The sequence below is a fragment of the Mesoplodon bidens genome, assembly GCF_964165515.1.
Source record: "Mesoplodon bidens genome assembly, chromosome: 2".
In the NCBI taxonomy this organism is placed as follows: domain Eukaryota; kingdom Metazoa; phylum Chordata; class Mammalia; order Artiodactyla; family Ziphiidae; genus Mesoplodon; species Mesoplodon bidens.
Window position 1 is genome coordinate 87,940,867 of NC_138177.1, and position 71,611 is coordinate 88,012,477.

Genomic DNA, 71,611 nt, shown 5'->3' on the forward strand with positions numbered 1-71,611 from the left:
GAGAGAGGCTGAGTAAGATGAGGACTGGAAAGAGTTGATTGAATTTGGAAATGAAGAGATCCTGATCTCTTTTGCTAAAGCAGCTTGGGGTGTAGTAGTGGTGGGGAGTCAGACTTCAGTGGGTTAAAGAGTGAATGGAAATCCCTAGACCTACAGCAGATTAGATCTTTTAAAGAGATCCTCTCGATAAAGAACACCAACAAATGCTGGATAAAACATTTGAAACACCATAATTTAAAAATGCATGGCTGGGGACTTCCCTGGTGGCGCAGTGGTTAAGAATCCGCCTGCCAACGCAAGGGACACGGGTTCGATCCCTGGTCCAGGAAGATCCCACATGCCATGGAGCAACTAAGCCTGTGTGCCACAACTACTGAGCCTGAGTGCCACAACTACTGAAGCCCATGCGCCTAGAGGCTGCGGTCCGCAACGAGAAGCCACCACAATGAAAAGACCGCACACTGCAACGAAGAGTATCCCCTGCTCACTGCAACTATAGAAAGCCCGTGCACAGCAACGAAGACCCAACACAGCCAAAAATAAAAATGAATAAAATAAAATAAATTTATAAAAAAAAATGCATGGCTGAACTAGATTTTGGAAATCCTCAAAGATCAGAAAGAGAGAGTTGAGTGAGACCTGAAGCTAAGGTTTGCTCTGGGAATAGCCACCAATTTTTGGTGACCTGAAGATTGGGTCTGAAGGCCTTGTATGAGGTCAGGAAACCAAGTCTAAAGCCTGCACCAAAGCGGGAAATTGGATCGGACCCCATGAAAGGAAACCCACAGTGGGTGAATCAGGAAAAATCATGCTGCATGGAAAGGTAGGGATCCTTGCTGTATCAGTTTTCTATTGCAGTATAATAAATTATCACAAGCGTAGATGGTTAAAACAGTACTCATTTCTTTTCTCACAGTTTCTGTGGGTTAGAGGCTGGGACACAGCTTAATAGGGTTCTCTGTTTCAGGGTCTCACCGGGCTGCAGTTCAGGTATTAGCTGGGGCCTTGGTTTCATCAGAGGCTTGACTGGGGGAAAATCCACTTCCCCTATTTGCTGGACAAATAAATTTTCTTTCAGCTGTGTAACTGAGGGCCCTGGCTGTCAGCTAGAGTCTGTCTTCAGGTCCTAGAAGCTGCCTGCAGTTCCCTGCCATGTGGTCCTGTCCACAGGCAGTTCACAACCTGGCAGTTTGATTCTTCAAGGCCAGCAGGAGAGCCTCTCTCCAGCCTGCTAAGATGGAGTCTTAACACAACGTAATGTAGTGATCCGAGTGCAAGTCTAGAATCATGTTATCTTCCTCCGAACAAGCTTTCTTTTATTGCTTTTGCCAGCCACCTGGGGGCACCAGCAATCTGGGATCACCTTAATCCAAGTTCGGGGCTTGAGTTTTTACTGGGTCATCTGTTCACAGCAGGACACTGTTCATTAAGGACTGGTTATTTATTTATTTATTTACTTATTTATTTATTTATGGCCGTGCCCCGCAGCTTGCAGGATCTCAGTTCCCGGACCAGGGGTTGAACCCAGGCCACAGCAGTGAAAGCCCGGAGTCCTAACCTCTAGGCCACCAGGGAACTCCCAAGGGCTGGTTGTTTCTGTCTTCATCTTTATTCCTAGAGTGCAGCTGTGTGTATGGTAGTGGTGGTGGTAGGCAGTGGTGGTTTACTAGGGTCTCTATTCTTGATGGGTCCTGGACTCCATCTTTTGTTCCTCTAGCCCTGTGAAGCGACCAAAAACATGACTAAGTGTCTTAGCCATCTCTTTCAGATGGGCAAATGCTCCCAGGACAAAAACGGTCCTGAGGGCTAACCTCACCTGTCTGAATTTCCACTCTCTCAGCTCTTGATCTGATGATTTCTCATGATCTCTTGGTGCTTTACCATTTTTAAATTTTTATTGGAGTATAGATGATTCACAATGTTGTTTCTGCTGTACAGCAAAGTGAATCAGTTATACATATACATATATCCACGTTTTTAGATTCTATTCCCATACAGGTCATTATGGAGAAGTGAGTAGAGTTCCCTGTACTATACAGTATGTTCTTATTAGTTATCTATTTTATTTTATTCTATTTTTTTGGGGGGGGAGATAATCTTTTTAGTAGACTGTGCTGAAACAATTGGGAATTCATATGAAAAACAAAAAAGGCTTAAACTCTTTATTTCACACCATCTACAAATTATGTAATATATCCTTACCTGTAGGAGCTAAAATTACAAAACTTCTGGGTTAGGCAGATATATTTTTTTTAATTTTTATTGGAGTATAGTTGATTTACAGTGTTTTTAGCTTCAGGTGTACAGCAGTGAATCAGTTATACATATACATATAGTGACTCTTTTTAGGTTCTTTTCTCATACAGGCCATTACAAAGTATCGAGTAGAGTTCCCCATGCTATATAGTAGGTTCTTATTAGTTATCTATTTTATATATAGTAGTGTGTGTATGTCAATCCCAACCTCCCAATTTATCCCCCCCCCTTCCCCCTGGGTAACCATGTTTGTTTTCTGCATCTGTGACTCTATTTGTTTTGTAAATAGGTTCATTTGTACCATTTTTTTAGATTCCACATATAAGCAATATCATATGATACTTGTCTTTGTCTGACTTACTTCACTCAGTATGACAATCTCTAGGGCCATCCGGTGCTTTAATATTTTTAAGATATGTTTTATATTTCACCCAGATGCGAAAAATTTCTTCAGTAGGAGAGTTGGTCTGAATTACCTAGTCTACCATTACTGGAAGCAAATGTTATAGCATTTTGCATCTTAATTGCATTTAACCTCAGCAACAAAGTTGCAGGAATCTGAATCTTAATTTTCTTACTCCAACAAACAGAATATTTACTTTTAAGCCAGGTACGTTCTATAATCTTAATAAAGAATAGAAAGTCTTTAGAATAGATCTTACAAAAAAAGGTACAGGACCTTAACAGAGAATATTAAAAATTTTAATGAAAAACACTATGACCCAATAAATGGAAGCATAGCCCTAATTTAATTACTTCTGCTGGTGTCATTTATAATGTCCCTCTATCTCCTGCATTTCCTGGAACCTGGAATTTACATCTTAAGTCCTGAGAGATTCAGGTTAAATACATCTGGCTAGATTACATCACAGGTGATACTGTCTACTTCGTATTTCAGCAGATCAGGAAAGATATCTGGTTATTCCACCACGAATGATGCTAATAATAACCAGTGAATTAGGTAATTGACCACTTGGTGGAATGATCTTCAGATTCCTATTAGTTATCATGGATTAGAAATTATTTTTACGGTCATTACAAAATTTATGACAAAAGTAAAGAATCCAACATTTCCCTTTTATCATTGCCAAATGTAATCCATTTCTTTTGCTAATACAAAAAGACTTCCCATCAATTGAACTTTTTCATACCATACATTTAAAAAATAACTGTGATACTCTGAGACTGCACAACCAATTACCATGCAGCCAATTTGTACATACCAAACCACATCCACCACATAGAAATGAATTTCTGGTATTCTGAAGGTAGAGGTTTGGGGCTGTAGTCTGGAGTTTCGCCTCTAGGAAACCTGCTCAGCTTATTACCGCCTTCTCATTCCTGACTGGCTTCACTTTGGGTTGTGATGCCATGCTCCTTGGGCACAGGTAAACAAACTCCTCCAGCACATCCTTGTCCAAAAGGAGCAGCACATGCTCTACAGCTGGCTGCAGCAGTAACGTCCAGGTGGCAGAGCACTGTTGGCTATCCATAACATGTTGTAAGTGTTGCTGTGAGTACAGGATGTCATTCATCCGGCTCCCTGGTTCTGGGGACTGTGGGGCACACTGTCAGTCTCTGCTTGGATCTGATAGCCTTATGAGGAGACCCAGATGAAACTGTTCTCATTCTGAAATGACTGGCCAGAGGACTTTGACAGCCTCATGCCTAGCCTAGCTGCCTTTGCGAATGCAAAGAAGCAACTTTGTGGCTTATACATACTGGTGCTAATCTGTTGACTCACCAATTGTAGCTGGGCCTATAACTTCCCAACCCTTCCCTGGGTCACCCTTCAGCTTTAACCTTTGGACCAGGTGTGTGAGGAAAGGCCTAGCGTTTTGCAGGACAATCATACCATGAAGACCTGAGGTAATAAAAACTGACAAGGGTTTCAGTCCATGCTTGTGATTTCCGCTTGTTCCTACCCGCTCCCATTTCACATCCACCTTCCCTTCTTAAATGCCTGCTCCATGCACGTCAAACTCCTTCATCAGAAACAAAGATTAAGAGCTTACAGAGATTGCTTAACCAGCTCCCACGACAGCATAAAGTCAAATCCCTTACCTATAAACATATATCCTAGTAGCTCTGCTTCTCTAACTGAATGCTGACTGATACAGTTATGTACAAGGAAACTGATGAGGTTATTGACACTACCTAAAATGGTGCTGTCATTACACTCTCAAAACACCTAAAATCTGTACTGTATCACATATTCTTACTGCCTTTCCAGTAGATATTTAACTCCCTGAGGTAGGAACTTTTTATCTCTGTATGACCAGTGCAGGATTGTGCTTAGCACAGCAGTTCTTTGTTTAATGAATAATTTGGAACACCTCTGGTGACCCTATCAAAATCTCCTTTAAGTAACATCTTAATAATGATAGTCTGATTTCTACATAAGATGAATACATTAGCCATCAATCAATCAATCAATCCTGACTTAAATGATTGTTATATAATTAAAACCTTAGGAAGTCAATGAAAATGGCAATTATCCATATGGTACGTATTTTCAAATATTTCCTATTACGTAAGTTATCCATTTGTTTACAAGTAAATCCTTATACAAGTATGGGAGAATTAAATATAGACAGACCAAGGAAGGGCAGAATTTTCTAATTATCTGCTGGATTCTTCAGAGTGATTTTATGACACATTGAGTCCATAATATTTTCTGTTGACATACTACTAAAATGAAAATAAAGTCAATGATATAATTTGATATACAAGATTTCCTTTAGTTATTTTAAGAATACTGAAAAGTTTTAAATTTCCCATAACCTGTCAGCAAGAAATAGCTTATCACTAATAGTTTTATAAACAATATTATCAGCTCAATGACATCTTTAATTTTTACCCATATAATAAATGTTGAAATAACATTTCAGAAAATTATGCATCTTGAAAACTTTGTTTCAACCATCACTTTATTGTAAGATGGTTGAATTAATTCAAATTTAAACTCTAACTTGACAATTTTTAGTCAGGTACCAAACTTTATTCAAAGCAAACTGCTTATTCAAAAGTGATCATGAAACAACTCAAAATGCACACCAAGAAGGATGAGAGAAACATCTTACTGGCCAATAGATTGTTTTAATTCTCTCATTATATGAAATTCAAAGTTTTCATTTTTAGGAAAGGGAAACTAACTTCAGTAGAGAGCAATACAGAAAGATTCTGTCACATAGACTAGTTTCCATTTAGTCGGTCAACTGTTTCTAGCTGTCTCAATTGGGACAGATGCATTTACAGAGCTGGCTGTGCTTGAGCCTTCTTTGCGAGCAGCTTTAGATCTGCAATGCACTTGGCAATTGTCTCCTTCTCCTGTGATAAGGAAAGAGAAAGCTGGTTAGAACTTTTCAAATCATGGAAGGGTATAAACACTGTAATTCTAAAGGATACCTCCTATAAGAAGTTCCTCGGAATCTCAAGATGGATGGCTTAATATGATAGACTACAAAAAATTATTTAATTATTTAACATGGGGGAGATGTAAAATTTATTTTCAGCAAATGCAGGCAATTTAAAGTCCCCTGGCTCATAGCTTTCATGAGTGAAACCTGTTTAGAGGTTGAAGCTAGACACTCCTGTAACCATGTGCCACTGATGTTAGGTTTTACAGCTAACAGCTGCTTGAAAAAGACCAACCTAACAAACATTAGTAATAGAGAAATGTTAAGAAAGAATAAAAATAACTTTTAGTCTCTTTTGTATACTTTTGTCTTTTCAAGTTTCTTAAATAAATATATCACTTTTATGTAAGACAGTTTATTTTAAAAAACCCAAGGCATTAGATGTTGACAGACCCTGTTTTTCTAGTCCTGCGTGGTTATGCAGAAAATGATCAGAAATGCCTAAGTATACTATAAATCTAGGAAAGAAGAAATAAAGTCAAAAGTAAATAAAGAACATAAAATTTAAAAAGGAAATCACATTTAGGTAAAAAATAGAAAACATTTCTGTTCAAGACCAATGAATTAAGTGGCTGGGAAGAGGAAATGGCATGGAATGGATATCATGGAATTATTCAGAAAATGGAAGAGGCTCAGAAGCAGACTTGTCCAGCCTGTTTTACAGAGAAATGAAATATGTTGCTTAATATTTCCCAAATGTCAGAACTTGAACATATGTCTGTTCATCGAGTGTTCTCAACCATCTTTCCACTCTCTTTGATCCATGAGGTGAGAGACCCTTTGGAAGCCAAAGTTTGAGGAGGGAGGCAACCTACCAAGGTAGTTGTACAGCATCTTCTAGGTTACCACTAACCAGAAAAGTGAACCAGGACCACCCCAATGTCTCTAGGCTAAAGACTCCTTTCCAGCTATTTTTATCCTGTCAGAGATACCAATACAACTCCAGAAGCTTCAAAACATCATGTACCTGCTGCAGAGAGATGCTCTGTACCACGTTCTTCTCCACCCAGTTTATCATGTGCTCTTGTTCCTTTTGACGCATCATATTCTGCACAGAGATGTGATAGTCCAGGCGATTCTTCACCTCCTTGTATACTCTATGCAGCCGTTCCCGGTAAGCAACTTCCAAGGCCATGGCAATGTTATTCTGAAGCAAAGTTAAGAAGCGACGAAAACTGTTTGCACAGTTAAAGGATCACTTCCCTTCTGAGGATTCTGCCCATTAGAATACCCATCATTACCTGTATTTTACGCAAAATCCATTTGTTTAATATGAATAGGTAACACATGCATGTGGTAGAAAAATTCTAACAGCATAGAGTAAAAATATATTTAAAAGTACATGCAGTAAAAAATAAGTCACCTGCAGCCCCTCCATAGGCTACCATCTTCCTCTAGTTCTTGTATTCTCTCCCAGAAATATTCAGTAAACAAAACATAGGTATATGTACACACACGGACATCACTTTTACTGATTATGACACAAAGACCCACCTTAATTTTAAAAGTTACATTGGATTCTACTATTTGGGTGTCTCATAATCCATAATTTATTTAAGCTCTATTAATAGATAAGGTTGCTTCCAATTCTTTAACAAATAATGCTGCTGTGTATATTGTATGTGTCTTTGCACTTATGTGTGAATACTTGCTGGGTCAAATAATAGCTAATAACTGTTGAGTACCTACTATGTTCTAAACACTGTGTGTCAATTCAGTTAAATCTTAAAATCACACCATGGGATAGTTACTATTATTATATTCATTTTACAGTGAGGAAGAAACTGAGTCAGAGCTAAGGAAGTTGTCCAAGGTTATAGAGTAAAGGAACTGTGAAGCCAAGACTTGACTACAAGGAGTCAGGCTACAAAGCCGAGGCTCTTAAAGATCCATTTTAACTCGTGATTAACACTGTCCAATTCCACAGAAAAGTTGTACTGCTTCATACTCTCACCAGCAACACAAATGCTTGTTACTCTAAACCCTGACCAATGGTGTTTATAAAACATTTTACTCTTGACTATTCTGATAAGCAGAAAAAAATAACAATTTTAATTATCATTATCTAAGGAGAAAATTTACATATTTAGAAGCCATTTACATTTACTTACATCTTTATAAATTGTTCATGTCCTACATCTAGTTTTCTACTGGGATGTTGGTCTATCCTAAGGTAACTACCCTTTTGTGTCACATGGAATGCATGTATTCTTCCTAGTTTGTCTCTTAACTTTATGGTAACTTCTACATGTAAAACTTAAATTTTTAATGAGATCAACTTAATTTTTCCTCTTATAGTTCCTGGATTTTTAAAAATTGAAGTATAACTGACATACAATATTACATTAATTTCAGGTATACAAACACAATGATTCGGTATTTGTATATATTGTGAAATGATCACCACAATGGGTCTAGTTAACATACGTCACCACACAAGTTTCTGCATTTTGTTGTCTTTATTAGAAAGGCTTTGCCATTCCAAGGGTATTGTTTTTCATGTTCTCTTTTTCTACTTTTATGGTTTCATTTCTTAAAGATCTTTAATTCATCTTAAATTTGTTTTGGTATAAGGCAAAAAGTAGGAAAACAACTCTGCATCTACAAAGATACCTGTCTGTCTTTCCCCTCTAGGATGAAAATACCACCGATCTAAACTACCCTATGCATTTAGGTCTATCTCTAGACCCTCTCTCTCAAGTGCTGTGCCAATCTGACTTTCTATTCATGCAGTGTGCCAAGCTATTTATTTAAATTTCCTTTACAATTTTGAGCTTTAATATTTAGTAGGACTGTTCATTACTTCTCTTTTTCAGAATACTCCTGAACATTTTTTACTTTTTCTAGTAATAATCAATTTGTTCAAGTCCCAACACCCCCTACCCGCAGTCTATTAGTAGTTTCCTTCTAGGAATGTATAAAATTTAGAGATTAAAGTAGGGAGAATTTGATATCCTTGTATTATTGAGTCTAGGTTCTTAGAACCTTATACCTCACAAGCATTTCACGTTTTTCAAAGTAAAAAGACTGTACATTTCTAGTTAAGTTTACTCCTAGGTATCTCTTCCTAAATGGCTTACCTTTTTCTCGCATATTTTCTAACTGACTGATATTTGTATACAGAAGGCTACTGATTTTATTAGATATTAATTTTGTACCCAGATACCTTACTGAATTTGCTTATATATAATTTGCTTATATATTATATATATATATAATCAGGTAATCTATAAGTAAGGATAACTTTATGTTTTCTAATTTTTATACCCCTTATTTCTTTCTCTTCTCTAATATCAGCTACTACTGCCAGAATAACATTGAATTAGTAATGGTGACAGGTATATTGTTGTCTTCTAGTCTGTAATGAGAATCCTTATAGGTCTGCCTGTTTTATATAAAGGCTTGAGATATTAATCTCAAGTAGGCCCTTAATACTTCTAGGTACATTTTTTTTTTTTTAGTCCATTCACTCTCCTGTTCTTCTTTCTCCTGAAATCTCTAGTATACCTCCTTGACTACTTTCCTTTTCAACAAATGACCTACCTTCCTATTTCACTGAGAAAAAGGAAACAAAGAACTTCACAAACTTCTACCACCATATAAACCAATCTACCTGGACCCATACTCACATACTTTGCCTTCCTTTCTTTAACGATGGCTGAACTGTCTCTGCTCTTGAAGCCAACCCTTCCACCCGTGTATTCTAAACTCTCTGGCCTACTGAAGGACATTGCTACAGCAAATTCCTCCCTACTCCCACCCCTTTCTTGCATCAATTTTTCTCTCTCTACTAACTTCTATCAGATGCTAACATGTAGTTACACTTTCCATCTTTTAAAAAATCTCTCTTGATTACTACATCCTACCTTCTGAGCTACTAATTTCTTTGCCCACCAATATAGTAAAACTCCTTCACAATTTTGACAGTGATCTATACTCAGACTCCAATTTCTTTTCTTCCATTTTTTTGTCCTTCAACTTACTCAAATAGCCCTTACCAAGGTCACCAACCTCCATGTTGCTAAATCCTATGCCAAACTCTTAGACCCTTACTACTTGACCATAAGTAGGGCAACTACAAATTAAAATAATCCTTGTTTCCTCCAGTTATTTTCCTTCATGTTCCAGTCTTACAGCTGTGCCTCTTGTAAGCTCACGATTCCCTCATCTCCAGTCTGGAATTCTCCCCAGTGATTCCAGACTCACATATCTCATGGTCTACCTAACAACTCTATTTGGCTAACTCACTGGCATTTCGAACCAATGCATACAAGATTGAAGGCTACTTTCAACAAGGCAATCAGAGTCGCCCTTCAAAACACGAGGGAGATCGTATCACTCCTCTGCCTAAAAGATTCAATGACTTTCTCTCTCATTCTGAGTACAAGTCAAAGTTCTCACAGAAGCCTATAAGACTTTACATGATCTAGCGCTTGGCCACTCTCTGCCTTGCTTCCTTTTACCTTCCTCCTCACCCATTTCACTTCAGCTACAGTGGCTTCCTTACTTTTCTTTGTCTATACCAAGCAAGCTTCCAGGATTAGGGCCCTTGCAATTGTTCTTCCCTCTGCCTGGAATACTATTTCCTCAGAAATCCACACAGCCTGAACCATCACTTCGACAGGTCTCTGTTCAAATATCACATTAGAAGCCTTTCTAGCCTGCCCAATAAAAACAGTAACTCCCTCCTTCTAGAATCTCTTTTCCTTTAACATAAGTTCATTGTTCTACATGTACTTCATACCAGTTGACATTCACATCTGCTTAATTATTTTTCTCCTGTCCTTCTCTCAACCCCTGGCTAGGAGAGAGACCCCAGGAAGGCAGACTTTGTTTTGCTCTCTGCTGTATTCCCAGCACCTTGTCTTGACCAGTGTTCACACATAAAATATACCTATTAAATATTTCATGAATAAATAAAAATGTTAATGACTATCATTTGAATCTTATAAAAAAGCTACATCTTCAAAAGCCACATTTTGTTTGTGCATACATAGTTTCTATGAGGCAGGAAGCATTTAGATTGTAACCTAAATCTGCACGGAAAGATATGTTAAAAATTTCTGAGGATTTCAAACATTTACGTGCTTAAGAATCTCTCAGGATCCTATTTAAAAAAATACAGACTTTTGGATAGCTCCTAACAGAGGTTCTAATCTCACAGGTCTTGGAATGGGTCCAAAAATTTGCATCAAAGATGGGGCTTCCCTGGTGGCGCAGTGGTTGAGAGTCTGCCTGCCGATGCAGGGGACACGGGTTCGTGCCCCAATCCGGGAGGATCCCACATGCCGCGGAGCGGCTGGGCCCGTGAGCCATGGCCGCTGAGCCTGCGCGTCCGGAGCCTGTGCTCCGAAACGGGAGAGGCCACAACAGTGAGAGGCCCGTGTACCACAAAAAAAGATGACTGATGCACGTGGTACCGAGACTACACTAGGAAATACTGGCCCAGACCCTTAATATTTCAGATACTTATTTTACCTTAGCACCTCATTTTTCATTTCATAGGTGTTTCTATACATAAAATTTCAATATAAGCTCATCTCACTTTAAATACCAGGCATAAAGTACTGGGCTCAAAGTAAATAACAACAAAATGCTTGAACACGTTCCTAAAGTTGTTTTAGAAACTAAATATTTTAGAATCTAATTATGCTTTGATCATGGTAAAAAGCTCTCCTGCCATCTGAATCTGCTTTGTGAATTTGGAATGTAAGGTATCAGATTTTCTTAGAGCAAGTATGTTAAGTAAGACTTTCTTATAGCGAGCACGTATGAAATGCACAGCATGTATTTCACCTACTGTATTTTACAGTGAATGCCATTTTTTAATCTGCTATAACTTAATGAATTATTTTCCCTCTGTGTGGATTCAAAATGTGTCCTTTTATACTTTTTACTCTTTCTAGTTTTAGAGTAATAATTCTAGTTATTTTTCTACTTGATAGGTCCACTGAATAGTTAATAGCTGTAACTGCTATTTAGACCCCCAAATATTCTCTTTTCTAAACAAAATATGCTCAACCTATCCAACTATTCCTCATAAGATTCTAATTTTTTGTGTTAAATGCACACAAATGAGTAACTTCACTTGCCTTAGAAAGTTCTGAAACCTACCCTCTGGACATCAAAAAGGTAATGGCGCTTTTGAACCAGTGCCTGCTGTGACTTCTCCAGATCAATTGCATCTTGGATTTGTTTGATGGAAGCCTGTTTCACTTCTTCCAGTTGGGCAATTTTTTCCTGCAATTATGATATTTACAACAAAGATCAGTGAAAGTACCAAGGGTAATAAAAGTTTCATTTTATGCTTCATCGAAGTCATACCCCTCATTTGTGAAAACACCCACACATAGGGAGAACTATACAAATCCTTAAAAAGAGTTGCCCCAAATAGCTATGCAGTATCTTGTTGAATGAACAAAACTATGGAAAAGCTGGAGAAAGTTTGGTAGATTTTTAAAACTTGATCTCAAGTTAGTAATAACATTAACACTTATAATTGAAATCATTATAATTAGATTCATTTCTATATGCTCTGCCCCTATCATTCGTACCAAAAACATCACTTGATGGCTTTGACACGACTACTACGGTCTAAAATGGGAAATAAGGTTTATGGTTCTTACCTCATTGAGTTTATCAGCAAATTCCCCAATAGAGGCACCATATTTTTTAATTACATAGATAAGCACCCCTATTGTTGAAATGGCAGAGAAGGTCTCTGCAGTTATCACATATATTTCTTTGGAGAGTAAATATAAGATAAGCCCAGTTCCGAGCACGTAGGGTCCTAAAAGAAGAAAAAGTTATTTTATGATGGATATGCTATGTCTAAAAGGGGAAGACAGAGATACTTCCGCATTTAAGTAGTTGAAGGCAAAGTTAATAATGATTTTAAATAATCAGATTCAAAGACGGAACACTAGATGAGAACCAGTATGGTAGGGTTGCAAGAACAAGGATCTGGACCCATGGAAATCTGACTCTGCAACTTATAAAACACTGAGCAATATAGATGATCTCTGAGCTTAGTTTCCTTAACTGTAATATGGGAATAGTCCCTTCTTCATAGGGTTGATGAAATTGAGAAATAATGTATATTAAGTATCTGGTACAATTGCTCAACAAACAGGAAGTATTTTATAAAGATGTCAGGTTACTTCCAGAAGTAATTTGTGCAGCAAAACATACTATTTATTGAGTGCGGACATCAGTCAGAATAAAATTTATCCACTCTTGCCTATTTACTGAATAGGAACCTGACACTGGAAATAAGCAAACAAAACAGATACAACTATGAAGCAGCATGTATGTAAAAGAACTAAATAACAGGATTCTCAATTCCTGTAGCATCTTATTATAATGCTTTAAATATAGCCATCTTTTTCTTTAACCAGGCCATTAATTCTGAAAGGACACAAACCATAAGGTACATTTCTTTAGGACTTTCCTCTATGCCTCATTAGATGCTAGGTAAGGTCAAAGCAGGTCTTTGGGGAAGCAGTTTACAATGTTTTTGAGCAATACAGGTACCAAAGGATGTTAGGATGTACTAGTAGAATAAAAGGGTTACATTCTCAAATATATTTTACCCGGTTTCCCATACAGAGTTTCACCAGTTCATTTTTTTAAAAATTTGCCTTCAATGTATAAATTTTAAATGTGAATTTATAAGAAAGGTCTATCAGGGCTTCCCTGATGGCGCAGTGGTTGAGAGTCTGCCTGCCAATGCTAGGGGACACGGGTTCGTGCCCCGGTCCGGGAAGATACCACACGCCGCGGAGCGGCTGGGCCCGTGAGCCATGGCCGCTGAGCCTGCGCTCTGCAACAGGACAGGCCACAACAGTGAGAGGCCCGCGTACAGCAAAAAAAAAAGAAAGGCCTATCATATGTAGCATTTTTATCAGCTATAGAGGTCTGAGGAAATTAATGTTTCTTGCAATTTTAGTTACAGAAATGCTACCTTAGGCCACTCCCTGGATAGATTAAAAAAAAGAAACAACTTTGGTTTTCAATGTTTCATGGTCATAGCAATATTTGGGTACAGCAAGAGAGGCAGTGCACACAGTACAAAGAACACTAAACTTAACTGTAGAACCTGTGTTTAAGTCCAACTCAGTCACTAAAGACAGAATAAATCTCAGCAAATTCTTTGTTTTCTAGTTCTGGGTAATAAAAATGTCTTCATAGGGTTTCCCTGGTGGCACAGTGGTTGAGAATCCACCTGCCAATGCAGGGGACACTGGTTCGAGCCGTGGTCTAGGAAGATCCCACATGCCACAGAACAACTAAGCCCGTGTGCCACAACTACTGGGCTTGCGCTGTAGAGCCCGCAAGCCACAACCACTGAGCCCGTGCTCCGCAACGAGAAGCCGCCGCAGTGAGAAGCGGGCGCACCGCAACATTGAGTAGCCCCCGCTCGCCACAACTAGAGAAAGCCTGCACGCAGTAACGAAGACCCAACGCAGCCAAAAATAAATAAATAAATTTATTTTTTAAAAAAGTCTTCATAGAACTGTTGTACGGATTAAATAAAGTGAAAGCATATCCTATTATAAAAATGTAAGGCTAATGGGGCTTCCCTGGTGGCGCAGTGGTTGAGAGTCCGCCTGCTGATGCAGGGGACACGGGTTCGTGCCCCGATCCGGGAAGATCCCACATGCCGTGGAGCGGCTGGGCCCGTGAGCCATGGCGGCTGAGCCTGCGCATCCAGAGCCTGTGCTCCGCAACGGGAGAGGCCACAACAGTGAGAGGCCCGCGTACCACAAAAAAAAAAAAAAAAGTAAGGCTTCAGTACAGTTTATGCCTTTTTATTTATTTTAAATAAATAAATTTATTTATTTATTTATTTGGCTGTGTTGGGTCTTCGTTGCTGTGCGCGGGCTTTCTCTAGTTGCGGCACGCAGGCTTCTCACTGCGGTGGCTTCTCTTGTTGCGGAGCAGGGACTCTAGGTGCAGGGGCTTCAGTAGTTGTGGCTCGCAGGCTCAGTAGTAGTGGCGCATGGGCTTAGTTGCTCTGTGGCGTGTGGGATCTTCCCGGACCAGGGCTCGAACCTGTGTCCCCTGCATTGGCAGGCCGATTCTTAACCACTGCGCCACCAGGGAAGTCCCTATGCCTTTTAAAAGGAAAAAAAACCCTGATAAATATGGTCCAGCTCTTTTTTTCATAATTATACATACAACACAGTCTCTAGTGCCTTACCTGGCTTTATTTTAATCCATAGCTCTTTCTATCATTACCTGAAAGTGTATTATACACTCAATTTTGTTTTTTTTTGGCCGCTCTGTGCGGCTTGCAGGATCTTAGTTCCTTGACCAGGGATGGAAGCCGGGCCCCTGCAGTGAAAGCACCGAGTCCTACCCACTGGACCGCCAGGGAATTCCCCAGTTACTCCTTTCCTTACTGTCTATCCTACAAAAGAATGTATGTTTCATGATGGCAGGCACTTTAGTTCACCACTGTATGCCTAGAACAGTACCTAGCATAGAGCAGGCAGTCAATAAATTTGGTGTAACAAGAAATGGAGACAATGTTATAAAATCAAGTTAAAATCCCAAATTTATTTCAAAGACAAGTTAAAGCAACCAAATCAATTCTTATATTGAATCACTTCCACACTTTACTTTAAAAACAGCTGACTTGATTTTTCTGGTACATGTGAAAGAGGTTAAGAGGCCACTAAAACGCTAGATTAACATAAACCATACCATCTAAACATACTATCAAACATTGGGCAAATGCTCACCTGTTACACCAGTTTTAGGATAAAGGAACTGGAAAAATTCCTCAGGGATCAGCCCAAAACGAACTTTTCCTCCATATTCAGGAAGAGGTGGTACAGGGGCAAGACCTGGCTGCCCTTTGTGAAAGATCCTTGTTGCCTGCAATACCCTACAGGTAGGAATTACACAAATTTAAAGCCTATTCTTTAAAGAGAACACAATGTATGAACAACTGTAGAAAAGAACAAATAGGGATGAGGACTGAGGCTGTTTCCCACTGTCTTAATGGGAACAGAACAGACCAAGAACAGGAAGGTTAGGGTCCCATAATTCGCTGTGTGATAAGGGGAAACAACTTACTTAAAGCTGTATGTAACCTTCTACCCAATACTAGAATCCCTTCTGTTAAGTCTCATGGGTCATCTGTCTAGCACTTTATACGTCTATTACTAGCAATGAATTTTGTAAGAACATAGACTCTGCAGCCAGACTATCTGGGTTCAAATTTTAATTTATGCTTTTGTAGTCTCTGATTTCTCTAAAGTAAAGTAGCAACAAAGAATATGACCTTAGAGGGTTGCTGTGAGGATTAACTGAGTTAATAAATGTAAAGTATATAAAATGGTGTTTGGCATATGGTAAAGTTTTATGTAAGTGGTTAGCTATTACATGTCCACTGTGTTGTGAGCTCCCTGATGGCGAGAACTTTGACCTTTTTGAATATTCTCTGTATTGGGGTGCTAAATAACCACTAAGTGAAACATGCTTTTTCAGTGTTGGATAGCTCTAACTATGTTCATCCTTTGAATTGAACTGCTACATACATCCTTGAAACCTCTATCCATTGGTTCTAATATTATTTTTCTATGTAAGATAACACTCATGTATCTGGGTTAAACATCTCAGTTCCTTCACAATCCTGACTGTCCACAAGAGCAAACTGGTTTACAAAAATGAAGTATACAGAACTGAACATAATACTGAACTGAAATATAGCTTGACTAATTCATTCATCCTACAAATATCAATACATATTGAGAACTTGCTATTGCCATTATTGGGCTTGAACCACTGTACTATTATCATGGATTTGCGAACTATTCTTGTCTTTAAAGCAGCCTAAGATTGCATCTGTAGCAGTTACAGCATACTGGTACGTAGGATTCTGATGAAATAAAATCCTCTAGCCTTTTCATATCTGCTGTCGAGCTAAATCCCCTTCAAATTCTAAGTATGTTTTTGTCCCTCACCTCCCCTCTCTCTTATCTCCTTGCAATGTAAGAGTTTACATTATTTCATTGACTATTGTTCACTGCTTGTCTTTTGAATATTATTTCTGCTTCCCAATGTATTGAGTTACCTCACCAACTTTTGAAATCTGAGAATCATGCTCCAGATTCTTTCATTTTAATCAGGGTTTCTAAACCTCAGCACTATTGACATGTTCAACTATTGACAACTCTTTGTTGTGGAAGGCTGTTCTGTGCACTTAATTAGGAGTATCCCTGTGGCCTTTGTACACCAGATGCCAGTAGCATCCCCCCTCCTACCCAGTGGTGACAACCGAAAATGTCTCCAGATGTTGCCACAAGTCCCTTGGAGGGCAAAACTGCCCCTCAGAACCACTGACTTAAATCATAGCACTAAAGAACTCGCTTTAGGGGAACACAAATCCTCTCCCTAACTGGCTGTTTCAGTTCAAGCCCTCATCTACTCCTGCCTAAACAAGTAAGTAACCCAAAATCTGTTCTCTTGGCTTCTCCTCAAATACCCCTTGAAACTAGCGCGCTCCCTGCTGCTTTGAAAGTTTTTAAAATGCAAATTTGACTTTAAAACTCTTCAACAGGCTCTCTCCTGCCCACAGAAAACAAACTACTTAATACAGCATACGTGATTCAGCACCTGTCAAATTTTATATCCTCATCTTCCTTCATCCTCCTACTCTCCAGCCATATGAAACTACTTACAGCTTTCAAATACCACAAAACAAAACAAAACAAAACAAAACACCTCATGCTGCTCCTTCTGCCTGGTATACCTTTCACTTAATGACTGCCAAGACGAACCAGCCTTCAGAACATCTTGAGTATATCCTTTATAAAGGCCTTCCGATCTTGGGTTGACAATTACTCACTCAACAAAACATTTACTAACTTTCTACTTATATTAGGCACCGAGAGTATAACAATAAGCAGACAAGTCCCAGCCTCTGACATTCTAGTGGGGGTTTGGGAAGTGTGAGTGTACAGGTCCATACACAATTTCAGACAGTTTAAGTTCCATGAAGAAAAATAGGTGAAGGAAGGGGCTAAGGAGCAATGGAGTGGGGGAAAGGCTTTTTTGGTAGATCAGATGACATTTGAGCCAATGACCTGGGGAAAAGAGAGAAGAGCAAGTACAAAGGTCCTGAGGCAACAATAAGCTTGGCAGTTTTCAGAGGAATAGCAAGAAGGCCAGTAAGGCTAGAGAATGAGCTTAAAAGAGAATGTAAGAAGGTAAAATCAAGAGGTAGGATGGGGTCAACTCATGTTGAACTTTCTGTGTTATCGTAAGTTTGGATTTTATTTCAAGTGGGATGGGCAGCTCTAGAGGGTTTTGCAGGGGAAGGGTGGGGGGACTGACATAATCCCTGTGGCTAGTGTGAGGATGGCCTGTAATGGGACAAGAATATAGATTCAAGGAGACTAGTTAGGAGACAACTGCAATAGCCTAGGTGAAACGTGATGGTGGTTCACACTCCAGTAGTAGTGGTAGTGAAAGAAGTGGTCAGAGTCTGGATATCATCTGGAGAAAGAGCCTTACTGAGGTATTAGACATGAAATGTGAAAGAGAAATCAAAGATGTTCCTTGCATTTTGTATATGTATTTATTACATATATTACAATCATTTACTTGTCTATATGGAATCTTTCTTCTCTGAGAAGTTGGAAGCAGACAATTATAGCCTCACTTTATTGCTTATACAAAAATTACAGATAAACCAAAGCCACTTTTTCAAGCTACAGGGTCGTTATCAAATTTTGCAAGATTTAGGACTAAGTCTGGAAGTAAAAAGAGAAATCCCAAAGAAAACTGACATGTTTTATGAAATATGAGTAACACCTTCTAATATTTACTAAGCACATACTATGTACCAAGCACTGTTTTTAGGGTTCCCAGGAATTAATTCCCTTAATCTTCACAATCCATAATGTACTATTCTATTTTGCAGAAGGGGGAATTAAGGTCCCACAGTAAGGTCCCACTTGTAAGTGGAGGAGCCCGGTGTACCCTCTTTCAGCTTTGGAATCTTCACTGTAAACTACTACTTTATAGCTGCCTCCTCTGGTAGACTGTGCGTGAGGTCCACGAAGGCAGGTACTTAACCTTACTCATTTTTTTATGTTCGGTTATGTGGGTGGCAAGATCAATATTTACTGAAACGACGAATAATTTCTCTGACCTGACAGTAAAAGTTGGAATCTGGGAGACAGATTAAAAACAATATGCTTCATTGTTTTATTTAACAAAACTTGTCCTAGGGTATGCAATCTAGTAACCCCGACTAGGGATGCCACAGCTGTGCCTAGCTGAAGGTCACAAGGGAGAGGGGCGGGGCTTAGGGGACACCAAAACCAGTTTTTAGTTTAGTTAGAACACATTAGGTGACACAACGGTGTTCCAGGCAGTAACAGGAGCACACATGTTTGAATGAGACTTGAAGCGTTCCAAAATAACCTAAAGAAAGGTAATTAGCGGCCTAAAGCTAAGAGCAGATTATCCAGAAGTGAAATAGGTGATAAAGCAAGGACAAAAGGGAGTATTACACCCCTTACACTTACCCTGGGCCGAGGAGGGCTGCGTTCTTCAGAGAGGGAGCTAGAAATACACAAGGCACAGGTTAGCAAGGTCACGGTGAAATCTGGTTTGCCCCTTCCTCGGTCCCCGCGGAGCCCAGTCACTAAGGCCATGCGTCCCCCATTCCTATCCCCCGAGACCCCACACTCTCCTTCTGAGCGGCACTAATCAACTCTCCACTCAGGCCCAAATCTCGCCGCGCCTTTCACCCCCTTTCCTCCCACCCGCTCCAAGTAACCCTAGACGCGCTGGTTTGCAATCACTCTGCTAGCCCGGACCAGGGTCTGTACCTCTCACCTGCTGCGGTGGCGGCAGAAAGTACCACCCGGGACAGCATTGTCAGGTAGCGTCCACACAACAGTCTTCGTGCCCCAGTGACCGCTACAGGAGACTCCGTCAGGGGCAAAAACAAGATGGTCGCTCACAAGTCTCGCGAGAAGAGACCATCGTGCCCTTTTCATCAACTTCCGGTCGAATTTTTTTTTTTTTTTTTTTTTTTTTTTTAGGCGATAAGAAGCACAGAGCACTGAGAGCCCGCGGCAAGAGGTTGCTCATTGGAAAGCGGAATGGAATCGTAGAAGCAGTTCTCGCGAGATGTAGAGAGGCTGAAGCCCGGCCAGAGGGGCGGAGGCCTATAGAGGGGCCACGTGGTGGCTCGCGGAGCTGAGTCTTCGGCGGGCGTCCAGTTTGGGTCTAGGTTGGAGTTGGAATCGTGGAGATGCGGAAGGAAACCCCGCCCCCGCTAGTGCCCCCGGAGGCCCGGGAGTGGAACCTTCCCCCTAATGCGCCCGCCTGTATGGAGCGGCAATTGGAGGCTGCGCGGTACCGGTCGGGTGAGCCTAGGTCCTGGGTCTGGGAGTTCCCTCACCCCACCCCGAATGCCCTTTCCCGGGACTAAACCTTCCAGCCTGCCCCCAGCCCCCCGCTTACCCCGCATGCCATCCTCACCCCTACCTCGCGTCGCTGAGCTCAGTCCCCAGCCGTGATCGGCGTTCCTGGGCTCCGATCCAGACCCGGCCAGCTGGCTGCTGGGCGGTCACCAGGGAGATTAGCCCTTCCACTCCTCACGCGCTGACAACTTGTATCTCCCTTAGATGGGGCGCTTCTGCTCGGGGCTTCTAGCCTGAGTGGCCGCTGCTGGGCTGGCTCCCTCTGGCTTTTCAAGGACCCTTGTGCCGCCCCCAACGAAGGTTTCTGCTCCGCTGGAGTCCAGACGGAGGCCGGAGTGGCTGACCTCACTTGGGTAGGGGACAGAGGTATCCTAGTAGCTTCCGATTCAGGTGAGTCACTTTCTCCTCAACCTTACAGGTGGAATGGAGGCCAGGGGTATAGGTCGGGCTGGGCTCAATTTTTAAAATCCTATACTCAGTGCTTGGAGGAGCTTGAGGGTGTTGGTCCCGAAGGAGAGTAACTGTGTAGGTAAGAAATACCTTTCCCAAGATTCTAAATTGTTTGGTGAAAATTCCTAGCAAAATCCATAACAAAATTAAGAAGTTAATTGGAACTATTTTTCTTCTCTGTATCCACCCAACCCCAAACCAAGGATAATCTTGATCTTAAAGATGATACCGAGGCCAATCTGTGCTCTTTCCATTTCTTCCCATTTTATTCTTAAATGTCTTTATTCTGCTTTCTTTGCCTTGAATGTCAGACTCAGCAATGGAGGCTTTGACATTAAAAAAAAAAAATCAGAATATGGACGTTGGCAGGCATTGCATGGAAGGATAAAGGTGGGACATTAAAGACTGAGCCTCTCTGGCGATTGAGCTTGAACACTCTATATTCAGGGCAGCTATTTGGTGATTTTCTATACTTAGTCACTGTACAACATATTTTTATGTTATTCAACATATTTTTGTGACTAAGACATTTATTCAAATTGTTCAACAGACACTTTAGTGTCCAAATAACTGGGAATATTTAACCGTACGGACTGTGTGCTACTCAGATCATTGAGGAGATTTCCTCCTTGTCTCCTGAGAGCTTAGAATCCTAGAAGCGAATAGCTGTCTTGGCATAATCCAAGCTTGTTTCCCTCACCCTCCTCCCCACCCCCAACAGGTGCTGTTGAATTGTGGGAGCTGGATGAGAATGAGACACTAATTGTCAGCAAGTTCTGCAAGTATGAGCACGATGACATCGTGTCTACAGTCAGTGTCCTAAGCTCTGGCACGCAAGCTGTCAGTGGTAGCAAAGACTTCTGGTGGGTCCCTTCTCTCATCGCTCCTGTTTCTGGGCCTCCTTTGGGGGGTGTCTTTAGCATCATATTAGCCTCATTAAATAGTGTTTTGGGCTCATTATAAGAACCCAGTGACTGGTTATGACATGCCTATAAGGTTTTCTTAGAGATTTTTGCAATCCATTGTAAAAGTAGGCTGTACCAGAAGTCCAGTAGGCAAAGACATAGGACGTTCTTATTTGAACACACTTTTTATGTAGGTAGTGTAGGTCAAATTAAGTCTCTGTTTCCTTTTGCTTCTTAGCATCAAAGTTTGGGACCTTGCTCAGCAGATGATTCTCAACTCATACCGAGGTGAGTGCATGTTCTTTCCTTTTCAGTCTTTGCCTTGGCTGTTTTATTTTTATTCTCCCCTTTGTGCTCTTTGAACTTTGCTTGCATGTTAGTGATATCAATTCTTTGCTCTCCTGCCTGGTAGTATATTTCTTCCAAAACTACGGTCAGGCTCCAGTGTCGATTCTAGCCCTTTTCATAATTTCCCTATTTTTTTTTTTTTTTTATTGACAGCCTCACCACCTTCTTGGTCACCTGAGGCTGAAAATCCCAGTCCTCTTCCACTCCTCCTGTTTCCCACTTGGTCCCCAAGTTCTTTAGAGTCTTTTTCCATTTCATCAGTGACCTTCCGTTCCATTTCTTATGCTCCTATTTACTTTCAGGCTTTATCTTATACAGATGGTGGCACTCATCTCATTGTTTCTACCTGTAATCTTTAGTCTTTCATTGGTTTCTTGTGGCTTGCAGGTTAAAATCTCATATTTATGTCCTGGCATTCAGGCCTTTTTACTGTCACTCCTTCAAGCATACCATGCTATCTAAACCCGATCACTGTAGATCTTTGGCATTCTCCAAGTATAAACCCTGATACTTGTGAATCTTGAACTTTTGAATATTCACCTCCATAAAATCTCATTTTTTTTGGTGAGAACCATCACTTTCTATTAATGTTCCTTTTTCTGCTCACTTTCATTAGCAGCACTAGCAGTTGACTTTATTTTTGGAGCCATTCCTCATGAAGATACCAAATCTTAATGAAGATAATGTATAGAGCGTTAATGTGTGTGTGGCTAAGAGATGTAGATATGGGTGATCACTGGTTCCCCCAGTGACTAAGTGCCTTTCTCTGCCAGTTCTAACTTCAAAGTGTGTGATTTAAGTATGGGTGAAGCAAAATCATAAACTTATATATCTCCTGGAGCTTCATGGTCACTTGCAGGTAGTTAGACAATAATGTTAAAATGTCAGTGCTCAAAGTCTACTGTACTTGCTTTTTGTTTCCTAGACTTACGATGTGTTTTTCTGGTCAATGCTAAATAACTCTCTTTCAGCCTTTTTAATTAGTTCTTTGTGTTTATTCTTATTCCCCCCACTGATTCCAAATTCCTTGAGGGCAGAGGAACCACATATTTTTTTCATCTTTTGTACTCCCCCATGGTGTTTGTCCCAAAGCTTTGCTTTTGTCAAGTTAGCAATACATTCCTTCTCGTGTTGGCTTTCCATGGGTTCTGTGGAAGGTAGTTTGAGCCCACACTTCTGTCTCAGGGCAGAGCCACATTCAGACTATCTCAGAAAGTCTGGTTAAATCACTTTGGAGAAGGTGGTTTCCACAGCCTGCAGTTAACATTTATTGGAGACCTTTAACATTTTTAGCATGTAGCCCTAAAAGAATTTTGAAAAACTGTAATCTCTCACACATTTTAAAATTAATATCTTGGGCTTCCCTGGTGGCGCAGTGGTTGAGAGTCCGCCTGCCGATGCAGGGGACACGGGTTCGTGCCCCTATCCCGGAAGATCCCACATGCCGCGGAGCGGCTGGGCCCGCGAGCCATGGCCGCGGAGCCTGTGTGTCCGGAGCCTGTGCTCCGCAACGGGAGAGGCCACAGCAGTGAGAGGCCCGCGTACAGCAAAAAAAAAAAAAAAAATTAATATCTAATTTAAATTAAACTAGTTGCAAATAAAGTTATATCTGGCCATGTCATTTGTTGTACACTTTTATAACATATGTTTGTCAAAATTTTGGATTTGCAGATTAAGCTTATTTAATTTATGTAAAACATCTACCAAATAACCTAACTGCCAAAAACCATATGCACTGTTAAGCCAGTTGGCCAAGTGAGACTTAACTTTCAGTCAGAAAAAGTCTGACTTCATTTTTAAATTCAGATAAGCTTATGAGATGTCCTTATGACAACCACCTGTCATATGTTTCAAAATTCTCATTATTAAAGAGAAGAGATCAGTCACAGAACCACACTTGTGTTTGTGGTGTGGCTGAGAAAGGCCAGCCTCCTTCACAGAATTTTACGCAGATGCTCTTTCTTTGTCTCAGAAAAAGCCCCTTTTGTTTTATACCTTAGGTTTTTATACTCCTGAACATCATGGTAAGGTTTGGGGTGGGTGAGAGGTGTGTATTTCTTGTACACATGGGAGAAGGGTGACTGTGAGAGTAGAGGTCAGCACTGCTGGCAGATTATAGGCAGCTTCTCAGTTCAATATGGAAGAAGAACATTAGAGAAATTCCCTTAAAACTCTCAGTGTCCAGAACTCCCTCAGAAGTCTTTGTATGCTACCTGGAGGCATGTGTGCTACTGCTCTTCTAGGATGTCTTTACTGTAAATTCCTCTCTTGTTCCTTTTCAGCATTTAATTTATCTTTCATGTCTTTAGTGATTCATTTTTCTCCAAGCCTTTTGAGTTTTTATAATGATATCAACATTTCCTCTTAGGTTTCATCTAATCCAAAAATCTCACAGAATTTGTTAATTTGCATCATGAGACTAGGCCTATTTCTCACCCTCCCTCCTACCCCTTCATAGTGTCTGGGCTGCTTGATAGTAATGCCTGCATCTTCTCTGTCTTATTTCTTGTTCTGTCTCCTTTACAGCTCACTCTGGGCAGGTCACCTGCGTTGCTGCCTCTCCCCACAAGGATTCTGTGTTTCTTTCATGTGGTGAGGTGAGATATAATCTCTTTTTCCCTTCCCACATCCTATCCGCACTTAGACCCTTTAGACCTGAGTCTAGTGTGGAGGGCTTCTGGCCAGCAGCTGCTTCTTTGGATTGTGAAGCCCTTTTTCTGTTCCTTCTTTTAGGACAATAGAATTTTACTGTGGGATACCCGCTGTCCCAAGCCAGCATCACAGATGGGTGAGTCTGAGAGCCAGTGGTGGGAGAATGATACTAGGAAACCACCTGGAAGAGGCTTTCCTTGGCCAGAGTCAGAGGCAAAGCTGCCAGATGCCCAGTCACTGACACAAATGACACAATGGCTTTCTTTCCCACTGAGGCACATTGTGTGCAGTGGGTCCCAAGAGGAAGGGCTAGTTACTGGGTGGATCATTTACATTTCCTGGATGGGCGAACAAAGGGGTCAGAGTTGTTCTCTTCATGCTTTGTTCTGGAACTTGCCCGTGACTCACGTCTGGAAAGGGCAGGAGGCTGATGGGTAGATGTAGGTTGTGAGGGTCAAGGATGAGGATAGGACTGCCTCAGCAGGGCTTGGGAAACTGAACAAAGGTGCTCCTGGGATTTCCAGTGACTTCACCTGAGAAGCTTTGGCTCAGAGCTGGGCTCGGAGTCTTGTTCCAGACCCCTCTTCTCCCCTTTGCAGGCTGCAGTGCCTCTGGCTACCTTCCTGCCTCCCTGGCTTGGCATCCTCAGCAGAGTGAAGTCTTTGTCTTTGGTAAGGCAGCATGTCGAACTGTGTGTTGACTCTGGGAAGGGGAGGATGAGCGTGAGAGCTGATTCCATAATTCGAGACCCTGGCTGCTCAGTCTCATCAGCGCACTTGGGCGCAAGGTGAATTATAATAATGGGGGTGTAGGGAGGTGGGATGATCCAAAAGTAGTTTTAATTTAGCTTTGGAGAACGTGATGATTTTTGTCCTCGTAGATTTGATTCCTGACTGTTTGCTGTGGCTCTTGTATTCATGGCTAGAAGTCAGTGGGCCGCAAAGCTAGTGGATTGCTACATGGGGAATATGGTTGTATAGTAGGGACAGTTGCATTAACATGGTGATATGGCTGTGTGTTATGGTGACATAGTTTATGATAACAATTACATCATCCATTAATTTAATTTCCAGAACCCCCAAATGACTAGTTATTCCTACTTTACCAAAGAGGAAGCTGATGCTCAGTTTCTCCCCTTGCTCTGTAATGTTTCTCTGTAATGCTCAGAGTGGTTAACTTATTTAAGATGGAGGACATTCAAGTCCAGATCTGGCTGAGTCCACAGCCGATGCTTGTAACCTCTGTGATGTACTCCCTCTTTCCTTCAGGTGATGAGAATGGGACTGTCTCCCTTGTGGACACCAAGAGTGCAAGCTGTGCCCTCCGCTCAGCTGTGCACTCCCAGTGTGTCACTGGGCTGGTGTTCTCCCCTCACAGGTACTGTTCTTTGTCGTCAAGGGCCTGGTGGGTATGAATAGGAAGAATGAGGGGGGATGCTTGTGTTGGCGTAGCATTAGCTGATTAGGTAGCTCCTTAAAGCAGGCACTGTTGTAGCTGAGGTTTTGGAATGTGAAAGATCTCTTAAGACTGTAGTCCATTTTTGGGGTTGTCTGGTCTCTGACTGCAAATGGCTAAAATATGGTCTTGTTCCTGCTCAGCACCCAAAATGATTAATACTGTGGGCTTGTAGGGCTGTGTGGTTGGGAAGCCTGTGTTTCTGGATCATCACTGAAGCTACAGGGTGGGACTAGATGGGATGGTTAGTTGCCAGGATGGCTGTCAACCCTGACTTTGCTCCATTTTCCTCATCTTTCCTTGGAACTTGTACCTAGACTTGAGTGGTAGCCAGGCCTTAACCCAAAGTGGGGATCAAGCCACCTTCTCTGATCATTTTAGGTGGGCTTTGGGGATTGCCCAGTCAGGTTTTGTCTTGAGACCCATGGGCTTTATGTTTCCCAACCCCCTCCTTCTCTCCTAGTGCTCCCTTCCTGGCCTCTGTCAGTGAAGACTGCTCCCTTGCTGTGCTGGACTCAGGCCTTTCTGAGGTGTAAGTGTGACGTGGAACCCTGTGATGAGGAATCAGGGAGGGGAGCAACAGGTGGCTGGGTCCTTTTTCTCTCTGGAAAACTGGGTTGTCTCTTTCAAGGAGACTTGGTGATGGAAGCAGGCCGACTGCTGACTGTCTCCCTGTTCTAGGGGCTGACTCACAACCAGCTTTGTCCCTGGTAGAGGAGGAATGTGGTGGTGGGTGTGATTTCTGAGCCTGGCATTCCGACTGACTCCCAGAAAGAGACAGTCTACCCTTTTCACACAAAGAACCTCATGTAGGAAATGCAACCTGCTATAGGGTGAAAGGCACCAGACAGAAGATCTGATTGTACTTCCTTCTTTGCCATGAGATGCTGTCTGATTCTGGCTCATATCACCACCCTTGGTCTAGCTATCATTTCTTCTATGAAAATAGGGCCCTAGATTGGATGATGAAGTCTTCTGTGGGTAGCTACACCACTATGCTGGTGACTAGGCCATATATGTGGTGAAGTGTGCCCTGGGTGTGTTGGGTCTCTTCTTTCCGTTTCTGCTTTTTCCTCTGTCTCTTACTGTGCCCACACTTTTCTTTGTTCTCTTGTAGGTTTAGAAGCCGAGCCCACAGAGACTTTGTGAGAGATGCTACTTGGTCCCCGCTCAATCACTCCCTTCTTACCACAGTGGGCTGGGACCATCAGGTCATCCACCATATCGTGCCCACAGAACCTCTCCCAGAGCCTGGACCTAAGAGCGTTGCTGAGTAGATTGGATTTCAGACAAAAAGCAAATCCCCAATGAGTATCCACTCCCTTTGCCCCTTCCCTCTCAGTTTGTGAGACAACACAGGAGCCTTTTACAGTATGTTGGTACACCAGATCTATGCAGTTAATAGGCATTGCCTCTCAGCCTGGGGTAGGCTGGATTCTGGGGTCCTGTAGCCAGGGAAGAAAAACTTCCTTGACCATGGATATGTATGTATCTGAGTGTGTATGTAGGTAAATAGTTTTTATTGATGGGAATAAAAAATCCATCCCGCATCTTTCCCAAGGCCCGATCCCCATTCCCCCCCACCCCGCACCCACCCCAAAGTTAACAAAAGATTTTATGCTTCCCACGTAACTTTGCATGAGGAATTGGCTATGTCTGTATGAGGTATGGGATGTGGGCATCCCTGGATTCTTGGAAGCAGCTCATAGAGATAGGAGCAATTTTATTTTTTTATCGAGCTTAATTCACCTTTGTCATGGGCAGTGCTTCCATTCACATCCAGCCCAGCTCACCTTGAGGAAGAGCCAGGACAGTCACCACAGTTTTGCGCATCCCTTGTTATTAAACTGAGCCAGAAGTCCAGTTTCTGGCTTAATAAGAAGTTTGGCTGGGACCTGTGTAATGCCCCCACCTCACCCCCGACCCCCATGGAGTTGTGTATATGGGAGATGAGTGTATTTCTGTCATAGATGCCATAGAAGAGTTTCAGGATGGAGAGGTTAAAGGCATTTCAGTTAAAAACTGACACAGACTTGCATAGGAATGTCTGCCACTTTCCCACCTGAAAACAGTCTGGGGCCTGACCTTTTTTGCCTCTGGGCCCCTGTCTCTAGATATAGGAAGCCTGAATGCTGTTTTGGGGGACTCTGAAAATTTTGAATACGGCATCAGAGAAAGAATCGGAAGTACCTTTCAGTGAAATAAAAAGTCGATTCACTGTTGGCTTGTCTTTTGAAGCGTGTATGTCATGTGCCATTAGACATGGTATTTATGTGAGTCATCAGGGTATCTCTTATAGCCTGTTACTTTTTTGTGTGCTTCCCCGGCCCCCCAGAGCAGCTAGTTGGAACTTAAGGTAAATATTTGGTTACTTGGGTGGTGGCTACTGCCACTTAGAAGTTATGGATCAATTACTGATTGTTTTTTTTTTTTTTTTTTTTTTTTGCGGTATGTGGGCCTCGCGCTGTTGTGGCCTCTCCCGTTGCGGAGCACAGGCTCTGGACGCGCAGGCTCAGCGGCCATGGCTCACGGGCCCAGCCACTCCGCGGCATGTGGGATCTTCCCGGACCGGGGCACGAACCCGCGTCCCCTGCATCGGCAGGCAGGCTCTCAACCACTGCGCCACCAGGGAAGCCCTCAATTACTGATTGTATTGAAACTAAATTAAATCAATTATGTCCTTTGTGCTTTGCAAGTTTCGTTTAGCTAAAATATCATGAAATTGGGGCAGTTTCACGGGCAAAGTATTTGTAAGTAAAGCTTCTGTGTTTCACCCTTGCTGAGCGTGAGCTCTGTTCTCACAATTACCCTGGAGTAAAAACGTGGGAATTAGTTGTCATATGATCTAACTGTCGGGTTTGGGGGGAGGTGGAATTGAAGCCCTCACTGTTCGTAAGTGTAACTTCTTGGGAGGTAATAGGATGTGTTGGTAGAAACACTTAAGTTCTTCCCAGTGGTAAAAGCTTAAAATTTGTGATCACTTAGAGAAAGTGAGGTAGAGGGTGAGGTGGGTAGGAATTAAATTTTCATGGGCATGTTCTTCATGGACTGAAGAATGGTAGAGAGAAAAGTCAGTGAAAGAGAGAAGAGTCCAAGGAAATGAATATAATGTGTCAAGGTGGTTAAAATGACATCAGAGAAGGAAAACCTAGAGTTTGAAGAACAATGTTACTTAATATAAAAAACATTAGTTTAGATTCAGATAGATCTGTGCTGATGCAAGTAATTCACATCTATTTATGATCATCACCAAGACATTTGCAAATGTAATCGAAGTCACAGTAAGAATGACCCTCACAATTGTGATTGAATGTGTCTATAACAGTGAGGAAAAAAAAGATGGTTCAAAATAGAAGGTGACCTCAAAATAATCAGAAATGTAGTATCACATGCAGTGTTGTTTACTAGGCCATTGACTTGGGTGTAGTTTCAGTAGAGTCAGCACAGATTTGCTGACCACAGGTGGAAATGGGCTCATTTTGTTTTCTTTGTTTAAAACCATACAAGCATATATTTTGCATTTAATTTCACTGGTTCAAATATCCAAATGGTGGAGTGAGTCCATTTCCCTATCCTCATTGTTCTTACTGTGAAGTCCACTAACCTGACCGACTATATTCCACTGCTGATTTCTGGTGCTCAGAACAACAAACACTGAGGTTGGCTCAAGTACTGTTTCAGGTAGCTCCAGACATCAGGCTGGTTCTCCAGGATCTGTCCTGCCCCACAGGACGGTAGGAGGCTGGTCTTTAATTACCAGTGCTATAGGCATTAACTGCTGATCCACAGTGGCATTAAGGCAGCAAAATCACCAAAGCTCTGACTGCTCTGGACTCCCAGCCATGTTTCCTCTGGGCAGCATTATAGAAAGGGCAGGAGATTGGGAGGGTGGGTGTGGGAGGGTCCCTGTAGTTTATTTTTTTTGCGGTACACGGGCGTCTCACTGTTGTGGCCTCTCCCGTTGTGGAGCACAGGCTCCGGACGTGCAGGCTCAGCAGCCATGGCTCACGGGCCTAGCTGCTCTGCGGCATGTGGGCTCTTCCCGGACCGGGGCACGAACCCGTGTCCCCTGCATCGACAAGCGGACTCTCAACCACTGCACCACCAGGGAAGCCCTCTGTAGTTTATTTTTTAATCACTCAGTTACAGAGGGCTGCAAAACTCTTGCCACATGTAGACCCAAAAGTAAAGGGCTCTGATTCGTAAAATGCAGATTTCTTGTTGCATTTGGACAGCATGAGCAATGTGCTTTCACATTCTTTGTATTTCCGTAGTTGTTGGACTTAACTGTATCTACAAACTAAAAGAATAGAAAAAAAAAAAGGTTTGTTCCAAACTATACTTACATAAGCATTTCTTTCAGTAAGACACACATCAAATATTTGTATGCATCCTAGGGAAGTTTTAGGGCACCCAAAGAGAGCCAACATATGTGAAAGAAGCTGACAGAATTCATATCAAATCACCATTTGTAGCAACTTTCTTACTGCCAATCTCTGGGTCACACTGAAATTTAGAATCACCTTGCAGGGAACTGTTTGGATAAAGGGTAAGGAAGCTCTAGTCTCTATTTTGATGTAATTAAAATCTCTCAAGAGCATCAGCAGTCTATATAGCTTGATTTTGGAAAAGTAAAGTAAGCAGACCAGTTTTGAGCCCCAAACACATTTTCTTATTGAGTTCTCCATCAAAAATGGCAGTTGTGGAGTTTTTCATCTTAACATGGTCGTAGGACTAGTGCAATCCAGAGAGTGAAGGAGGTGCAAAGATCAGGGCAGGAAGTGTTAACTCATTTTAGGTTATAGAGGCATGTTAAGATACAGTCACTGATCCTAAAATCTTTTATCATCTAGAGTAAGGTTTAATGTAGTCCTTAACGTATTCTGGAAACTCTCCTTGTCTTGTAAATGATGTTCTGCTTCTTCAGTATATAATAGATCGTCAGAATTCAAAAGGTCAGTAAGTAAAGGGTTTCACCCCCAAACACCATCCTTTCAACTTTCTGGTCGGAAAGCCAGTGCTACTGGGTGCAAGTTCCTTCAGTGAATGTAGACACTTCATTGTCACTGTGATGTTGGTTGTCAGATTCTGGTATATTTCACTTTGGGAGGCACCATGTTATAAGCATTAGGAACTTCAAACTAAAATTTTCCACTCCAATGGTAACCCTTATTCTAGGATCTCAGCTGAAAGCAATGAAGCTTGTTTGAATCAGAAAATGTACTTTACATGTATAAGTATATCAGCTTTAAATTCTGCCAGATCTTTAACAAGCAACTTGTCTCTCACAGAAACCCTCTGATTAGGAAAGAAACTGGCTGATGTACAGGCCCCTGACCATTATCCAATGTCAATTTGCCTGGCAGAGTTAGCATTAATGCTACCTTTGACCTCGGCACCTGGAGACACAGGCTGGGTGCCCAACACCATTCCTGGGCCCCTGTTGCAGTCTGTACTTGGCAGGGCCAACGTGGGCCTTGTTTGTTTCTCTTAAGTTGTTTTTTAAAAAAACATTATGGTAAAATATAAAATTTACCATTTTAACCATTTTAAGTGTACAGTTCACTGGCATTAAGTACATTCACATTGTGCAACCACCATCCATCATCCCAAGTTGAAACTTTGTACTCATTAAACAATAACTCTCCTTCTCCAAGACCTTGGCAACCACCATTCTACTTTCAGGTCTATGAATTTGACTATTCTAGGTACCTCTATGAGTGGACTATGTGTCTGGCTTATCATTTGATTTCATAAGGTGTTGACTTGCTCCTCAAAGTGTGATCTGTGCACCAGCAGCATTGGCATCACCTAGAACTTGTTAGAGGGGCAGAATGTTCAGACCTCCTAAGTCAGAGTTTATATTTTCACAACTTCCCCAGTGACTCCTGCATGTTAAAGTTTGAGAAGCATTGGCTTTATCTACTGAGAATTCTAGATGGGTCAGGAACCAGGCAGGGAAGTCACCAGCCATTCAAGAGTGAGCAGCTGTGGTGTATCAGAAGCTTTTGGGCATTGTGGTGTGTGGTAGTGAGCAAGACAGACATGGTCAGTCCATACTTCGGCAGCTTAGTCTAGAGAGAGAGACAGGAAGGAAATAATGTTTTAGTGCTAGCCAAAAGAAATAAAGATTGCTAAAGAGAAGGATGATAGCCAGTCATGAAGAAGTGGTAAATCTTCCCTGATGAAGTGACATTTGGATTGAGTCCTAAAGGTTGGATGTGAGTTAGCTGATGCTTGGGGCTGGGGAAGAATTCCAGATGGAAGTGACAGTGTGAGAGTCCTGCTGTGGAAGGAGCTTAGAGCTTCCTAGAGGAGGTCACTGCAGCAGGGCTAAATATGGGGGTGGGGGTGCAGGAAAAAAGGAGATGAGATTGGTTGCTGCTGGATGGTGGGTGCTGTGAGCCATGCTGAAGATCTCAAACAGCAAAGTAAGTGTTGGATGTGCTTTTGAAATGGATTCCATTGATGTGCTTTGGAGGGGAGACTATGGGAGCTTAAAGGGGCCTAGGTTTTGTTTTGTTTTTTTCTTTGACCTAAGCTACCAGGGTGTAGGCAGCTGAACTAGGCTTGGCCATTTGGCTACTCCCATCTAGGACTTAAATCTGGAGGCAGTGCAGCAAAGATTCAAAGAATGGGTATCTGGCAATGACGAGTGACAGCCCAGTGGCGGCAGCACCAGTCCCACCAGTGGAACTTTCTAACCAGACTTTCCATGGCAGGACCCTGGCAGTCTTTTTTTTTTTTTTTTTTTTTTTTAATATAAGTAGTCTTTCTTGGATCCTGACTGTGTTTTAAGACTGATTCTTGATACCGAGTTGTATGAGCTGTTTATAAATTTTGGAAATTAACTCCTTATAGGTCATATCATTTGCGAGTATTTTCTCCCATTCAGTAAGATGTCCTTTCATTTTGTTGATGGTTTCCTTTGCTGTGCAAAAGCTTTTAAGTTTGATTAGGTCCCCTTTGTTTAATTTTGCTTTTATTTATTTTGCCTTAAGAGACAGATCTAAAAATATATTGTTATTTATGTCAAAGAGTGTTCTGCCTGAGTTCTCTTCTAGGAGTTTTATGGTTTCAAGTCTCACATTTAGGTCTTTAATCCATTTTGAGTTTATTTTTGTATATGGTGTTAGAGAATGTTGTAATTTCATTCTTTTACATGTAGCTGTCCAGTTTTCCCAGCACCACTTATTGAAGAGACTGTCTTTTTTCCATTGTATATTCTTGCCTCCTTTGTTATAGATTAATTGACAATAAGTGTGTGGGTTTATTTCTGGGATCTCTATCCTGTTCCATTGATTTTTGTGTCTGTTTTTTGTGCCAATACCATACTGTTATGATTAACATAGCTTCGTAGTCAAGCTTTGTAGTATGATTGTGCTGAACACTTGAATTAAGGGAGTGTGATACCTCCAGTGCAGTTCTTTTTCCTCAAGGTTGCTTCGGCAATTTGCGGTCATTTGTGGTTCCATATAGATTTTAGGATTATTTGTTTTAGGTCCGTGAAAAATGTCATTGGTATTTCGATAGGTATTGCATTAAATTTGTAGATTGCTTTGGGTAGTATGGACATTTTAACAATGTTAATTCTTCCAATCCAAGAACATGCGATATCTTTCCATTTCTTTGTATCATTTTCAAATTCCTTCATCAGTGTTTTATAGCTTTCAGAGTATATGTCTTTCACATACTTGGTTAAGTTTATTCCTAGGTATTTTTTTATTTTTGATGTGATTCTAAATGAGATTGTTTCCTTAATTTCTCTTTCTCATAGTTCATTATTACAAAGAACCCAATTAAAAAATGGCAGAAGGCCTGAATAGACATTTGTACAAAGAAGATATATAGATGGCCAACAGACACGTGAAAAACTGCTCAACATCACTAATCATCAGAGAAATGCGAATCAAAACCACGAGATACCACCTCACACCTGTTAGAATGGCTATCACCAAAAAGTCTACAAATAACAAATGTTGGTGAGGGTGTGGAGGAAAGGGAACCCTAGTACACTGTCGGTGAGATTGTGAATTGATGCAGCCACTATGGAAAACAGTATGCAGGTTTCTCAAAAAACTAAAAATAGAACTACCGTATGATCCAGCAATTCCACTCCTGGGTATGTATCTGAAGAAAACAAAAACACTAATTTGAGAAGAATCTTGCACTCTATGATCATAGCAGCATTATTTACAATAGCCAAGGTATGGAAGCAACTTAAGTGTCCATCAACAGATGAATGGGTAAAGAAGATGTGATGTACATACATACAATGGAATATTATTGAGCCATAAAATGAAATTCTGCCATTTACAACAATGTGGATGGACCTAGAGAGTATTATGCTTAGTGACATAAATCAGACATAAAAATAAATACTCTATTATCACTTATATGTGGAATCTAAAAAATAAAACAAGTGAATGTATATAACAAAACAGAAACAGACTTGCAGGTACAAAGAACAAACTAGTGGTTACCAGTGCAGAGGAGGAAGGGAGGGAGAGGTGAGATAGGGGTATGGGATTAACAGACACAAAATACTATGTATAAAATAAGTAACCAACGGGTATACTGTACAGCACAGGGACATATAGCCATTCTTTTGTAATAACTTTAAATGGAGTTTATAAAAATAATGAATCACTGTGTTGTACACCTGAAACTAATATAATATTATAAATCAACTGTACCTCAATTAAAAACAACAGACTGATTCTACAACATGCCCATTGATTCTCAGTTGCCTTACAGGCTTTCCTTTGAATTCCTGTTTTGATTGATTTAACCAGAGCTGGTGTCTGTTGTTTGCAACCTCACCACCCTGACAATTACTGTCTTGGTCAGTGGGGAAAATGCTGCATGTTCTGTGAGGTTGGAAGTGAATAGAAGCTGTTGTCAGAGTTACGGGAATCTTCCTGCAAGGTCATCACTGTCATCAGGAATAACAGCCCCTCTTCGTTGATTTCTATGACGGGTATTTTCTGTCTTGTTCTGACCCTGCTCTGCTGACTCCACCCCCGCCCCCTTCCCCAAGAGTCTTTCTGGGCCCCATCCACTCTCATGTGCCACCAAAGGTTGGGCAGCTGCTCATTACTGTATACTTTAATAACAGTGTAGCAGGTGCAGTTGGCTGTCTAATAACTATTCTGCCTCCTTCCTCCATATTTACCAACAGGACTTTGATTTTGTTCAGGTATGGGTGGCCATGTCCTTTAGAGAAGAAACACATCAAGACCTTGGGTCCTGGATGATTGTGCTGAACACCTGAATTAAGCAGTGCTGATTAAGCCACCTCTTTTGGATTTCTTTTAATGTGAGTTAATAAGTTTTAATTTTGATTAAATTGCTTCTAGTTGAGTTTTCTGTTGCACCTAACAAATGCAAATAGTTAATAGTGCATTATATTTTTGAGTATTTACCTTTTAAACACTCTACTTACAGTAATACTTTTAATCATCTGGATACTCTGAAAGGTAATTATTACTATTTTTGTTATATTCATTCATTTTTTGTTTGTTTTTTAGATTCCACATGTAAGTGAAAACATACAGTATTAATCTTTCCTTATCTCACTTCACTAAGCATAATACCCTCCAGGTCCATCCATGTTGTTGCAGATGGCAACATTCCATTTTTTTTGATGGGAGAGTAACATTCCATTGTACGTATATACCGCATCTTCTTTATCCATTCATCAGTTGATGGACACTTAGGTTGCTTCCAAATCATGGCTATTGTAAATAATGCTGCTATGAACATTGGGGTGCATGTATTTTTGTCAAATTAGTGTTTTCATTTTCTTTAGATACATACCCAGGAGTGGAATTGTTGGATCATATGGTAGTTCTATTTTTTTATTTATTTATTTTTTTTGTGGTACGCAGGCCTCTCACTGTTATGGCCTCTCCTGTTGTGGAGCACAGGCTCCAGACTCGCAGGCTCAGTGGCCATGGCTCATGGGCCCAGCTGCTCCGCGGCATGTGGGATCTTCCCAGACTGGGCACGAACCCGCATCCCCTGCATCGGCAGGCGGACTCTCAACCACTGCACCACCAGGGAAGCCTGGTAGTTCTATTTTTAATTTTGTGAACAGCCTCCATACCGTTTTTCCTGGTGGCTGTACTAATTTACATTCCCACCAAAAGTGTACTAGGGTTCCCTTTTCTCCATATCCTTGCCAACATTTATTATTGTTGTCTTTTTGGTGATAGCCATTCTGACTGAGGTGATATCTCATTGTGGTTTTGATTTGCGTTTCCCTGATGATTAGCAGTGTTGAGCATCTTTTCATGTGCCTGTTGGCCATCTGTATGTCTTCTTTGGAAAAATGTCTATTGAGGTCTTCACCCATTTTTTTAATTGAGTTGTTTGTTTTTTGATATTGAATTGGCTGAATTTTTTGTATATTTTTGAATTTACTCCCTGGTCAGACATATCACTTGCAAATCTCTCTCCCATTCAGTAGGTTGTCTTTTCTGAAACATAATTATTAATATTTTAATGTTATAGGTGGGAAAACAGGCTCATAAAGATTAAGCAACATGATCCAAGATTATATAGTCTGTCAGTCAGGGTCCTAAGGAAAACAGGTGGTACACTCAAGATAATTTGAGGAGGGTTTATTGACAAAGAGACTAACTACAGAGTTTTGGGAGTGGTGTAGGGGAATCATAGAGCTAGTATAGGAAGCCAGGGCTAGAAAAGTGGAGCTGTTACAGGGAGAGGTTACCTGAAACTGGAAGAAGAGATAGACAGGTCGAGCAGTCTTCCTTGAGAGGAACAGTGAACCTCGAAGGAGGGTTATGGTCATCTTGATGTGACTTCACAGGGAGTGATCCCTAGGGGAATAAACACCCTGACCTTACTCTCCTTCCTCCCTCTACTCTTCTGCCAGGCAGAGCCCACTGAGCTATTGGATGTAGTCCAAACAGACTAACTTGCAAGGGCAGAGAGCAAGGTGGGGAAGGATGGGGAGGTAGAGGGACAATTGGAAAATATCTGTTGTGGTCCAGGCTGTTTGCCCCTTACTGTCCTCTCTTGTCTGAAATGCAGGTCAAATGTCGTGACCTCAACACAAGAGATACCCAAAGTTCCATCAGCTATTTATCATCATGGGATGATGTTCATTTGTTCATACTTTCACTTTAAACCTAAACAATTAGCCATCAACAGTGCCCTCATATAAAGTAACAGGAGGGAAATGGGAAGATAAAAACAAGTAATATAATATATAGCTGTTACAATCCCTGCTCCTATAACTGGACCCAATGCCAGTTACCTCTTTCTAAGCCAGAGTGTGCTCCTTGGCTGTGCTTTTCCTTAGCTCATTCATTCCAAAGACAGACTATTTAATTATGGGTTCTGGGGCTACAAAGATAAATCAATCACTTATCCTCACTAAAAGAGCTCACTTTGCAATAGTTGAAACAGTTGTTTAATTTTAAATCTAGGGTAATAAGGGGTGAGTATATATGTGATCTCAGGTTTGTGATGGCATTAAAAGAACAAGAACAATAATGAAAGCAGCTCTGCTTTAACTGGGGTTTTTTTCACCCTTGGGATCATTAATTATCAATAATGGATAATTCTTTGCTGTTGGAGGCTGTCTTGTGCCTTGTAGGGTGTTTAGCACCATCCCTATCTTCTACCCACTAGGTACTAGTAGCACCCCTGTCCCCATCATGACAAGCAAAAATGTCTCCAGACATTGCCAAGTGTCCCATGGGGGTGATTTATTGCCCAGTAGAAAACCACTGGCTTAAAAGGTAAAGAAAGAGGTCATTGCATGGATGTGCAATAACATATTTATCTGTCTCCAAGTAATGGTCATTTAGTTAGTTGGGAATTCTCTTTTTTGTTGTTGTTACAAATAAACCTGCAGTGAACATACTTTCTTTGTGTACTTGGGCAGATATGTCTGCATGGCAGGTTTCTAAAAGTGAAGTTGCTGGGTTATAGGATGTGTTTAGGATTGTGATGTTCTCAAAATGACTTCTAAGGAGATTGAATAAACAGTGTTACCTTTACTGGTTTATTAAAATATTCTTTTTTGAATTGCCTCAAGTTTTACACTTAAGTAATATCTAAGAAATCATGGGGTTTTTGGATAATTACATTTTATAACACACATTAAAATAAACACATAAATATTATAATTTAAAAATCCTAATGTACAACCCCAAATCATCTTTTATATTAAATATTGGGAAACAATGCTCTAGTCTATCTCCTTCATTTTAGAGATGTGGTAAAGCTATTTCAAGTTTACACTGATCTGGAGTCAACACTCTTTGTGTTCTTATGTTATTCAACCAATTGCTTTTGTTCGAGTCATACTTCTCCAATTCTTCCACATGAGAATCATGAAAAATTTGGTCAAATGCTTTGTTAAACCCACAGCCCTTCACGTCTGTGATCTTGCCTTCATCTAGTTGAGTGTTGTAGAATGTGGAAGAGGTTGTGCTGCAGTGGGGATTTCTTCAGCAAGCCAACTAAAGGTATTGTATGTGCCTTTTCTCATTTCGTGAGAACAGGCTGAGCATTAGGAAGGAGTGTTTTCCAAGTATCTGGGTGGGTGTGTGAAAATACAAAGCAACGGTTGTACTTTTGACAGCAGGAACCCAAGGAGGAGGATTGGGAGTGAACAGTGCGACATGGCGCAGTGATTTTCAACCTGACCCTCACTCAGCATTTCACTATTCATCATCTCCTACACACAGAGGCTTAGTTGCCAATTCTTTGGCACAGTCATCCCTGAATGAAGCAGAGGTCACTCCTGGGCATCCGTTGTTATATCTTGCCGTTCTTCTCAGCATCATTAGTCACTTTTGAATGTATGGAAGAGGGAGGTCTGGGATCCAGCCTTGCCCACTACAGCAGATTAGGAGCCCAGAACACTGAGCCAGGTACAGATGAAGGAGGTTCGGTTGGCAGGCAGATTTGACCCTGTGATGGGTACAGCATGAACAGCTAGTGCCCTTGGCAGGAGTCTGGGTGGAAGGGCACAAACCTTGTGGGAAATCTCAGTGATGTGGTATCTGGGGAGCAGGAGGTAGGGTGAAGGGGGGCTTAGAAGCAGAGAGAAGCAGGCGTTCACATCAGGGTGGTCTTAAAAGACAGGCAGTAAGGCCCCAGGAGCCTGGCAAGAATGAGTCAGGACCCAGGCCCTAGGAACCAACTGTGGTGCCTACAGTTATAAACCAGGAAGAGAAATCAAAGCAGAGACCCAGAAACAAGATTTAAGGCACATGGGCTGGGAATTGGGAAACAAGTAAGAGCTTGGTCACTAGAGTTAAAAACCGCACCAGGGGTAATCTACCAATGGTGCAAGATGTTGCCAAATCTAATCCAGCACTGCATTTATGAGGCTTAAGTATATCCTGATTCTGATTAATATTAGCTGAAGGTATGGAGGGTGGCATTGAACATGCAGGTGAGACCTAATGATAGTACAGAGCAGGAATTGGATCTCAAGATTGTTTGGAAACAAAACTCATGTACTTCACTCTGCACTGGCTCTGAGGAGTGTGATCCATGTGTTCACTAAACTAGAAGCTCCTTGAGCAGAAACTGTGTCTTCATCACCACATACCTAGGGTGCCTATCAGGGCCTGGCCTGTGCTGAGTGAATATTCATTGAATACATAAAGGAAGGCAAAGAGGGCTGAACGAATGGAGACACAGCCTCTGTTGGGTGGGGTATTCTCTGGCTTTCCCAAGTTTCAGGGAAATATCCTTGCCCTAAACATTCTATACCAACTTATTCTTATTCCATGATATCCAAGCAACCTGCTGGTACAAAGTAAACTTTCCTAGTTTCTTCATATTGGAAATGAAGTGACTTCAACCACTAGTCCTTGTTACTTCCCAGTGTCATTTATTATATTGATATCTGGTTAGCACCTCAGTGGCATGTGGATTAAGTGAGCTATGTAAGTCTCCAAGAGGATGGGCATAGTGGATACACTGAGAACATCCAGTTTCTGGTCCCCCCTGATTGAGGTTCACACCCTGATATATGGGACCTACTCATGATCTGAGAGCCTCTATAGCAGAAAAGAAAACTGGTAGATCATGAAAACACTGGAGTATAGATCTATGTTATTTATCCTTCATATTATTGTTGTATTTTTTAAAAATTGGCTCCCAGGTGTCCAAAATTGGGTTCATTATATTCCTTAGGTTCATGACACGTCTCATGACAGTGTCACCATTGGCTCATATACTGGCTCAAACATTGTTGACTCATACAAAAATTCAGATTTTTATTTATTTATTTATTTTGTGCGGTACGCGGGCCTCTCACTGCTGTGGCCTCTCCCACTGTGGAGCACAGGCTCTGGACGCGCAGGCCCAGCGGCCATGGCTCACGGGCCCAGCCACTCCACGGCACGTGGGATCCTCCCGGACTGGGGCACGAACCCTCGTCCCCTGCATCGGCAGGCGGACTCTCAACCACTGCCCCACCAGGGAAGCCTTCAAAATTCAGATTTTTGTCTTCTCTTGAGAAATTGAAGAATCCTCCAAAAGATTGGTTCTATTTCACTGCAAGGCAAAAATTAGTGGCTACTCAGAGTTCTGTCCCTGTTCATACCAATCTCTCTTGTCTCTGATAAGAGAAGTTGAAGTGTATTACTGGGCTTGAACTGTTATTCTAATCAAGTGGAAAGTAAACTATTCTCTTGCGTCCACTTCACCGATTTACATTACCTGCCTGTCAGCATTTGAGTTTGAGAACCCTGCTCCGGGAGGAAACTCCTGTGCCATCCCTAATCACTACTACCATTCACCGAGCCCTTACTATAGGCAAAGCACTGAACTAACAGTTTTTCACACATTATCTCTTTATTCATGTAAAACCCTATGAGGTAAGTTCAAGTGTTATCTCCGTTTTACAGGTGTGGAAACTGAAGCTCAAAGAGCTAAATAACTGCCCAAGATGATAAAACTTCTAATTTTTGACACTGGGATTCAAACTTTGGCCTGCCTGAGTCCATAGCTGGGCCTTTTTAAAAAATATATTTATTGGAGTATAATTGCTTTACAATGGTGTGTTAGTTTCTGCTTTATAACAAATCAGTTCTACATATACATATGTTCCCGGGCCTTTTTAACTTTACATTACACAGCTTTTCTAACCACTAATCTTATAACAATAGAATTACTGCTGCCCTTCAGTGTTTCTTCCTCATACTCAGTCCACGTGGGGCTGAATTCCAGAAAGAGGGGCTGAGTACCACCCTGCCCTCGCCAGGGCCCATGGTGGACACCCACTCTGTGCCAGTGTGAGAGGGAGTTGTTGCTTTGTTGGATCTGAGAGCTATAGCTCTGCTGGGCGGGAGGACAGGAGATGCTGGGGTCACTGTGACTCTGGGGCAGCTGCCCATTAATCACTGTTCCTGGTTTTGTGTGTGTTTAGCTGGGCTATCCCAGTGCTGTCCCAGGGTCATACCTGGGGAAGTGCATATAAAGGGGCTCGAGGTCTAGACCTGCAGCTCTCAGACCACGGAGATGGGGAAGCTGTTGCTTTGCGTTGGTGAGTGTGGTGGGTCCCAGCCCCACAATGTCTCTTAGTTCAGGAGGTGCCAGGCTTCATAAGCTCATTGTCTCTGGTTCCTGGGAAGCATCCTGCGACTCGGGGCCCTGGATTAGGTAGAGGTGGGACAGGACACAGTGAAGGGCCAGAGGGGCCCAGGGAGGAGTGATCAGAGCAGTGGTTGTGTTCTGGCTGCACATTAAACATTTTTATGCCTGGCTTCCACCTCAGACCAGTTCATTCAGAATCTCTGGGGGAGGAGCCAGGATATCACTACTTTTAAATTAGCATCCAGGGTTGAGAACCATTGACCTAGAGCTTTTGCTGGGACTTCTAAATGTCATGGTTGTCCCTGTGCAAAGCATGTGTGTATACGTATGGTGTTTATTGAAGTGGAAAGGAGATTAGATAGATCTGGCTTCACCTGCTCAGTGTAGAGAAGAGGAAAGAGGGAAGGGTGTGTGTGTCTCCATTTGCTTGAGTTGGTGGGTGCACTCAGAACTGGAGGGTGTGCTGGGGTGTGTCACTTCGGGTGTGCCTGTGAATCTGCGTGTGATTCCTCCTTTGTGTCCTGCAGGGCTGGTTCTTGTGCTGAAACACCACAGTGGTAAGGACCCTGTGTGGTCCTCTCCAGAGCCAGGGAGAGTGTCCACCTGAGAAGTGCTCCATGTCGAGTGCGCCTGCAACCCCGCCCTACCCTGGCTCTGTGTCAGGGATCACTGACCCAATGCAGTTCAGCAGAGGATTTTCAGTCACCTGCTGTTTGGCTCACTCCTTGTGCCAGGATCCAGACTCGAGGATCCATTCTGACCAGGGTTTCACAAGGCATTCTTCCCCCTGCCCCGGGGGACCCCAGCAGTGGGGGAGGGACCTGCCTTCAGTGTAGCTTTGGGGTGTGAGTTGGGGGGTGTTACAGTGGCCTTGCCTCTGAAACTGTGTCCACGCTGCTCTGTGGAAGCTGAGCTCCATCCCCACCTTGCTTTCTGCCAACAAATGCCTGCTCTCCCCTGCCAGGTTCTGCCCACAAACTGGTGTGTTATTTCACCAACTGGGCATTTACGAGGGCCAACCCTGCTTCGATCCTGCCCCGGGACCTGGACCCCTTTCTCTGCACCCACCTGGTATTTGCCTTTGCCTCAATGAACAATAATCAGATTGTTCCTAAGGATCCCCAGGACGAGAAAATCCTCTACCCAGAGTTCAACAAGCTCAAGGAGAGGTGTGTTCACTTTGGATGTGGGGTTGTATTTTACAAATAGAAGAGAGTTAATCCTTTTCTCCTGTGAGTCATAAACTTTCCTCTGATTCTTGTGTCCTAGCCTCCTGTCCAGGGCGCTCCGGAGCTTCCCTGCCTTGGGAGCTCCCCACTGACCAGCACTCTGAGCTCGTCCTTGCCTCCTTGCCTTCGTGGCTGCTGTGGCCCCTGCTTGGAATGGCCTCCTCTCTCTTCTCTGCCTGGCATCCCCCAACTCACTCTTCAAGCCCCGTGTTGAGGATTCTATGTGTTAATGCTGTTGAAGTGCTTCAGAGAGGGCTGTGCATCACAAATGCTTCACAAATGCTAGTGTCTGTATTACCACGTATCACCTGCAAATGAGCCCCCCAAGGGAAGGACCAATGTCTGTGATATCATTGTTCACCAGTGGCTGGGTCAGTGCCCGGCAGAGAGCTGGTGCTCCCTCCCCAGGACTCCTGGGCTCTCCTGCCCCGGGGGTGGTCTGTCACTGCATGATGGTTATAGAAGGGTGGGGGAAATCCATGTCACTAGACTACAAGCTCTGGAGAGGAGAGCAGGGAGCCTGTCCACTGTTCACTGCTGTATCTCAAGCACCTAAAGCAGTCAGTGGCAAATAATAATTGCTCAGTAAACATTTGTTGATGAAGAAAGTGAGTGAAGAGAAATTTTAGGCTGCCTTTTCTTTTCCTTTTTATGGGACTGTCATGGGAGCGGGGAGTTTAGGGGTCTTTGGACAGCCTGGGGGTTCCTGGGTGTGATGACCTTTGTGTGGGCTGGTTGTTCTCCCTCTTTTCCTTCTTCCCTTCTTGGGTTCTGCTGGGCTCTGCTCTTTTCTCCCTTAGGTTCCCCCACCCGTCTCCCCCTTTCCGTTCCTGTCCCCCCATCCCCCCTGCATGCCACAGTTCCCCAAATGAATGAATGAGAACCCAGCTCACAGACTCTGTCCTGCATCACAGGAACAGGGAGTTGAACACACTGCCGTCCGTCGGGGGTGGAGCTTCGGCTCATCGAGGCGAGCCTGTGCTGTCAGGCCTTCGCTCTGGGGTGGGGGAGTGTATGGGGGAGGAGCAGGCAGGCCGGAGGTGAAGAGAGTGGGGAGCCAGCTGGGCCATGGGGAGACACGCTAGTACTCCCCCAAGTCCTGACCTGGCCCTGGACTCCAGGGTCCCCTGACCTCTCCTCTATGGTGAGTGAGGGGAGACAAGGCGGGTCCAGGAGGTGGTGAGAAAGGGGCTGGGGGGAAATGAGGGGCAAAATGGGGTGCTCACAGTTGTCCCCTCAATGCTTCAGAAGAGGCAGGGCTTTTGCCTCAGAGAGGGGAGGAGTCTTGTTTGGGACACGGGTAAACCCCAAGCCTCCCAGGCCCTGGGTTTCCTCGCTTTATAAATGGAGCCAGTGGCATCAACCTGAAAGGATGGGAGGAAAGAAAGTGATATAAACAAGATGCTCAGCTGAGCACCTGGGCACATGGTCTGTGTCCAGTGCATGGTGGCTACTCTGCGTTACCCTCCACTAGGCAGTGTGGTGGTGACAAACTGCCTTCATGTTCTCTGAAGAAACTTGTCCCCTATTTCATGGCTGAGGCCAAGGGTAGAGAGTTGCCTCCCTTCCTGCCTTAGAGGAAGGAGCTGTAGGACAGGGACACCTGGAGGCCTGAGAGTGGGGGAATGTGAGGAAGCACCTGGCCCAGAACCCAGGAGCAATGCAGGGAGGATGCAGGGAGCTGGGTGAGAACCGGCTCTGCCTGACCCCAGGCCTCGCCTCTCCCTGGGCCACGACTTCTTGAACATTCGCTGTGTACCGACGCTGGCCAGAGGCTTTGCATGCGTTATCTCATGGTTACTTGGGAGAGGCTTACAAAGTGGCTGTTTACATTCTAAATTTGCAGAGAAAAGCAAGAGTGCGAGCTTAAGAAACTTACCATATTTCACACAGGTGACCATGAGAGATCGCCCAGCTATGGGTGGAAACCAGATAATGGAACTAGGCCTGCCTAAGTCTGAATCTGGTTAATTTTCTAATCATTGCACTCAGGACTAGTCCCAAATTGCTTAAAGTTCAACTCTGATAAGTTACAAGTTTTCCAATAGTGTCTTTACTATGGGAGAGAAAACACTAGAAAAAATAGAAAACAATCAAACAGCCAAAGAACAAAAGAGCAAAGAGTACAGAACCCTTAGAGCATGGCCCTCTTGTGCCACGTTAGCTCAGAGATCTTTCTGGAAATGCTGGCCCTTGGCTCATGTTCCCTCCCTTAATCTGTTCGGGCAGAGCAAGTCAGTGCCAGGACAGGGTGTCAGGACTGAGCTGTTACCCACGAGGAAACAGCAGAGGGACAGTGCCTGGCTAGGGGCGGACCATGTTTTCAGAGGCCAAGCTGGCCTGAGCCTGCACTCTCCACCCCAGGCTGTGTGCTTGTTTCCATCTGGCAGGGGAAGTTGTGGTTTGCAAATCCTCCCTGGAGCCTGAAGTCCCCATTCCTGGGTATTGGAGCCCCATGCTGGGATGGGCTTTAAGAGGCTCTGAGAGTTTCAGTGACCTGCCTTCCTTTCCTCAGTCACATTCACTGTGCCCTCCACGGGGTGCGAACCAAGGGGTCTTGTAAGCGAGGCTGCGGTTGTGCAGAAAACACTCCTGGCCTCACCTCTGGTCTCCCTGCAGGTTCACCACGATGCTGTCCACATTCGCCAACCGGCAGAAGTTTGTCAATTCAGTGATAGCCCTCCTGAGGACACATGGCTTTGATGGTCTGGACCTCTTCTTCTTGTACCCTGGACTCAGAGGCAGCCCCAGGCATGACCGCTGGACCTTTGTATTCTTACTTGAAGTAAGGCCAGCCTGGCAGCTCCCGAATCCAGAAATGATTCTACTTTGATCATACCTGGGCTCAGGGCACAGGGGAAGCCTAAGGCCGGGGACAAGGGCAAGACAGTGGTAACAGAAGGTTGTTTACTGCCATCACCTGCAGGTGTTGGACAAAGAGCTGCCTAGCAAGGGCCCTATGGCGGCTCTTTCTCTCTGTCACATCCGGGCCTTGGCCCAGCCCTCCAGCCTGAGTGATGCCTTCTCTGTGCAGCTCCTGGACTCTCTCAGGTGGGCTGTCTGAACTCTGCTCCTGGGCCTGCCGCCAGCCTTCTGTTCAGTGACTTACCACGTTGGCTCACGTTGCCTTTCTCACGAGCCTGTGGGCAGGGCCTGTGTCTGACTCTCCTGGCTCAAGGGGCTCCGTAAATAAAGGTTTCTTGGATGAGTCTTGTTTTCCCAGACTCTGCTGTGTCTGGTTCTCGCATCTGCCTCTCTTTGTTCCCAGGAGGTCCTGCTTGCTGTCAGGAAGGAGGCGCAGCTCACCACGCGTCCAAGGCTGCTGCTCTCCGCTGCTGTCTCTGGGGACCCCCGTGTCATCCAAAAAGCATATGATGTGCACCTTCTGGGAAGGTGAGTGGGTGCTGCCTTGGTGGGCAGGACATTGGAGGGAAGGAGACATCTCAAGCTCAGAACCCCAGAGGTGCCCAAGCACTGTCCTTGAGCTTTCCAAGTTCCTGCCCTGCTATAAGTGCACCTTTGGGAGGTGGGCTGATCAGGAGCATAGGTGGGGACAAGGATTATTCCATTATATTCTGAGCTTTCCTTAGGAGATCAGAGGGAGGTGATGTGGTACCAGTCCGCACCACAGCATCCTCTTGGGTAGAGGTCTGTATCGCCTATCGCTGGGTCTCTAGGAGAAGAATCCAGGAGTCTGGCCTCTGCTGTCCCAGAGTCCCCTTAGACATACACTGCGTGCCAGATGGCTGGTGTCATAGAGCTGGATTAATTACCAACTACTGCCACTGAAACAAAAATAGGAATGCCCAGTCAGGCCCAGTTTTCAGAGCACAGGTCTTCATGCAAAAGTTACAAAATCAGGCAAAGAGAGCTCCTAACTTTCTGGACAGCTCTGGACTAATTTTCTCAAAGCTCAAGAATCGGGTATTTACAGATGTGATAACTGAGGCAGATGCAGAACACAAGAAATCACACGCAATTTTTGCATGTGATTACACTTAGGGAGAGTGGTTCCATGGTGGCAGGAAAGGTGAGAGACATAGTGGGGCACAATTGGCTAGTGTTGGTCTTACAGCCAGGCAGGATTGAGTGAGACCACCTTCACCTAGCTGGGTCACCTTAGACAAATTAGATAATGGTCTGAGTTTCAATTTCTTCATTTTAAAATGGAGACAATTGTAGTACTTAGGGCATTGGACAGATTCAAATTAAATTAGATAATCCACGTTAACCTGTACACCTGTGACCTGGTCAGGCTCAATTACACTTTGTCATTGGGAAAGCTTTCTGGAAGAGATGGGTTTCAATGGTTCCTATAATGGTAGAAGGACAGAAGTTTTTTCAGGCTGTGGGTCAGAACTGCTTACACATGACGATTTATGCAGATCTCTGTTGCACTTGTATCAGCCTGAATGCCTTTGTTTTCTGTTCTGACCCCTGCTCACTCCCTTGGATACTCTCAGCATGGCATAGGTCCTGATGCACCACTGTCCCTAACCAGCTGTGTGTTCCAGGGGCAGCCTCTCAAGTGGAGGGCACAGCTTGGGCAGTCCCCACAGGCAGAAATGACAGGGAAGTTGAGTGCCCAATTTACAGCTAGTTAGCTAGTCATTGTTGTGATGATCGGACTTGGAAATCTAGCTAGCACAATCTTCATATCTCCTCTTCCTGCCCCTTACAGACTACTGGATTTCATCAGTGTCTTGTCTTATGGCTTACATGGAAGCTGGGAAAAGTTCACAGGACACAATAGCCTGCTGTTCTCTATGCCCAAGGACCCCAAATCTTCGGTAAGAAAGAGAAAGCTCTCATGTGGCCCAAAAATCTGTCCCTGAGTCAGGCCATTGGCTCCTAGTAAGAAGGAGGGGTTTGTGTTCTTCCTACCTGCAGGCATATGCCATGAACTACTGGCGAAAGCTTGGGACAGCACCTGAGAAGTTCCTTATGGGGCTCCCCACCTATGGACGTACTTTTCGCCTCCTCAAAGCCTCTAAGAATGAGTTGTGGGCAGAAGCTGTGGGACCAGCATCTCCAGGGAAGTACACCAAGCAAGCTGGCTTCTTGGCTTATTATGAGGTGACAGGAATGGGGAGCTCTGTCTATTAGTTAGGGCTCCCACACCCCAGCCCAGGGCAAGAGCAAGGACAGGGAGAAAAGCAAGAGTGAGGGCTAGAGACAGGACAAGGAGGTGGTTTACTGGGGCAAGGGAAACCCACTCTCTGGGATATTCTCTGTTTCTTCTGGGGAAGTTATTTGAGTCCTTTGTTAGAGGTGAGGGACTAGGTGGAGTCTGAATGGAGGGGGACAGATATTTTACCCCTTAGAAGAATCTTAAAAGATATCTAAGTCAATCCTGACTTAATACCAAATACCCCTCACCCAGCTTCAATCAATAACCACTCATGGCCAATCTTGTTTCTTCTCTGCTCCCTGAATCGCTCCCTCCCACTACTAGATGATTTTGAAGTAATTCAAGACATCTCCCATCAGAGATTCTTTCTCCTCTACCCTAATTCCACTCCCTAATCCCCATCTCAGCAAAGCTTACTGTTGACTGAAGGAAAGAGACATGGACCCAAGGGATGTGAAACAAAAGAGAAGACAGTAAGGGGCACCGAGTGTGTGGCTATATTACCTGGGAAGGTCTTATGGCACAGGTGGATTTTGAGCAGATCTTTGAAGCACAGGTAGAGTCCTGATGGGCAGGAATGACAAGATGGGAAGGACCTCCTAGGCAGAGAACAGCAGGCACATAGACATAGGTGTGTAGGGGTGCCAGGGGGTGAGCTGTGTCTTTACCTGAGGTAGTAGTGGAGGTGCTGGTGTCTCTCCAATCTCTATTCTGTGCTGGCTTCTTAGAGATGTTTTCCTGCTGGTCCAATGAAGCATGGTTATGAGTGATAACATAATTGAAGGAGTGTTCTTGAAGGACATTATGGGTCAAAGAAATTTTGGTAGACTAAACTTTTAATTTCAAAAAAAAAAAAACAAACCTTACACATTAACTTCTGCAGCCCAACTTGAACACATCTACGTCTTTGCAGCCTATGGTCTCCAGATCAGGGAGGGGTACCCAGTCCACACTCAGTGCTTCTTTGATTGTAATAACCTAGTTCTCCCTGCCTTTGAGACCTTTATATTTATTATAGATTCGAAAGTTAGTTTGATAACTACCTAGATGGGGCAGTTTATGTTGGTTTTAATGAACAGAGGAGATACTTGTTCATGAAACTTCTTTGAAAAAGATGCAGGTTTGGTCCAGAGTCAAGTTTGTTACTGTGGTAGTTTGGTATTGACATTATTTACCAAACCCTGGTTTGGTTACTTAAGGATGTCAGCCACTCCTGGTTCTCTCTGTTTTTCCATCATGGATGTCAGAGGAAGGAATGTGCAGTAGTAGGAATTTTGCAGGATAGAGAGAAGGTCCTTTGTGAGTGGCTTCCCCACCCCCTCTTTGGTCTACCTTCTTCTCACTCCCTGGTGAGGGATTCTTGGGTTCTTTATACTTACTGGTGCTTCCCTCCATGGCACTTCACAGAAGTGACCTGGTGATCTTCTTGGCAGATTTGCTCCTTCATCTGGAGAGCGAAGGAGCGCTGGATTGATGATCAGTATGTCCCATAGGCCTACAAGGGGAAGGAGTGGGTTGGCTATGATGATGCCGTCAGCTTCAGTTACAAGGTGAGACCTTGTTCCTTTCTTGCTCCAGCACAGAGTTTCCCTCTGCTTCCATGAGGCCTTTGTCTGTACAGTGTGTGAGTGTATGTGTGTGTGTACCTGTAAAACTGGGAGGTTAACTTGGTGTCTGTAAGTAGAAAAAAATCGCAGAATCTTCAGTTTCAAACTTAACAATTATGGGGTTCATTCTTATTTTACATTTGGGAAAAGTAAAGCCCAGAGGGAGCCAACTGATTTGGCCTCGGAGCCGTTTGGATATGACAGATTGTACCTTTTCCATCAGCCTTACAGGAAACACTCATAAAGTAGTAATAAAACCTGGCTTCAAGGCTAAACATCTGCCTTTTAGTTAGATCTGAAGTTTAAAAAACCATGGATAAAAGCCTTTATTTTCGTATATGTGTAAAGTGTACAATATTATCTGCTCTATTCCTCCTTTCTAACATCGCTACGGTATAAGGTACGTTGATGTGATTTTTTTAAAAATAAAGCAATATCTATCATTTAATATGATGATAGAGGTGATTAGCAGGCTGGGGAGCCAGACAGTATTTAACATTTATGAACTTTTACTATGTGCAAAGCATCGCTCCAAATATTTTACGTGTAGGAATTTAAAAATTGTTTTTCAAATCGTGGCAAAATATATACAACATAAAAGTCACCATTTTACCCATTTTGTTACAGTTCAGTAGCATTAAGGACACTCACACTGTTGTGTAACTATCGCCCTTATCCATCTCAGAACTTTCTTGTCTTCCCAAACTGAAACTCCACACCCATTAAACAACTGCCCATTCCTCCCTCACACAGCTCCCGCTAATCCCAGCTCTACCTTCCACCTCCATGAATTTAACTACTCTAAGTACTTCTATGAGTGGAATCATAGTATTTGTCTTTTTGTAACTGGCTTATTTCACTTACCATAATGTCTTCCAATTCCATCCATGTTGTAACATGTGCATGTAGAAGTTCTTTGGATCCTAAAAATGTTGGAAATGTTATTATCCATTTTTTTTTTACACATGAGGCAACTAAGACACATAGCTTTATGTAACTTTTTTCAAGATCCCATACCTAATAAGCAGTAGAGGCTAGGTTCAAATACAGACCACATGCCTAACCATCCTGCCATATTGCCTTCTGAGAGCCCATCTGTTTTTGCCATTGTACCTAGTACAGTGGGTTGCCTGACTACTTCTTTTTCAGGCATTTTTCATAATGAGAGAGCATTTTGGGGGAGGCATGGTGTGGACATTGGACCTAGATGACGTCAGGGGCATCTTCTGTGGAACTGGCCCTTTCCCCCTTGTCTACACATTGAATAATCTCCTGGTGAAGGCTGGTGAGTAGCTATGACCTGGAAACTGGGGTTGGCTGTTGCACACCCAGCTACTGGTGAGTGCTTTCTGTTAGATCTAAAGGCTTTGGTGAGGCAACATGACACTGAAAGAGGAGAATAAGCTTTGATGCCACACTAGTCTGCTTTCTAATCTTGGTTTGAATGCATGCTCTATTTGACCTCTGTGAGCTTTGTTTTCCCCATCTACAAAATGGGAGTAATCCTTATACTCAGGACATTTTACAAACTAAATGAGATATGGAATGAAAACATGCTGGCTCATAGTGAACACAATATATGTTAGTTTATTTCTCTATTTCTTTTTCCTGTTTTCATGGGACAAGAGCCAGAAAAGGAAATTAGGTTTCTTTTTGATATCTCTTTGATAGTAGAGACTGCCTTGGCAGTTAGGAGATGGAACCTGGCATGCTAGAGCTGCAACAATCTTGGAGATGGTCTATATTATAACCCTCATTTTGTGAGGAGACTAGGGCTCAGAAAGATAATACAGCCAATCAGGGGTGGAAATGGGACTCCAACCCAGTTCTTTACAGCATGCTATCGAGAGCAGCTTCTTGCCCTCAGCATTGTTCCTGGTGCCTCCCACAATGGGGGACTCAAAAGGGTTCTCCTTGAGGATTCCACAAGTAAGAAATAGGCTTTGGGGGCAAGGTCTTACTCAAGGTGCAAAGGTCAAATCAAGGGCTTAAGCATATAGAGAACTGGCAGACTCGTCCTTGGGGTTATTCACCAGAAGTGTAACAGACCCACTGAGTGCCCATGGGTCCCTGGGATCATGTTAACATGATGAGGTAGGGGAGCAGGGCTTCTATGTGTTGAGATTTTGTCTATGTCCTCAAGTGGCTGCATTAGGAAATCCTCCAATTCTGTTTTGGGAGCAGGTACTTCAGCCCTGGAGTAGGTCTAGTCCTGCCAGTAATAGGATGGAAATGAAGGGGGTAGGAATCTCAACCTTTTCTGATGATTTCCTCTAGAGTTCAGTTCAACTCCTCCACCAGAATTTTGGCTCTCAACTGCTGTGAATTCTTCAAGAATTGGCCCAGAAAGGCTGACTGTGATCAAGGATTTGACCACTGATTTGGGGATCTTGCCCCCAGGAGGAGAGGCTGTGGCCACTGAGACCCATAGAAAGTCTGAAACTATGACCACAGTCCCCAGAGGGGGGCTTGTGACCCCTACAAGGGAAACTCTGTCCTTTGGAAAACACCCCCTAGCTCCAGAATGGAAGACTGAAACCTCTGGAGAGGAGACCATGACCCCTGTGGGCCACCAGGCTGTGACCCCTGGAGGGATAACTGTGGCTCCTATGCATCTTCAGACTGGAGAGAAAATCATGCCCCCAAGAAGGAAGGCTGAAGCCCCTGAGAAGATGACCATCCCCTCAGGAAAGATGACAGTCACCCCTTCTGGGCAGACTGAGACTCTTGAGAGGAGAATTTGACTTCTGAGGTGGACCCTGAACCCCTGGTGGGTTACTTTGGTCTTCACACAGAAGCTGAAAACTGGATGCTGCTCTCTGGTCCTGTCATCTCACCCCCAGGACACACTCCTCTTGCTTTTGACAATCCCTTTGTTCCCACTGATGGAATCATTCCTCTGATGACTCAGTAACCCTTCCAATGAGTCCTCTCTCTCTAAAGAAAGAAAATCCAGAAAATTCTGCTGTGGACCGAGGATCCTAAGATCTGTTGTTGACAGAAACTGGGGAAAGTCCTTGCCTTTTCTTCTAGGTCCCCTGACAGAAGCTGCCTGTGCCCAGCCATTCATAAACCATTCTTGGGGCAAAGCAGGCCCCAGGCCACACTGAGTTAATCTCTTTTCTGTTGAATAAACTGGAAGCATAAGAATTCATTTGAGTTCTCTGAAGTTCTTTTCTTGAAATGACCTGTGCTAGCCAGTTGTCAGCTTCTCCCTTTCAAGGTCACTTTCCTCTCCTGTTATTTTTGGAAAGAGGGAGTTTGTGTCTAGCCCATGCTGATGTGGATTCCAGTGTCCATTATGTGCTTCCCTCTCTGCCATGAACAACTGCTGACTTCACTGTTGGTCAGAGCCAGAATCTCCTCTAGAGAAGTTTTCCATACTCCCCAAGGGGGCTGAGAGGAGGAGGGTGTTGTGCCTTCCAATTATATTCCCTACTTTGTAAAGTCTTAGTTGGCTCTGAAAAAACACCCCCACCTATTCTCTCCATAAGAAGTGGTGGAGGGGGAGACAAAATCATTATCTTTTGTGTTACCTGCAAACTTCTCTTAGGTTTCCTCCAGAAACACCAGTTCCTATACTACACACTGAAGTCCACCTACAGAGTATTTTCTTGGGCATGATTGACCCTCATAGTCAATATAGACACAGGACCAATTTCTAGCCCCCCTTTTCTGGGAAACAGTGATGCTAGTGAGTGTCAGATCTACCGCCAATATTACCTTTTCGTTTGGAAGTGCAGCCTCCAAGACTTTAAGGTAAGGGTCCCATTAAAGTACCTGTGGGAGCAGGCACCTATCACAAATGATTAAAGCATGTATAGTCTGTATCCACACATATGTGGGCACATGTCCCCGGGACCATGTTGCCACACCATAAATCCCAAATCAGTTAAGCTGCAAAACAAACCAACCTCAAAACTTAGTGGCTTACAAAACAGCTATTTATTTAGCTCATAGATCTAAAATTTGGTAATTTACGCTGTGTTCAATTAGGTGGGGTTTTTTTTGGGGGGGGAAGTATTATTACTTTTTTAAAATTGAAAAACCAGGTCGTTTTTATGGTTTGAACTGGTCTTGGCTGGAATGACTCAGGCATCTTCAGTCAGCTAGTGGGTTGGGTTGGGGTGGGCTGGTTTGTCATGGCCTCAGCTGGGCTGACTGAGGTCTCTTTGCATGAGAACTTGCATTCTTCAACTGGCTAGTTTACATGGTTGTGGTCTCATTGTTACTAGAAAGCCAGAGAGAAATCTCCAATAGACAATTAATTTTTAAGTCTCTGCTTGAATCTTATTTACTGTTGTTCCATTGGCCGAAGCAAGTCAAATGACCAAACCCAGAGTTAGAATGGTAGGGAATTATCCAAGTGGATACAGGGAGGCAAAAATAAATTGGAGGATATTACCGCAGTAACCTACCATACAAGCTCAATATTCCTGTGTTTAAGAGAAGCTAAACTTAACGGGTGTGTGTGTGTGTGTGTGTGTGTGCACGTGCTTTGACAGCGCAATTGGATTAAAGGGTTCCATGTTCGTATTAAGGTTTGATGGAATAGAGGTGGGTTGTCATTTCATTCTGGACACCGGATTATCTTGTTTCTTCTTCTACTTTTTGTATAAACCCTATACTCATCTCCTTAAAGGTTAGGGCTTATATATTTAATTGGTCTTTCTTATAGTATAGAAAAGAGATAGAGGTGGAGCTTTTTCCACTAGCTCCTATATGGAAAATAAATATTTCTGGTGAATCTTTGTGATTTTTTTTTCTGTCCCCTTTTCTACATGTGCTTTTTTTTGTTTGTTTTTTGTGGTACGCGGGCCTCTCACTGTTGTGGCCTCTCCCGTTGCGGAGCACAGGTTCCGGATGTGCAGGCTCAGCGGCCATGGCTCACGGGCCCAGCCGCTCTGTGGCATGTGGGATCCTCCCAGACCGGGGAACGAACCCATGTCCCCTGCATCGGCAGGTGGACTGTCAACCACTGCGCCACCAGGGAAGCCCTCTACATGTGCTTTATTCAAGGGTAATGTGTCTGGCAGTTTCTATTTATCTCTATATTTTAAAAATCTTACTTATAAGCTTCTGGGAACTTATCTTTTAGCTGTAAATTGGTTGGAACTTCCAACTTCATCATCTCTCTCAAAACATAGATCAGTGGGCAGTCAAGGTTCTACCCTGTATTGGTCACAAGTAAAGGGGAAGCGGGGAGTTCAATGTTGAGGTCACACATTCTCTTGTGAACTTGTTCTGAAAGTGAACTCATTCTGCAATGAAACCTGACAAATACCGGTTTTTTTCCAGTAGGCCATGGACTCAGGTAAATATTAGGATTTTTATACTATGACATATATAAAAGTAAGGACAGATATTGGGGGTAAATAGCAGTCTTTGCCATACATCTGCCCTTTTGGCCATTCAAATATCTGTAACCCTTCTTTTATGTTTAGAAACCACTTATTATCTTCCTGGAAGTTGACTCCAAAGTCCCTTCAATTACTGCCTGCAGCTCAAAGGCCAAGGTTTTTGGGTGGTACACAGTCCTGTGATTATGTCCTAAATTGACCCCCATGACCTGATAACCTATAAACTACAAGGCAAGTTATTTTCATCTCCCCCAGTAAAAATTCCCTTTGGAAAAATAAAAGAATGGGAAACATTACAAAGTTCATATCCTGTTGACTATGAATTACAGAGACTCCCTCCTTGGCAGGGTATGAGTTCTTTGATTAGTTCACCTGCCAGCCCCTAGTTCTCTCTGATAGGAATCTCTTGTCCATTTCATAGAAGAAGCAGAGTGTGTGGTTAATGTATGTATCCAGACCAGACTGTGTTTATTCTGATCTTGGCCGTTTTTGTGACCTTGGGTAGGTTACTTAGCTTCTTCATGCTTCAGTTGCCTTGTTGGTAAATGTGAGGACTCAGTGTGTGAATTAATATGCTTAAAACACTTAGAAGAGTGCCTGGCACATGATATGCATGCCATATTCCTGACTGCTTTCTTGGAGCCTTCTCTTGCCCGTTTCCTTCATGACCGCTTCTGAAGTACGCTTTGGAGAGTCTACACTTCCAATGGGCTGTGCAGTATTTGTAGCTTGTTTTGTTTTGTTTTGTTTTTAATGTGCACAGCATTATTATTTCTACTTCTGTATACACTACAGTGTGCTTACCACCAAAAGTTTAGTTTCCATCCATCACCATGTAGCTTGTTTCTTGATGGTGCACTTTTGGGGGGTGAGGAGTTGTTTTAAGATTTGAAAAATCACAGAATTTTCAGGCTAAGCTACAGTGCTTTAGAAATACAAATTCCGCAAAGCATGGCAGGGATAGAAATATATGAACAGAATCCAAAGTTAAAGTAAGATGATGCTAATAATTGTCAGGCTGAGAAATCACACAACCCAAGAAGATGTTCATTTTCTGTTTTACCCCACTGTACCTGCTCTGGGGTGGTCAGTAGAGCTGGATCTCTCTCTCTCTCTCTCTCTCTCTCTCTCTCCTCTCTCTCTTACACACACACACACACACACACACACACACACACACACAATCTCTGCTTGCTTTTATTTGCCTTAATTTTGCAGACAATCTTCTTCATCTGATCAAGTCAATTGCTGCTGAAATCCCCAAAGTAATATCTTCCCAGTGGAAGGAATACTTATCTCACATGATAACTCTATGTCAATTGCAGGAAAGACCCTGGTGGCCTCATGAGGGTCATGTGCTTATCCTGGTATCAGTCATTGTTTCTAGGGAATGAGGCTCCAAAATTTTTCTGGGCCTAAATAATGTACGCATCACTGAGACCACAAGTGGGAGAGGGAGCACTAACAAGGTTTGCCTCTCTTGAAGGAAGTGGAGGTAGGGGAAGGGTGAATTCCTAAGGAAGGAGTTTGGGGCTGACAAAATCTAATATAACTCATGGTATTGTTGTAAATGCTTGTTGAACTATAGTATATAAAACACCTGGTATTTTTCTCTCTCTGACGTATTAAGATCAGCTGGAGGTATGGATTTATTTTTTGGACATTTCTTGAGGATAGAGGCTAACCTAACAGTGTGAAGGAAGAGTTAGAATGTTAGATCTGAACTCAGACCCCATCTCTAGAATCTTGATGGAGCATGCTGTCCTGCAGAGTACAATTCTGCCCCATGCCTTCCCTGGGTCTGGCTCAGTGCCTACAACAACATGGACCACGAGAAGATTTTTCCTTGGGATATAGCAAGCAGCAATTCAAACCCAGTAAGTCTGGCTCCTGAATTTAGATCAGGTCTTCAAGTTAGGAAAATATTATCCATGACTTTAGCTGGGAGTTTATTGGAAATGACTGAAGGTGGCTACTCATGTCCCTAGACTTAACTACCATCAATTGGGGACCCCTTTGTGGGAAATAAGACACTATTTTCTGCTGATTTCCTTTGATGCTCATCCTCAATTTTTCACTGCAATATAGCTTCCACCTACTCCCAATTTTTCACTAACATCTTAAGAAGGGGAACTATAATCTCTGGAGAGGGGAGACTGTGACTTTGGAGAAGAGATTGTACTGATCTCTGCACATAGGATGCCCTCAATATAGGTCAGATTAACAGTGAGTACTAAAGTTATAGCCTTTCCAGACCTCACTTCCTACCGTCCAGTATCAGTGGTTGGTAAGTACTTCATTAACTTAAGAACTTATAATTGTACCCGTAGTAATTTAGACAATTATGAATTAACAACTGAAAAGTTGTATTGTACATAAACTCCTAGAATGAGTCTTGAAATATCCACTCTGAGGGGACTAAGTTTCATGATCATACAGTCAGTTCATTGTTGGCAGAATAAAAACTTCACCCTTGCATCTTCCTCAGAAAGCTCAGTTTGCAAGCCCTCAAAAATGGCACCAGTATAATAACCAAAGGACTCAGTGGTAGCAAATACTTAGATAAGCAATATCCCAAAGCCTTCAGTGCCTAATTGCAAGCTTTTCCCTACTGATTCCCTGAAGGTCAGGGAGCCATAGAACCCAGCACTTCCTTCTAATTCATTGTTTTCTTTGCACTACCTTTCCAGATGGGTGCCCTCACTCAGACTGGAAAACGCTGAACTAAGAAATGGAAGAATTTTTCAGTTCTTGAATGATGCTTCATAAGAATTATAATACCTGCTGAATATGCCCCACCCCAACTCTTTAAGCTCTTCATACTTATTGTGATAAGAACAATTGGCCACAAGAGTGATATTTTAATACACACTGTGATCAGTTCCCACAGAGATATGGCACATCACACAAATTTACTTAGGTCTGAAAGAACCACAATTGTCAAGGAGCAATGTCAGTGCTTGTCTCCTAACAGACCCATTGCCTTGAAGAGAAGGTGCCTGTGCAACCCTTTTAATGGGGAACAGAAGCCTGAGTAATGTTCCCCTCTTTCCTCTCTTGGGTGGAAAATTCTGAGTAATTATTCTGAGTGGAAGCCACTGTGCTATGGGCAGTAGGTTGGTACTTCAGGAACAAAGTTTCTACAAGACTTTAAACAAAAGTGAGAGAGAGAAGACAATCACTCAAATGATTATCTAAGAGAACTTAGAGGTCACTCTGTGCTTTACAGACATTATTTCACTTGTGCAAAGAACAGAGTCAGAGAGCTTAGGTACTAATATTCTGCAAAGACTTTCTATGTGCATTAATAGAGACTTGAGTGTGTGCGTTGACAAGAGGCCAGAGACAGATGTGCAGTGGGAGAAGTCTTAGGAACTGCTGGCAAGGAGATGGTTTGGCTAATCTAACATGGATAGGAAGGGCTCACAGGGGCATGACTAGTGAGCAGGCACCAGTTGTATCTACCTAGGAAAGCAAGCTGCGGATGCTATGTGCTTTGGTCACTTTCTAATTTGAATTTGAAGAGCCACATAAAAGGTTTCTTTCAGCATTTCTAAAACCTTTTTTTGTAAATTAGAAATATTACCACCAGGTGGCAGGAGCATACATGGTTACTTTTTTTTTTTTTTATGGAGGCAGGAAGAAAACTAGGAGAGTATGATAAAAGCAATTAGAATACCTTTCTATAAAAATTAAATCAAATATAAATCTCTTTGTCGTTATCATTAAAGTTGATACTTTCTTTCACATTGAAGCAAAGAGAGCTTGCACACAGAGGGCCTAGAGGAGGAGGTCGTGGTTAGACAGAAGTTGAGTTCAGACAAACCAGACTTGAAATCTCAGCTCTGCCTTTTATTGACTATGTGATCATGGAGAAGCTAAATGAGCCTCATAAAGCTGTTACAATGGTTAGAGGAAATATGTGCTTGGTGTAAAGTTGGTGTTCAGTAAGTGGGAGTTATTGCTATAAGCATATCCTCTGTAGCTCTTAAGTTTCCCTTTAAGAATTTACTTCTATAAAGAAACATTAAATGATATAAGTGAAATTGGAACCTTCTTTGGGCTTGTGCCTAGGTCAAAAGCTTCAGAGTAGATTCATGACAAAGTTCTAGCCATTTACCTCTGCCAGGTACAACTTTACTAGGGAATCATTTTGGTAACTGGCCTCTTTCACTAAATGCTTCTGAAAGGCTGTACTTTAAAAAACTATGTATAAATGATATATAGAAAGTAAATAGTGTGTCATTCACTAGACAAAAAAAGAACTTTAATGGCCCCTTTCATGTACAGAATAAAGTCAGTACTGCTTCATATGACATACAGGCTTTTTTTTTTTTTGCGGTACACGGGCGTCTCACTGTCGTGGCCTCTCCCGTTGCGGAGCACAGGCTCCGGACGCGCAGGCTTAGCGGCCATGGCTCACGGGCTCAGCCGCTCCACGGCATGTGGGATCTTCCCAGACCGGGGCACGAACCTTTGTCCCCTGCATCGGCAGGCGGACTCTAAACCACTGTGCCACCAGGGAAGCCCACATATAGGCATTTTTTTAAAAAGGAAAATAGTATGATATTTCAAACTGAGGACCAAGGTATGTGAAGATGAAAAATGTACTTAGCAAAAATACATGGTGAATAATCTATATATTTACATTTTCTAGTTATAATGCACTTGGTATATTATTGCTTAGCCAACTCATTAAATTTTCACATCCTTTTTAAAAAGTAAAGAGTTATGGACTAGAAATCAACTACAATTAAAAAACTGGAAGAAACACAATCACATGGAGGCTAAACAATATGCTACTAAAAAACCAATGGATCACTGAAAAAATCAAGGAGGAAATCAAAAAATGAAAGAGACAAATGAAAACGAAAACATGATTATCCAAAACCTATGGGATGCAGCAAAAGCAGTTCTAGGAAGAAAGTTTATAGTTATACAAGTTTACCTCAGGAAACAAGAAAAATCTCAAGTAAACAACCTAACCTCATGCTTAAAGGAACTAGAGAAAGAAGAACAAACAAAACCCAAAGTTAGTAGAAGTAAAGAAATCATAAAGATTGGAACAGAAATAAATGAAATAGAGACTAAAAAATAATAGAAAAGATCAATGAAACTAAAAACTGGTTCTTTGAAAAGATAAAAAAATTGATAAACCTTTAGCCAGACTCATCAAGAAAAAAAGGGAGAGAGCTCAAATCAATAAAATCAGAAATGAAAAAGAAGTTACAATGGACACCAAAGAAATACAAAAGGTCATGAGACTACCACAAGCAACTATATGCCAATAAAATGGCAACCAGGAAGAAATGGACAAATTCTTAGAAAGGTAAAATCTCCCAAGACTGAACCAGGGAGAAATAGAAAATATGAACCAACTAATCACAAGTACTGAAATTGAAACTGTGATTTAAAAACTCCCAACAAACAAAAGTCCAGGACCAGATGGCTTCACAGGCAAATTATATCAAACATTTAGAGAAGAATTAACACTTATCCTGAAACTATTCCAAAAAATTACAGAAGAAGGAATACCCTCAAACTCATTCTATGAGACCACCGTCACCCTGATACCAAAACCAGACAAAGATACCACAAAGAAAGAAAACTACAGGCTGATATCACTGATGAACATAGACAGAAAAATCCTCAACAATATACTAGCAATCCAAATCCAACAGTACATTAAAAGGATCATACACCATGATCAAGTGGGATTTATCCTAGGGATGCAAGTATTTTTCAATACCCACAAATCAATCAGTGTAATACACCACATCAACAAGTTGAAGAATAAAAACCATATGATCATCTCAGTATTTGCAGAAAAAGCTTTTGACAAAATTCAACACTCATTTATGATAAAAACTCTCCAGAAAGGGGGCACAGAAGGAATATACCTCAACATAATAATGACCATATATGACAAACCTACAGCTAACATCATACTCAATGGTGAACACCTGAAAGCATTTCCTTTAAGATCAGGAACAAGACAAGAATGTACACTCTTGCCACTTTTATTCAACATAGTTTTGGAACTCTTAGCCACAGCAACAAGAGAAGAAAAAGAAATAAAAGTAATCCAAATTGGAAAAGAAGAAGTAAAACTGTCACTGTTTGCAGATGACATGATACTATACATAGAAAATCCTAAAGACACCACCTAAGGAGACAAAAGACCTGTCCTCTAAAAACTATAAGATGCTGATAAAAGAAATTGAAGATGACACAAACAGATGGAAAGATACACCATGTTCTTGGATTGGAGGAATCAATATGTCAAAATGATTATACTACCCAAGGCCATCTACAGATTCAATGCAATCCCTATCAAATTACCAATGGCATTTTTCACAGAACTAGAACAAAAAAATTTTAATACTTGTGTGGAGAAACAAAAGACCCTGAATAACCAAAGCAATCTTGAGAAAGAAAAACAGAGCTGGAAGAATCAGGCTCCCTGACTTCAGACTATACTACAAAGCTACAGTAATCAAAACAAGATGGTTCTGGCACAAAAACAGACACATAGATCAATGGAAAGGATAGAGAGCTCAGAAATAAATCCATGCACTTATGGTCAATTAATGTATGAGAAAGAAGGCAAGATTATACAATGGAGAAAAGACAGTCTCTTCAATAAGTGGTGCTGGGAAAACCAGACAGCTACATGTAAAAGAATGAAATTAGAACACTCCCTAACACCCTACACAAAAATAAACTCAAAATGGATTAAAGACCTAAATGTAAGACTGGATACTATGAAACTCCTATAGGAAAACATAGAACACTCTTTGACATAAATCATAACAATATCCTTTTGGATCTGTCTCCTAAAGTAAAGGAAATAAAAACAAAGATAAATTAATGGGAACTAATTAAACGTAAAAGCTTTTGCACAGCAAAGGAAACCACTGACAAAATGAAAAGACAACCTACTGAATGGGAGAAAATATTTGCAAATGTTATGACAGAAAAGGGGTTCATATCCAACATATTTAAACAGCTCATACAACTTAACATAAAAAAATGATTGAAAAATGGGCAGAAGGACTGAATAGACACTTTTCCACACAGGAAATGCAGATAGCCAAGAGGCACATGAAAAAATGCTCAACATTGCTAATTATCAGGGAACTGCAAATCAAGACCACAGTGAGATATCACCTCACATCTGTCAGAATGGCTATCATTAAAAAGAACCCAAAACACAAATGTTGGCAAGAAGATGTAGAGAAAAGGGAACCCTTGTACACTGTTGGTGGGAATGTAAATTGGTGCAGCCACACTGGAAATGGAGATTTCTCAAAAAACTAAAAATAGAACTACCACATGACCCAGCAATTCCACTCCTGGGTATATATCTAAAACAAAAACAAAAACACTAACTTGAAAAGATACATGCACTCCAGTGTTCATAGCAGCATTATTTACAATTGCCAAGATATGGAAGCAACCTAAGTGTCCATCAACAGATGAATGGATAAAGAAGATGTGATATATATATATATATATATATATATATATATATATATATATATACAATGGAATACTACTCAGCCATAATAAAGAATAAAATTTTGCCATTTGAAGCAACACAGATGGACTTGGAGGGCATTATGCTATGTGAAATAAGTCAGACAGAGAAAGGTAAATACTGTATTATATCACTTATTATATGTGGAATCTAAAAAATACAACGAACTAGTGGATATAACGAAAAAGAAGTGGACTCACAATTATAGAGAACAAACTAATGCTTACCAGTTGGGGATGAGGGAGCAAAAAAGGGGTAGGAGAGTGGAGATACAAACTATTGGCTTAAGGATATATTGTACAACACAGGAAATATAGCCAATATTTCACAATAACTGTAAATGGAAACTTTAAAAATTATATTAAAAAATTAAAAATATTTTAAAAATTTAAAAAGTAAAGAATTATGGAGAGCAATCAATGAAATACCTTCTAACTACACTTAATATATGCAAAAAATAAAAATTATAAAAATACAAAGCCTATAAGTTGTATAATCATGCTGGTCTATAAAGTTAATTAATATAGTCTATCGAATTATAAATAAAAATGTACCTCTAGAATTCTGAAAATAAGCACATATTTTAGCTGTTCCTCCAGAGGGTCATTTGTTCATTTATTAACAGCAGAGTCAATAACACAATGCTTTAAATAAACATGTATCAATAGGCCTTACAGTCATGCTTATATCAGTATCAAGTACCGTAGTCCAGTAGTGCCACCCATGGTGCTCTGGTGTGGTGAGGCATGTCATAAATAATTTGATAGAATAATAGTTAAAACACTGAAGGTAGTGACTATGTACTACTTTAATATAATTGAAGACTCAAGAGTTTTCCTATTTTACCATTATAGTCCTTTTCATTTCAAATGTTTTCTTGAGCAGAAAATAATTTTCATAGCTACAGTTAGCATGATGAGAATTGTGCAGATCCAGTGCAGGTCCTTTGGATGTGTCTTGGCTGGTGAGGAACCATGTTGAGAACTGCCCTTCTGGCTACATTCATTCGTCATAATGTTCTTTGAACTCATCACACAACTTTACTCTTTTATGCTATTGCTCAAGCTTTTCTTCTGCCTCCAATGGCTCTTCCACTTCCCTTACTTCCTCATCTAGCTTCCTGTAGGTTTGTTACTCAAGTGTTACCTCTTCTGTGAAGCCTTTTTATCTCACCAGGAGCTATCACTTCCTCTCTGCTTGCTTTATGAATACTCTTTATGAATACTCAACATCCATTTGAATGCCTAGAGTGATATTCAAGCCACATAGACTCATAATTTGAATATGTTTCAATCATTCCAGCAGGAATGCAGAGGTTTACATACAAGGACCATTTCTTAATTATCTTTGTACTCCCAGAGCTTAGTGCAGAGGTGAGCACAGAGTAGGCATTCAATAAATTCATGAACTAAAAAAAAAAAAAACATAGTGTGTCATGGACTATGAGAATCATATATGAAGGCTATAAGTGAGACTGATCAAAGCAAGAAGGAGGAAAAGGAGAAGAAGTAGAGTGTACACTGTAAATCTCAAAAAAGCACATACCTTCTGGAGCCAAAGAGCAAATTGTTCCATTGTTCTGGCATAAGTTGCCAGCAGCCATTTCCCAGTAGACAAGGGTGCCAGGATCCTTTGTCCCCAATGCATTTTACATTAGTTATCACATCCTAATCTTTAGATTCCATCAGCAAAGCCATTAACTGCTTTTAAAATTGGCTACAAAGTGGATATTAAAGCCAGTGCACCACAAGGAAGAGTAGGCCCTGCTCGCTGCAACTAGAGAAAGCAACGAAGACCCAATGCAGCCAAAAATAAATAAAAAATAAATAAATTTATAAACAAACAAAACATGCAGCAGTGTTAATTATATTTATCATGTTGTTACATGATATCTTTATCATTATATTACATCCCTAGTACTTATTTATCTTATTACTGAAAGTGTATCTTTTGACTACCTTCATCGAATTCCCCCATCCCCCCACCCCTTACCTCTGGTAACCATAAATCTGACCTCTATTTCTACGAGTTTTTTATTTGTTCATTTATTTTTGAAGTATAATTGACCTACAACACTATGTTAGTTCCTGGTGCACAGCATAGTGATTTGATATTTCTATATATTACAAAATGACCACCAATGATAAATCTAGTTACCATGTTTCACCACACAAAAATATTACATTATTATTGACAATATTTCTCACTCTGTACATTTCATCCCTGTGACTCATTTATTTTGTAACTAGAAGTTTGTACCTCTTAATCTTCCTTACATTTTTCACTCATTCCCCTATCCCCCTCCCCGCTGGCAACCACCTGTTTGTTCCCTGTACCTATGACTCTGTTTCTATTTTGTTATGTTTGTTCATTTGTTTTGTTTTATAGATTACACATATAAGTGAAATAATATTATATTTGTCTTTCTCTGACTTATTTCCCTTAACATAATACCCTCTAGGTCCTTCCATGTTGTTGCAAATAGCAAGATTTCATTGTTTTTTATGGCTGAGTAATATTCCATTATATATATATATATATATATATATAATATTTTCTTTATTCTTTCATCTATCAGTGGATACTTAGGTTGCTTCAACATCTTGGCTATTGTAAATAGTGCTGCAATGAACATGGGGTACATATATCTTTTTGAATTAGTGTTATTGTTTTCTTTGGATAAATACCCAGGAGTGGAATTGCTGGATCATACAGAAGTTCTATTTTTAATTTTTTGAGGAACGTCCATACTGTTTTCTATAGTGGCTGCACCAATTTACATTCCCACCAACAGTGCACAGGGTTCCCTTTTCTCCATATCCTCTCCAACACTTGTTATTTGTTGCCTTTTTTATAATAGGCATTCTGACAGGTGTGAGGTGATATCTCATTGTGGTTTTCACTTGCGTTTCCCTGATGATTAGTGATGTTGAGCACATTTTCATGTGTCTATTGACCATCTATACATCTTCTTGGAAAAATGTCTATTCAGGTCCTATGCCCATTTTAAAAATTGAGTTGTTTGTTTTTTGATGTTGAGTTCTATGAGTTCTTTGTATATTTTGGATTTTAACTCCTTACCAAATATATGGTTTGCAAATATCTTCTCCCATTTATTAGGTGGCTCTTTTGTTTTGTTGATAGTTTCCTTTGCTGTGTAAAAGCTTTTCAGTTTAATGTAGTCCTATTTTTTTGGTTTGTTTTTGTTTTTGTTTCCCTTGCCTGAGGAGACATATCTGAATAAATATTGCTATTGCTAAGAACAATGTCAAACATCATACTGCCTATGTTTTCTTCTAGTAGCTTTATGGTTTCAGGTCTTACATTAAGTCTTTAATCCATTTTGAGTTTATTTTTGTATATGGTATGAGAAAGTAGTCCAGTTTGATTCCTTTGCACATAGCTGTCATTTTTCCCAGCACCATTAATTGAAGAGCCTGTTTTTTCTCCACTGTATAATCTTGCCTCCTTGTCATAGATTAATTGACCATAAAAGTGTGGGTTTATTTTTGAGTGCTCTATTCTGTTCCATTGATCAATGTGTCTGTTTTTGTGCCAATACCATCAAAACGATTACTGTAGCTTTGTAGTATAGTTTGAAATCAGAGTGCATGATATCTTCAGCTTTGTTGTTCTTTCTCCAGATTGTTTTGGTTATTTGGGGTCTTTTGTGTTTCCACACAAATTTTAGAATTATTTTTTCTAGTTCTTTGAAAAATGCCATTGGTATTTTGATAAGGATTGCATCGAATCTCTAGATAGCCTTGGGTAGTGTGGTCTTTTTAACAATACCGATTCTTCCAGTCCATGACCTTGGTATGTCTTTACCTTTGTTTGTGTTGCCTTCAATTTCTTTCGTCAGTGTCATACAGTTCTCTGAGTACAGATATTTTACCTCCTTGGTTAGATTTATTCCTAGGTATTTTTTCTTCTTGATGCAATTGTAAATGGGATTGATTCTTAATTTTTCTTTCTGATACTTTGTTGTTAGTGTATAGAAATGCTACAGATTTCTGTATATTAAATCTGTATCCCACTACTTTACTGAATTTATTTATTGGTTCTGATGGTTTTTTAATGGCATTGTTGGGATTTTCTATATATGGTATCATGTCATCTGTAAACAGGGACAGTTTTATTTTTTCCTTTGCAATTTGGACTCTTTTTATTTATTCTTCTAATATGATTGCTGGGGCTGGGGCTTCCAATACTATGCTGAATCAAGATGGTGAGTAGGGGCACCCTTGTCTTGTTCATTTTAGAGGAAAAGATTTCAGCTTTTCCCGATTGAGTATGATATTGGCTGAAGATTTGTCATAAATGGCCTTTATTATGTTGAGGTATGTTCCTTCTATATCCACTTGGTTGAGAGTTTTTAATTATAAATGGATGTTGAATTTTGTCAAAATCTTTTTCTGCATCTATTGAGATGAACATATGATCTTTATTCTTCAATTTGTCAATGTGGTGTATCACATTGACTGAGTTGCAAATATTGAACCATACTTGCATCCATGGAATAAATCCCACTTGGTCATAGTGGATGATTCTTTTAATTTATTGTTGGATTTGGTTTGCTAATATTTGGTTGAGGATTTTTGCGTCTATGTTCATCAATGATATTGGCCTGTAATTTTCTTTTTTTGTGGCATCTTTGTCTGGTTTAGGATCAGGTGATGCTTGCCGCATGGAATGAGTTTGGAAGCATACTTTCAGCTTCAATTTTTAAAAAGAGTTTGAGAAGGGTAGGCATTAACTCTTCTTTAAATGGTTGGAAGAATTCACCTGTGAAGCCAACTGGTCCTGGACTTTTGTTTGTTGGAAAATTTTTTTCTTGTTCAATTTTCATACAGGTAATTGGTATTTCTTTCTGACTCAGTTTTGGGAGATTGTATGTTTCTAGGAATTTATCCATTTTTTCTAGATTTGTCCACTTTATTGGTATATAATTGTTTATAGAAATCTCTTATGATCCTTTGTTTTCCTGTGGTGTCAGTTGTAACTTTTCATCTTTTGTTTCTGATTTCATTTATTTAGCTCCTCTCTCTTTTTTTCTTGTTGAATCTGGCTAAAAGTTTATAAATTTTGTTTAACTTTTCAAAGAACCAGCTCTTGGTTTTATTGATTGTTTCTATTGGTTTTTGTCTTTATTTCATTTATTTCTGCTTTTATCTTTATTATTTATTTCCTTCTACTAACTTTGGGTTTGGTTGTTCTTCTTTCTCTAGTTCCTTTAGGTGTAGGGTTAGATTTTTCTTGTTTTCTAAGGTAAGCTCATATTGGTATAAACTTTCCTTTTAGAGATGTTTTTGCGGTGTCCCATAGATTTAGGATCATTGTGTTTCTGTTTTCCTTTGTTCTCTAGTTATTGATTTCCTCTTTGGTTTCTTCAGTGACCCACTGGTTGTTTAGTAGTATATTGTTTAGTCTCTCTGCGTTTGTGTTTTATGCAGTTTTTTTTTTTTGCATAGGTGATTCCTAGTTTCATTTTGTTGTGGTCAGAAAGGATACTTGATATGATTTCAATCTTAAGTTTATTGAGACTTATTTTGTGGCCTAGCATGTGATCTATCCTAGAGAATGTTCATGTGCACTTGAAAAGAATGTGTATTCTGTTTCATATGGATTGAATATCTGTCTATCTATCTATCTGTCTATCTATCTATCTATTTATCTATCTACCTACCTACCTACCTACCTACCTATCTCTCTATCTATCTACCTATCTTATATATATATATCTATTACATTCATCTGATCTAATGTGTTGTTTAAGGCCAGTGTTTCCTCATTGAATCTGTCTGGATGATCTTGACATTGATGTAAGTCAGGTGTTACAGTCCCCTTCTATGATTGTGTTACTGTCAATTTCTCCCTTTACATTTGTTAATATTTGCTGTATGTATTTAGGTGCTCCAATGTTGGGTGCATATATATTTATAATTGTTATATCTTCCTCCTGGATTGATCTTCTCATCATTATGTAATGTCCTTCTTTGTTATCGTCTTCATTTTAAAGTCTATTTTGTCTGATATAAGTACTGATACTCCAGCTTTCTTTTCATTTCCATTTGCATGGAATCTTTTTCCATCCCATCACTTTCATTTTGTATGTGTCTTTAGATCTGAAGTGAGTCTCTTGTAGGCCACATATGTATGGGTCTTGTTTTTGTATCCATTCAGTCACTCTATGTCTTTTGATTAGAGCATTTAGTGCATTTACATTAGAAGAAATTATTGATATGTATGTATTTATTGCCATTTTGTTAATTGTTTTGGGGGTGTGTTTGTAGTTCTTGTTCCTTTCTTTTTCTTTTGCTCTCTTCCCTTGTGATTCGATAACTACCTTTAAGTTATGTTTGGATTTCTTTCTTTTTGTGTGTATGTGTATCTATTATAGACCTTCAGATTTTGGATTGTGGTACCAATGGATTGTGGTACCAAAGTAATTTATATATATATCATGTAACGTATATATAATATATATAATATATTTGTAATATATATATAATATCTATGGAAAAACCCAAATGTCAACTTCTTGGCCAACCATATATATATATATATTATATATATATATATATATATATATATATATTATATATATATATTCTATATTATATATATATAATATAGAATATATATATATAATATATATAAAACATAAGTAATATATATTCTATATATATATGTATGCAATTATTTTAAGTTAACAATCTCTTTTTTTTAATTTTTGGCTGCAATGGGTCTTTGTTTCTGTGCGTGGGCTTTCTCTAGTTATGGCGAGCAGGGCTACTCTTCATTGCGGTGCTCAGGCTTCTCATTGTGGTGGCTTCTCTTGTTGAGGAGCACGGGCTCTAGGCTGCAGGCTTCAGTAGTTGCAGTGCGTGGGCTCAGTAGTTGTGGTTCGTGAACTATAGAGCGTGGGATCAGTAGTTGTGGCACATGGGCTCAGTTGCTCTGTGGCACGTTGGATCTTCCTGGACCAGGGCTCGAACCCGTGTCCCTTGCATTGGCAGGTGGATTCTTAACCACTGTGCCACCAAGGAAGTCCCTAAGTTAATGATCTCTTAAGTTTGAATGTTATTCCCTTCACCACTTGTTAGGTATGTTGGGCATTATGTTTTACATCTTTTTGTTTTGTGCATCCCTTAACTATTTATTGCAGATATAGATAATTTTACTACTTTTGTCTTTTAACCTTCCTACTTGCTTTATAAGTAGTTGACCTATTAACTTTACTATATATTTGCCTCTACCAATGGTATTTTTCTTTTCATAATTTTTATATTTCTTGTTGTGGTCTTTTCTTTTCCACTTAGAATAATCCCTTAAACTTATCTTGTCAATTCAGTTCAGTGATGCTGAACTCTTTCAGCTTTTGCTTGTCTGTAAAGCTCTTTATTTCTCCCTCAAATCTGAGTGATAGCCCTGCCTGGTAGAGTATTCTTGGTTGTAGCTTTCTTGCTTTTATCACTTTAAATATATCATGATACTCCCTTTTGGCCTGCAAAATTTCTGCTGAACAGTCAGCTGACAGTTATGAGAGTTCCCATGTATAAAACTAGTTGCTTTTCCCTTACTGCTTTTAATATGATCTTTTTATGTTTCATTTTTGCCATTTTAATTACAGGGAGTCTTGATGTACCTTCAAGACCTTCTTTGTGTTGATCTTGTTTAGGACTTGCTGTGCTTCCTGGACCTGGATGTCTGTTTCCTTTTCCAGGTTAGGGACGTTTTCAGCTATTATCACTTCAAATAAGTTCTCTGCTCTTTTTCTCTTTCTTCTCCTTCTGGGACCCCTAAAATGTGAATGTTAGTATGTTTGTTATTGTTTTAGAGGTCTCTTAAATTGCTCTCAGTTAAAAAATTACTTTTCCTGTTCAACTTGGTTAATTTCCACCACTCTGTCTTCCAGTTTGCTGATCTGTTCCTCTGTATAACCTAATGTACTGTTGATTCCTTCTAGTGTATTTTTTATTTCAGTTATTATTTCTTCAGCTCTGTTTGGTTCTTCTTTATATTTTCTAACTCAAATTTCTCACGGTGTTTATCCATTCATCTCCCGAGTTCAATGAGCATCTTTATGATCATTACCTTGAACTCTTTATTGGGTAGATTGCTTATTCCACTTTGCTCAGTTCTTCTTCTGGTGTTTCATCGTGTTCCTTTGTTTGGAATATACTCGTTTGTCCCCCTATTTTCCCTGTTTCTCTGTGTTTATTTCAGTTGTGTTTCCTGGTCATAGAGAAGGGACCTTATGTAGGATATGTCCTATGAGACCCAACAGCACACTTCCCTCTGGTCACAAGAGCTATATAATCTAGGGGTGCCCCCTATGTGGGCCGAGTGGGCTCTCCAGTTGTGGCAGGGAAAACTACTGTGGGTGTACTAGTAGGCAAATCTGGTTCCCACCTCAGTTGGCTGCCAGGCCCTGCCTAATGTGGAGGCTGCTGGCTGCTGGTGGATGGAGCTGGGTGAGGGCTGGGGGTCCTGGGACCAAAGCTAGCCCACTGGTAGCTGCAGCCAAGTCCTTGTGCAGCTGGCTGCAGGACCTGGGTGTTATGGGTCTAGTGGCAGCCACTGCTGGGTAGTTATGGGTTCTGGGGCAGCTTTATGGGGAGCCTGGGGGAGCTCAGGGCTGGTGCTGGTCTGCTGGTGTGTGAGGCTGAGTTCCCAAGTGGCTGGCTCCTCAGCCTGTGTGGTTCTGGGACTGGTATCCACTGGCTGGTGGGCAGGTAAGCCCCTGGCACTAATTGGCTAGAGGAAGGACTCCAGAGCCAGTACCAGTGTCCTCATGGTAGAAGGAACTCCACCAAATGGCTGCTGCTAGTGTCTATGTCCACAGGGGGAGTCCCAGTTCCCTCCTGCCTCTCCAGGAGGCTCTCCAAGATCAACAAGTGGGTCAGACCCAGAATCCTTTCAAATTACCATCTCTGCAGTGGGTCTCAGAGTGTGTGAGATTTTGCATGTGTTTTATAAGAGTGGAGTCTCTGCTTCCTACAGTCCTCTGATTCTCCTGTAGGCAAGTCCCACTGGCCTTCAAAGCCAGACATTCTGAGGGCTTGGCTTCCTGGTTACAGGATCCCCCATCTGGGGAGCTCAATGTGGGCCTTGAACCCCTCACTTTTGGGGGGAGAATCTCTACAATTGTGATTATCTTCCTGTTTGTGGGTCACCTTCATGGGTGTGTGAGTCTTGACTATACCACATCTCTG

General features: G+C 41.5%; 3 protein-coding genes across 4 annotated transcripts; 2 read left to right on the forward strand and 1 right to left on the reverse strand.

The window, feature by feature from the left end:
• Positions 1–2,244: 2,244 nt before the first annotated feature.
• Positions 2,245–19,667, reverse strand: ATP5PB (ATP synthase peripheral stalk-membrane subunit b). Its single transcript, XM_081220016.1, has 7 exons — positions 19,533–19,667; positions 19,220–19,256; positions 15,422–15,567; positions 12,302–12,465; positions 11,790–11,915; positions 6,643–6,822; positions 2,245–5,586 (listed from the first exon to the last, which is right to left on the reverse strand). The coding sequence occupies exons 1-7, from the start codon at positions 19,570–19,572 to the stop codon at positions 5,509–5,511; spliced, it is 771 nt and encodes a 256-aa protein (XP_081076142.1). The 5' UTR covers positions 19,573–19,667; the 3' UTR covers positions 2,245–5,508.
• Positions 19,668–19,784: 117 nt separating this feature from the next.
• Positions 19,785–28,708, forward strand: WDR77 (WD repeat domain 77). Of its 2 annotated transcripts, XR_014014044.1 has the most exons (11): positions 19,785–20,068; positions 20,330–20,515; positions 21,297–21,438; positions 21,719–21,768; positions 24,355–24,425; positions 24,562–24,616; positions 25,080–25,151; positions 25,749–25,857; positions 26,399–26,467; positions 27,053–28,334; positions 28,565–28,708. XR_014014044.1 is itself a non-coding variant. In XM_081219998.1 (10 exons), exons 1-10 carry the CDS (start codon positions 19,954–19,956, stop codon positions 27,210–27,212), a joined length of 1,029 nt encoding a protein of 342 aa, XP_081076124.1. In that variant the 5' UTR covers positions 19,785–19,953; the 3' UTR covers positions 27,213–28,354. The 2 variants fall into 2 exon arrangements, 1 of the variants encoding a protein (XP_081076124.1); XM_081219998.1 differs by lacking the exon at positions 28,565–28,708 and having other exon boundaries at positions 27,053–28,354.
• A 6,052-nt stretch (positions 28,709–34,760) lies between these two features.
• On the forward strand, positions 34,761–53,072 carry OVGP1 (oviductal glycoprotein 1). Its single transcript, XM_081219989.1, is given in 11 exon segments — positions 34,761–35,254; positions 35,466–38,438; positions 42,491–42,695; positions 45,375–45,540; positions 46,024–46,148; positions 47,437–47,545; positions 47,646–47,831; positions 49,320–49,376; positions 49,380–49,436; positions 50,643–50,778; positions 51,771–53,072. Coding segments are annotated over 10 exon segments (1,560 nt in total). The 5' UTR covers positions 34,761–35,254; positions 35,466–38,386; the 3' UTR covers positions 52,238–53,072.
• Positions 53,073–71,611: the final 18,539 nt, after the last annotated feature.

Excerpts from the sequence above, each read along its gene's own strand:
- ATP5PB (XM_081220016.1), bottom strand. The coding sequence starts at position 19,572 with ATGCTGTCCCGGGTGGTACTTTCTGCCGCCACCGCAGCAG. Across the intron at positions 12,466-15,421 it reads TCCTAAAACTGGTGTAACAG|GACCCTACGTGCTCGGAACT; the intron begins GTGAGCATTTGC and ends TTCTTCTTTTAG. Across the intron at positions 5,587-6,642 it reads AGAGCATCTCTCTGCAGCAG|GAGAAGGAGACAATTGCCAA; the intron begins GTACATGATGTT and ends TCCTTATCACAG.
- WDR77 (XM_081219998.1), top strand. The coding sequence starts at position 19,954 with ATGCGGAAGGAAACCCCGCCCCCGCTAGTGCCCCCGGAGGCCCGGGAG. Across the intron at positions 24,426-24,561 it reads TGTTTCTTTCATGTGGTGAG|GACAATAGAATTTTACTGTG; the intron begins GTGAGATATAAT and ends TCCTTCTTTTAG. Across the intron at positions 25,152-25,748 it reads GAGTGAAGTCTTTGTCTTTG|GTGATGAGAATGGGACTGTC; the intron begins GTAAGGCAGCAT and ends TCTTTCCTTCAG.